Below are 72089 nucleotides of genomic sequence, written 5' to 3' on the forward strand. Positions count from 1 at the left end.
ATATTGAATGGATTGATGGGTGCTTATATACATTATTAGGCCCAAGACCCAATAGACTTAAACTTTTGGGTTAAGTTAGTGCTCACTCATGTATATCAAGACTACCCATGGATTCCTCCGGTGCTAACATTGCAACCCAAAAAAATTGAAGATGAAGAAAAAAGTTTGTTTCAAATTATACAAGTACATTCTTTATCTTCACTTTTAGAGAACTAAAGTCAAAATTTACCTATCCAAATGCATTTTTGAATACAAAATATGCGCAATACAACTTCCTTTTTTTTTTCATTTTTGAAAACAAGAATTTGAAGACAAGTTTTTAGATCTTTAGCCAAATAGGGCCAATTCTTTGCCTAAATTTAGATCTTTGGTTGAAATGTCCCCAAAAATTGATTTCGTTACATAGTATGTGGCTGAAAGACTCTTTAATATGGTAACCATGGTATTCTTGAATTTTCATGCATATGAATATATGCACGTGCGCACAATTACATACATGTACATTAGTTTTTTATGTGATTGTTAAAATCATGGGTGCTAACTCTTGCTGTAGGCCGATATTGCACAAGTATGCCAATGAGGATGTGTCACTTGGTTCATGGTTTATTGGTCTCGAAGTTGAGCATATTGATGATCATAGTATGTGTTGTGGGACTCCACCAGGTATCGTCCTAAAAAAATATGTTTAATTTGAGAATTTATTCCTGCTAAACACCATAAAATCGGAATCTGGCTTATGTTTAGAACTCTAAACCCACTAGTAGGATCCCCTTTCAGGTTGTATATTAATGCAACAGGATGGTGGGAATGGTGTTACTTTTTTTCATCTGGTGGGGACTTTGTTTTAGTAGTTAATTCAAAAAGTTTTTGTTTGGTCTGAAATTTTTCGCACAATGACTCAATAAGCTTTTTTTGAGACCAATTAGGCGTTAGGTCTTTAGTTCTACTTCCAAGATTCGTGTAGTACGAATAAGGTTCTCTTTGTTAAAACCGGAGGAGTCCAAAAGTATGCTTGATACACATGGGTGAGCACCAACTTGACTCAAAAGCTTAAGCCTATTGGGTCTTGAATTACACCATGTATATAAGCACCCATTAAATACTTACTTTTTTCTAATGTGGGACGAACTTCACAAGTGGAATTCTCAACACTCTTAGCATTCTTTAATACTCACAACACAATTAGTTAAGGTTTATTTCATAGATCATTTATTGACTGTGTTTCTCTTCCTAAACGCTAGTTTTTTTTTCCTCTCATCTTGTAGATTGCGAATGGAAGGCTCAAGCGGGCAATTTATGTGTTGCTTCATTTGATTGGAGCTGCAGTGGAATTTGCAAGTCTGTGGAGAAAATTAAATTTGTCCATGAAAAATGTAGTGAAGAGAGTGCTGCTGTATGGGACGCTGTTTTTTAACTTGTGGGGGATAGGAAATTTTATTTACATGGCTACAACAAGCTGTTCTGAGTCAAATGATGAGAAATCAATTATACACATGGCTTCTCTTATTGGGAATATCAATATTTGGGGTCGAAAAGCAATATTTAATGCATGAGTTCTATGCAACTGTGCTTTAGATTATTATTATTTTTACTTTTTTTTTTTGGTTTAGGCATCTGTCGGCAATGCCTCCATAAGGATAGCCAAATAAACCCAATTCCCTTTCCTTCCCATTGATTGATTAGATCTCCATTGGATTAATGATCCCTGGAGCCCATAAGGGAGGCCAGATGATGAACCACAGTGCCTAAGGCAGGGTTCTTAGATTACTAGTTATCGCTTAAATCTGGTAAGGGCTTCAAGGTATTTACACATGCTATTTTTTCTGTAGATGTGGTTCTTATTTGGGCATTGGATATAACTAGAAATATTATAAGCTAAGGGTATGTTTTATAGGCTAATATTTTGAAACTCTTGGGATAAACAAATGATTTAGTGATAATTGAGATATCATCTATGCTTACAAATACTCTTAAACCTTTTCATTGATTCCTTAATATTTTTAAGGATTTTCTTTGATTGCCTCTTTCTTAAACATTATTCTCATTTTCTTTCTTTTTCTCCATGCATCTTATCTTTGACATAACACCGTGTTGCATTTTCCTTCTATTCAAAGCTTCATGCAAATCCATAAATTCATGCTAGGCATTGAGCTAATGCAAAAGATATAACTAAATTCTCTATCATAATCTGTAATAAATTGGAGTAAAAAGAAATTTCGCTTCCTTCTTTTAACTATTGCTACTTCCTCAATTCAAGCTTGAAATAGACCTCCTATACTTCTCTTAATTAGCTTATTGAGGAATGGGGCTAAGTTTTGATTAAGATCTGTTATGTTTTTATTAATGCATAATGAATTGAGCCAATCCACTTTGATAAAAATAAAATAAAATCACGAGAACACACCAAAATAAAAATGCTAGATAAAAGAAATGTTAGTATAATAGGAAGATAAAATATTTAGATTATGTACTTTTTGTTCTTAGCAATCCCTAAAATAGAGATTAAATTATTGTATCCATGACATAAAATATCTGCATTTCAAATTCACAAACAAAAATCAAGCTTATGCTTGTCAAAGTTTGTTCTTTGAGTGATAAATTTTGTGGACAATTTTATGAATATTGATCGGATGAGAAACTTAGGTAGTAGTTATGGTAATTGTAATTTACTTCATACACAAACTAATAATCACTCTTGAACTATTTAGACAAATCACTTTTTGCTCATCACCCATTTTTCTCACATAGATTTGAGTAAAAAAGGGGATATACATTTTTTTCTATGACATAAAATTGAAATTTGAAAATTCTATCTCAATTTAGTTTGATTTTAAATATAAATACCAAATTTACAAAATTCAGTTTAATTTAAATAAATTTAAGAGCAAAGGACATTAACTTATCAGATGTTTAGCAAAAAGATTGTACAAAAGTATGATAAAACTTTCCTTGATTTTCTAGGGCGCCTGCACTCTCCCATCAATTTAATGACTATTTTGTCCCTTTCTCTCATAAACGCATGTAAAATTAGCATAGCTATGGTAGAAATTCATCCCTAATGATGGAGTTTGCACTAGAAGAGGATTATACAGTCTTTTGGATATTTGAAAGAAATTCATTCCAATGATTGAGTTCGTACATTTATGGGGTATTTTGAATATTTGATCAATATTTATGCTATTTCATGCATGTCAAGGGAAAATAATTAATTTTTTTAAAATTTTATTTATTTACTTAATGGTAAATTGACCGAGAAAGTATAATTGTCTTGACAATCAAATGTCAACGACCTGACAGAAGCCTGCGAGAATTTTTAATTTCTTAGAGAAAGTTTACACAGTCTTTTTTCACTAAATCTCAAACAAAGTTAGGCTTTTGCTTAAATTACTTATAATTTAAAATAAATTTTATTGGATTACCACATTGTGGTTGTACCTTACAATTGAAAACTACCTTAATTTTTTTCATTAAGGTTATAATATTTTGGCAAAAAAATATTTATGTGCATGCATACAAGTTAGTGAGTAATAAGTTAATAAGCCTATTTAGTTCTTGGCAATGCCAAAAAAAAAAAAAAAAAAAAAAGTTGTCAAATACTCACAAAAATATAATTTAATATTTATAAATCCTTAAAATTATCAAATATTGAATTTACTAAAATCTTATCTAATGTTTAGTAATTTGGAAAAAAATAAATTAAAAAATTATATAATAAGTGTATAAAATTATAAAAATTAATTATGAAACAAAATTACATAATTAATATAAAAAATTATAAAAATTAATTATATTTCATACCGGTTTGTTTTTGCTTATCAAACATATTAAATAAGCTTATTCCCAAAATATTTCAAATCATGAACAGAGTGAAACCCTGCTACTTTAGACGATTAGGCGGGTGCGGCCAACTGCCGTCCCTGCTGTGCTACCATATTACTTTTCTGAACAGTAAAAACTAGAGAGCACTCTTCTCGTCAGGAGATTGACTTTGTACTGCTCCTCTCTCTCTCGCTCGATGGCAATCCGATCGGCCGGAGTTTGATCAGACGGCGCAGATTCCCGATGGAGAACGCCGACGTGTTGGGGCCGTCGACGGCGCCACTGACCTGGCACGACTTTCTGGAGCGGATGCGTCAACCGTCGGCCTCAGACTTCGTTAAAGCCATCAAAAGGTATTGCATTTCCATCTTCCTCGACTCCCTTTTGTTTAATTCTTGCGTCTTATAGAAATTAAATGAAGAAATTCATCCTTCTAATTATACATTTACTGTTCTCGATTTAGCAGCTGAGTTGGGTTTTGTTTGATTGACACTTTGGAAGAATTTAATTGCTTTTCAAAATAAAAAGCGAATAGTTTTTCGTTATGAAAGCAATAAATGTGCACCCAAAATGTTAAACAGACAATGGCTTGGTTGTTTCCTGTACCCCATTTATTCTTTTACTCTATCCGTTGGCAATTTGTTGCCTTTAGTTATCTTGAGGCTTTATTGTGGAACATTCTGCCCATGCTTGTCGGTGTTTAATGGCAATTTAGTCGGATGACTAGCATTGTGAATTATTATTAATTTTTCTGTTGTAGTCCTACTGTATACCTTTTTTTTTTCCTGCCAATGACATCATGCCTCCAACAAAAAAAGAAACGAAAAAAAGCTTAGTTTATATGGGGCCTATACTGATGCAGTCACAGTCCTGGGTAATCAAGCACAGATGTGGAGGTTTAATTCTTGAAAGCTGCCCTTCCATGCAACAATATTGGAGGTTAGGACTGTATTAATTACCTCGTTGGTGTGACAGCTGCGGGAAATGACTTTGCGCATTGTGGTTTTGGTTGATTAGTTCTTTCCAATTCATTGTCTTGTTTTTGTGGTTGAAAGTCATGTCACATTTTATAGTGGAGTCTCTTTAGCCTAATTTGTGCTTAAGTACACAAGATGAGAAAGAGAAACACGATAATTGAACAGTAAACTGAAGTTCTTTTTTGGAATGAGATATGGATGCATGTGATTGTGTGTACCCATTAGCTTGTAGTCTTATCTTTTTAGTTGATAGGTTGTTATCTCATATGCAAATCACTATATTAAACTTGAAGTTCTGTTCTTTGATGTATGGTGATAATGCACAAAAGCATATTTTGTGATTGTTTTTTTCAATATTGAAGTAATCCATTGATATCATTGATGCAACTTGTATGTAAAATTTGGTGCTGTTGATTTTCATCATCAGATCCTTAAAGTAGTGTTTTTTTGTTTGGGTGGGGAATCTACGTTGTAGTTTTTGGAAAGTAAGGATATTTAGGTCCTATTTGGGGATTATGTGGCTTTTGGTATAGTGGCTTCAAAATATAACTGTGGAAAAAGTGCTGGTTGTTGGGAAGAGTATATGTGTTTATTAACTGTCTTGTTGAAGTGCTTTGAGGCGTTTTTATTGTCTGAAGTCTCCTTCTGCTTGGCGAGTACACTTATAAGCACTAGTAACTCTAAATTGATATTAATGTCCCTAGCAGGAAGTACTTATATGTCTATTTGGTGACAGTTTAATATGTTGAATATCTGATGTCCTCGAAGGAAACATTTATAATGGTGTACTTGATGCTGTATGTCCAACCTCTCCTTGGTTACTCAAACCCTTTGACTTCACTTGTGAGGTGGAACATTGATTTTATTTAGTAGAACATGGTTCTTTTCTATCTTATTGTTTGTGCTAGTGGTAAAATCTTTCAAAATAATGCTGAATATGAACTCAGATAGATATTGCTTAAAGCCATGAAGATGAAGAAGCTGAAAATATAGAGAAAGGAAAACTCAAAATACTGCCACCCTTACCCTTTGGAGGGAAGATATCAAAAGAAACACTTCCATGCATTTAGAAAACGAATTTTTTAGACATTGAATCTGGGACTTGATGCAAAATTTGTTTAACAAGCTATTGTTGAAAACCCCATATACTTGGACTAAATAACACACTAATGTTAAAAAATATACCTTATTTGTCCTCAATATGAATACCCCGAATCTTTTTACTTGTAGTAAACTAGTAATACCTAGAGAAACCGACAATGTTTGTCTCAATAACCCGCTATGGTAAACCCAAGAACATATAATGCAACCTTCCTAATGAGATTGCAAAATTATGGCCACACTGCTATTGTGCAACATCAATCCTCACTCCCTTTTTTTTTTTCCCTTTTAATGGAAATAATCATGTTGATTTAGGTATAACACCCCCCCCCCCCCCCCAAAAAAAAAAAAAAAAAAAGCTACATGGCATTTGGAGACCTACCACAGGTTTTTATCAAAAGGATAGCTAAGATGGAAATTCCTCTTTAACAACAGTCATATCTGTTCATTAGGCCAACCAATATCCTAGACTAGTGTTTTGGCTTTTTGATTGGCTCTCAGGTTGCAGCAGCTGAATGCCTGCTGAAGTGGTTTTGTGTCCCCAGTTCTTTTGGTGCACCAATGTGCAACCCTTCTATACAAGATCAAATTACGAGATTCTTGAGTGATTGGATGGAAACTGTATCAAGGATTTAATTGTTGGTGGATTTTTTTCCATTTAGAAAAATAAGTGGAAAAATGAAACTCTTTCTCTATGAATATTTAGTAAATGCAAACAAGTAGGACATTGAACAGAGGGACTTGTTTTGATTGAGTGATAATTTGAGCTGATTGCAAGTAATGTCTCTTACAAAAATTGCAGCTGGATTGATCATGTGTCCTTCTACATGCATGTGGGCAGGTGATGATGTCATCGGTTACAAGATTTTCTGTCATTTATTCTTGTTGAGAAGAAATAAATTCTTCTTATGTTATGTCTTCTTGTTGATATAATAGAAATTATAATTTATAGTTCATTTTAAGCCAACATTGTTTTAGGCACTGAGTATGATGTTTTCCATGTGGCAGTTTTATCGTGTCATTTTCGAACAATGCTCCTGACCCAGAAAAGGACAGTGCTGCTGTACAGCAATTCCTTGCCAATATGGAAGCAGCTTTCAGGGCTCATTCACTTTGGGCTGGTTGCTCTGAGGAGGAGCTGGAGAGTGCTGGTGAAGTGAGTTGACTTTTCTAATCTGTTGCATATATTATTTATTCATTTTTGATAGCTAAATAAATATATTAAGAGAGAAGAAGAGAAATTGCAAGCTAAAGGAGGACAAACAGCCCCCAAAAGAGCCAAAAAACGAGAACCAAAAGCAAAACAAAATAACAAATCTAAAGTAAAAACTAATTAAGAAAATCCTCTTTTAGGCCTTTCCTTCATAATTAATTGAACAAAGCAAGTTTGCTGGCTCTCACTGCGCCTTTTTACCTTTCTCCTTTTCACCCAAACGAACTTCTTGACCTCCAGGATCTAACAACCACAAACCCATCTTATCCTATAATTGTTGGGCTTCTACATCCTTCTCATTAATCTCCTCTGCAGTAGAGTCAGGGGTAGGCAAAATACCATTCCCAACCACACCATAACTTGCTGCATATTAATCATGCTATTTATTTTAAAAAAATGTAATCCCCAACTGACACATGGGAAATATCTCCAGCAATGTTAGAATAATCTGAAACATAATCAAATTGTTTTTGGAACTCATCTTATAGTAACCAGCCATGAGAAGCAAATGCACTTTCATAATCAGACATTTGACCCCAATTTTTAGTTTACATCTCCCTTACTGCCCTTTGTCACTGGGCTCTGCTTTGAGTCATTCAAATCTTCCTCAATACAACAGCTACCATCCATATTTATTTTTTAAAATTTGCTCCCCCTGAAAAGAATAGACCTTAATGAGCTCAAGCACTTGACAATCCTTCCTAGTGATAAAAAACTCATCCTCTCCATTAACTGTTCTGTTGCAACAATAGTCTGAACCTTTTACTTCACTCTTCCATTGCCCTTCTCGTCAACCAGTGTCAAAGGCCAAACACTTCACGCCTTGTGAAGGCCATGTGGAACTAGCTTAAAAAAAAAACACTCTTGCTTAACTAGTTAGCCAAAGTATATCACGGTTTACATAAGAACATGTTCCCAACAGTTGAATGCAAACTAAGTGGAAACAGTAAGCAATTCATGTAAGCAAATGACAATCACGCGAATGATAACTCTATAGGCAAGGTGTGTTTAGCAAGGTTGGCAAGTAGGCTAAACATGTTTACAAATGCTACTGAGTTTACCATGACTGATGAACACTCACCCTTCCCCAAAAGAGCTGATGTAGGACGGGAAAGGGTGGTCTATGTCCTACGGTTCAACCCTCACAATCACATACATTCGAGGCACTTTAAATTAATAATTAGATTAACAAACATAAACACAATAAATCAAAGGACATTTCACATGTTGGGAATTTTGAAAGGGTGTATGATGCTGTCCAAGATTTATTCCCAATTGGTTCTTTCACAAAGGTATTAAGTTAGATGCAGCAAGGATGTTATTTCAATATTTCAAGAATAAAATTCTAAGTTTAGCACAGCAATATTCCACAATTGATTTCAAGCTAGCAAGTTGAAATATTGAAGTCTATGGATGCAAAGGCTTATCAAATATGAAATTTCAGAAATTGAAGATAGGGCTTTAACAAGATTTAGTAAAGGTTCAAATAGATACTGATTTACCAAGAGTTTCAATGGATGCTAGACGTTGCCCAACACACAGTTGGATTACACCGTAGGTCCTTGGATCAAGCTTGTGAGATACCAATTGAACGCAGCAATGCAAAGGATTGATGGTATCCGTGTGGTAATATGAAAGTGCTGGCCGTGTGGATGTAACTTTGGTGGTTGTCGTGAGAGTGAGGGATGGAGGATATGGAGATGGAGTTGCTGGATAGGTTAGTGGTCTCTCACTACTTGATCTCCAGAGAGAATGACGTAGCCTCTCACTACACAATTACAAAGATTGGACAAAGCTAAGAAACTTCAACAAAGGGAAAGTCCTTTCAATATCAATACTTTTCTCTCTACATAGTTCTTACAATGAAGGGGTATATATAGCTAGCATGGGGGGACAAAGACATTAAACAACTAACAATTCCCACACAACCATGGGAGACACAAATAATAAAGACACCAACTTACTAGACACAATAAATACTCACACAACTTACAACACTCCAACTTACAAGACATATTAAATACTAAGCACAACTTTCTAACACACAACTTACAAAGGACAAACACATGCAAGCAAGTTGTCTTGCATGTTTACAAAATACAAAACAAAAGTCAAAGGGAGGCCCAATTCCGCGTGGGACCTAATGGAGCTGTGTGGGGCCCACATGGGTTTTGAACTCAGATTTGTGTCGGCATAACAACTTGGGTCTTCTTATGCTGAAAATTTTCAAGATACTCCATGTATACCTGCCAGAATTATAAACCAATGTGGACATCGGGTGGCTGTCCACGTGTCGCCATATCGACGAAGGACAAGGGTAAGGCTGCTGGTCCCCATCAAGAGCTTTATATTGTATTCTATCTGTGATAGTAGAAAACATCAAAATAACCAAGGAGTTATACTCCCATTTTATATGAAGGCATTGATACGCTCTATGAACAATGGTAACCCATTCCATGCACACAAGACAAGTGGTCATAGGCAAGCATAATGCCCTAAACAAGCTTGGCTTTTGACAACTAGCTACTCATCTTATCCATTAACTTCTACATCACCACTCTGTACTTATTGCTTTACTCCTTCATTTGAACCCTTAACCCTTGTGCATAAACCTCCTTTGTAGAAACTTGCCCTTTCCTAATCCCTATGGGTAGTCCCGTGTTAGCAGCCTTCAAAGGTTGAACTTGAAATATGGAATCTCCATAGTATCAAGACTTTCCTTTGCCTAATAATTTAGCCATTTGATAGACCCTTGAGAGACCTCTGATCATAGTTCTCTTTTGTGGTATAGCACATACTTTAAAATGTGGAATGTTAGGAGTATGTTATACTTATTTAGATATATTGCTGAAAAATGTGCGATGACACTTGTATATTTTGGAGATGATGTTGTGATGTTTCTAAATCTAGAAGAGATTTACTTTTTGTGAAATAGATTAATAATGATTGCAAATAGAATTACAATGTAATGATTCCTCACTTTAACAAATAAAAAAATACATTATATTAAAAATATTGAATTAAAAAATTTCAATGTCAAATTTAGCATTGTATACTGAAAATTATTTCAGAACATTTCATGCCAATTCGTGGTTTGGTAGGTTGTTATTGTTTCTTAGTAACTCTGGGTACTACAAAGTAACATGTGTTTTGGAGGGGTGGGGGCATAACCCATGGCTTATGGAGCACAAACGTGTAGCTTGTTGAGGTGAATGAGGATGAGGTAGAATCAGCCTTCTTCAAGCTATGTGGTGCTCCATTGTGGCTCAAATCTTAAAATTTTTGTCTAATTGATGAAGGATAACAATGTATTTATGATTTAGGATGAGAAGCAGGTATTTGGATGGATCATTTCAACCCAATTTGGAGGCTTATGTCAAAGAAGAGGGCCAATGGATGATTGGGTCCTAAACCCATATGAGCTTAGTTAATTATTTCTTTATTATGTGCATTTAGTTTGCTTGTAGTTGGATTATGGGTGTTTGGGGGCTTGTTAATATTTATATATGTAGGGTTGTGTTTGTAGTTTCATGTGCCTTTGGGGGTCTATGTGTAATATTTTGTGTTATTGGATTTCTTATAAATAGTGTTTGAAAGCCATGTACTGGTGCCTCAAGAATGTTGAGGTGAGCTGACCTGCATGAAGCGCACAAAAGCGCAGTGAAGTGAATGGGGGTGAGAGGTGCAATGAGGCATGCCTCGAGCATGCTGACTTTTTGCTGATTTTTTTTTTTTTTAATCTTTAAAGAAAAGGACCTCTTTTTAGTTGTTTAGTTTTTCACTTTGAACCCTAGGCTGAGCTCTCTACATAATTGACCCAGCGAGAGAGCTTTTGTCTTCATCTTTATTGAGTGTGAGCGTGAGCTGTCTGCATGTTTGAACCAGTGCGAGGCTTCTTTGTGCAGGTAAGCCTTCTTCTTCTTCTTGGTTTCTAGTCACTGCCAGTATTTTCAAGTGCACACTACTCAGTTCTTCTTCTTCTTAGTCTAATCTCTATCTCTACTAGGTTGAAGTGCTGAAAGGTCAGAGACTAGAAGCAGCCAAGAAGGTTTCTGGATTTGCAACTTTTTTCTTCCTCTCTCTCTCTCTCTCTCTCTCTCAGACCAGTACATAGCAGGTCAGCAGGTGTTTTCTTCTTCTTCTCCTCTCTTTCTTCTTCTTGTCATATACCCCTCTTTTTAGTGAGTGATTGAGGATCAGAGGGAGCTCTGAGCAGTTTGCCTGCTCTCAGCCAGAGTCTATTCAGAGTCAATCTTCTCGTTCTGAATTTCAGTCTTCAAGTCAGCACAATGTAAGGATTAAAGTCACTAAAGAGGGCTTTGATCTTCATATGACAGAGAGATAGAGATTGCAGCAGAGATTATATAGTTCACTTGTTGGTACTTAGAAATACACTACCATATACATTTTCTATAGACTTTATTTTCTGTTTATTTATTTTTTGGAAATGCAGTATACATTTTCCTGAAATTATTGATTTTTGTTTCTTAAATATAGTGTACACTTTCCTTGCAATTAGGGTAACTTGGTTTAAAACTTTAAATGGATTCAGAAGGCTCTGCAAAGAAAGATTCTGCATGGAGGTACACACGTTTGGATGATCAAATAAATAGAAATAATATGACTTGCAATTTTTGTGGTAATGTAACAAAGGCATGAGTATTCTAGGCAAAACAACATATTGTTGGAGGATTCTGAAATGTGAAAGAATGTCCTAAGTGCTCATCTCATGTCCATGAGGAGATTAGGGACTATATGTTGAAGAAAGAAGCAGAGGAGGAAAATGAGTTGTTGCCTGATTTGATGACTGAGATTGTTATGGTGAAGATGAAGAGGATGAAGTTTGGGAAATTGACTCTCATGGTAAGAGACCGTTTAGTGGTTAAAGTTGAAGTTCCCATCAGTCGAGTAGGAGGTGACCTCACCTCACCTTGAAGAAACCGGAAAAAAAGGGACCTATGGATTTGTATTTGACAATTGATCCTTATAAAGTGGTTCAAAGTAGGAAAGAAGGGATGATGAATCAAACATCCATTAATGAGGCATTCTCTTCCGCCCACTTAGTTTTTTGAGGGCAGATTATATTAATTTTTCTTCTAATCATTATGTCCACAATTTCCATGCTTTTACTAAGGCTGCGTATTATAGACCAATTGTGGTTCACCCCATCCCCAGACCCCGCATACACGGGAGCTTTGTGCACTGGGCTGCCCTTTTTTTTAAAAACCCGTAAGTGTCCTTATATTCCAAGTTGCTAATCTATTCCTAGTCTCTTGAACTAACTTCTTTACCTGTCTACGTCAAAATGATGCGGAAACCTTCACATATTTTGACGCCGTATTCAGGCACTAACATAGTGCGTCACTTCAGGGTGACGACTTAGCCCACCCTTGCCCACTTTTCGCTACACTCGGGTGGTACAAGTGCAATATGTTGCTTATAGGGGACGCCTTAGCGAATAGTTGGTAAGAATTCATATCATAATGATTTGATAGGTTTTACGTTCACTGTCAGCTGCCTAACGCAACCCTCCTCTTTTTCTTAGGCATGGGATTGGTTGTGCGTGAAAATATTAGTACATTAAGCACATCACAGGTGGAGTTATGACATGAATGAGGTTAGAAAGTTTTATTTAGCTGAATCAAAATTGAAGGGAACTTCTTGGATTTGGTGGATTAATCAACATGAGATATTTAGAAGGATATTCGGTGAGATTACAATTAGGATGACATGAAGCTAGCCATGTAGGAGCAATTTATGCCTCCCAATTGCCAACACTATGTTCATCACCAACTCTTTGATTTGAAACAAAAAGAAAAGAGAGTGACAGAGTACACCAGTTGGTTCTATCATTTGGCTACTCGTGCCTGATATAGAATGCAAAATGCGGTGAAAACTTCATACAGGAAAGGGTTGAAGCCAGCTATTGCCTTCAAGCTTGCTACATGTCATCTTATTGTAGTTGGGGAGGCAATACTGGTTATCACTTAGATTGAGGAAGGTATGGAGCATAATCCTCCTAGAGCTGCATCAACCCTTTAGTTTGAGAAGAGTACTAATGGAGTCGTACAAAAGAAGATAGTTGAGCAATTGGGTAAAGGAGTAAAGACTCTTGAGCGTTATGGAATAACTTCTAAGGTCCAACTATCAATTAAATGCTTCAAATGTCTAGGTTTTGGACATTGAGCTGCACGAACTCCTACCAAATCATGGATGTTGCATAAAAAGAAGATGATGATGGCATTCAAGTTGTTGAAGTTGAAACAAAAATCCTAAGTAACTAGATGATGATGGCAACGTGAATATATGTTTAGTGCTTTGAAATTATTATCTCTTGCCACAACGTTGAAAAAAAGAAGAAGATTGGAGGCAAACCAACATTGTTCAAAATTAGGAGATTTGTCAAAAGCAACTTTGTACTTTGGTTATAGATCCTAGTAGTTGTACAAATGTAGTTTCTGAAGAAGTTGTGAAGAAGTTAAATTTGGAAATTGAACCTCATCTTGATTCATGCATAGTTTGTTGGGTGAACAATACTAACTTGAAGGTCCATGATCGTTGCTTGCTTACCTTCAAGATTGGTTCGATAATGAAGACAATGCAATATGATATCCTTCCTCTCAAAATTTGTTATATCCTTTTGGGCCATTCATGGTTATTAGGTAGGAAGGTTATGCTGGTGGATATGAGAATTCATAGTCCCTCTCCATTGACAAGAAGTATAGTTGATGCCGTCTCGAGCTTTTCTAGTCACCAAGTTGAAGTGCAATGCTGGTTCCTTTCTTATGAAGTAAGATGATTCTATTCATGGCAATGGACTCCTTGTTACTTACCTAACTCGACAAAGTCGTGTTCTTTTTAAAAGGATGGAATTGATGTAGGATGAGAAGTAGGTATGTGGATCATTTTGACCCAGTTTGGAGGTCTACGTAAAAGAAGAGGATCAATGGATTATTGGGTCCCAAACCCAAACGTGCTTAGTTAATTAGTTGTTTATTATGTGTGTTTAGCTTGCTTATGTGTATTTCAGGGCTTCTTGTAATATTTGTGTATTTTAGGGGGTTATGTGTAAGTTCATGTAGTTTTAGGGGTATATATGTAATTTCCTGTGTTATTGGCTTTCTTTTAATTGGTGTGTGGAAGCCATGTAAAAGGTGGTTGCTGATGAATTTGAGTTGAAACTGAAGGTGTGATTTCCTCCTTGTGTCTCCTTTCTTCTCTTTTCCTTCTTCTTCTTCTTCCGTCTGTCTTTCGCAAATTATGTGTTGGCTGTAGTTCCATGATGCTGCCTTGCATCAATTTATAAATGGTTTATAGACTGACCCTCAAACTTATGCTTCTTATTATTCTCCAAAAGAAAAGGGGAAACAAGCTCTGTTTAGAGATCAAAAGGAAAGAGGTTTTGTGTCTGCATGATCAATAGTTTTAAGTTTGACCAAAATGAATCAATCTATCTATAGCATATGGCCCAGATGGCTGAAATGAAAATTTTTTTTTGGGCTTCCAACAAATTGTGGATAATTTGGTTCACAATCACAATTAATGATGTTTATTAAATAAATTTTTCCATATTATTTATTATTATTATTGTTATTATTTTTTTTTTCATTTTAAATATGTTTATGCTCTAGTTGTAGAAGGATGCCATTTAGAATTTTTGATTTTTTAGTATATTCAGGCACGTGACATGCATGTTTTTCTCTCACATACAGGGACTGGAGAAGTATGTTATGACGAAGTTATTTCCTCGTGTATTTGCTTCAATTCCAGATGATGTAAAGCTTGATGAGCAACTGTTTGAGAAGATGGCTTTAATTCAACAATTCATTCATCCAGAGAATTTGGATATTAAGCCGTTATTTCAGAATGAAACATCATGGCTGGTGAGCATTGAGCAGAGAAATGTGTATTTTATGTTATTTTTTGTTTGATATCTGGACTGACTTCATGTTGATGGTTAACTGACTTCATGTGTATTTTTTGTTTGATATTTCACTTTTTTAGGGCTTTTTTTTTTTTTTTTAAAGACTCTACAATGTTTTTTCTTAGGAATATTCAGGTTTCTTAAATTAAATCCCTATTCCACAATTATTGCAAGCCTATAAAAGGTCTTTATCTATTAATTTTGTTCAGAATTGAATTGAGAATTTGGTTGTCAGCTATTCATCATGCTGAGATTTGTAAGCTAAGTCCAGGTAAGAGTAGGAAGCCTTTGCCTATGACTAGTTGTTAGTTCTTATATCTCCTTGTTGATGGTTGTTGGTGTGTTGCTTGTTTTATTCTGCCATGGTTAAATTATTGGTGTATTGTTACTTTGGGAGTTGGAAGAACAGGAAGATGATAAAAAGCTTGCACAGCTCATTATGTGGTTAGAAAGGGCCTTTTGACATTGAGGAGGTTAGGGGGGCATCATTTGAAATGGACTGAGATAAGGCCCTAGCTTCACCATGGCTTTCTTTCAGGATAGTTGGCAGGTAATTCAGGACATGATGGATATCTTTTGCGAGTTTCATAGGAATGGGGTGGTGGGAAAGGATTAAGAGTGTGAGACTTTTGGCCGATCAGCATGGTTACTGGTCTCTACAAAATCCTGGACAAGGTTTTTATCTAAGAGGCTTTTGGAGGTGTGTTAGGATTCCCCAATCAATTGGGATTTCTAATGTGTTAGGATTCCTAAATCAATTGGGATTTTCTAGTTAATGATAAGATTCCCAAATCAATTGGGATTTCTAATTAATGTGCTATGATTCCCAAATCAATTGATATTCTTTTTAATTTTAGGATTATTTAATATTGGGATTTTTATTTAATGTTTTAGGATTTCCAAATCATTTGGGGCTGAGTCCATTAAGGACTTGAATCGGGATATTTTGCATTCCTAATAGGATTAAGTTTTTCTACCCTATATATATATGTAACCCTATGGGGGCTTTCCATTCAAGCAATAACATAATTCATAGCCTTTGGCTAATTATGGTGGCGGATCCCCTCGAAGTGATCAAACCCTATTTTCTTTTAATATTTTCTCTTCTTTAAATTTACCCAATTTCTCTACGAAAAAAGGTGTTTGAGAGGACAGTTACACTAGAACAATCTGCTTTCATTAAGGATAGACAGATTCTAGATGCCGTCCTAGTTGCTAGTGAAGTGGTGGAGGATGTGAGGAGGAGGGGGAGGGGTGTCAAAGGAGGGAGAGGTGTAGGTCCTTTTCTCAGATTTATCCTTCTTTCATCCCTTGCACTATATACTTAAGGCAAAGAAGGGCTCTCGGATCTGGTTTTGGAAAGACCCTTGGCTGGGTCATGCATCCTTATCCACTTCATTCCCTCGTCTATTTTGACTGAGTCCTGACAAAATAGAGCCATATCTTTTTTTGTTGGGGATTTGAATAGCTCATTGTTTTCCTGGAATCTCCATTTTAGGAGACCTCTTAATGATATGGACTTGGTGGAGCTGTTTTCTTTATCATCTCTATTGAATGGGAGTAATCTTTCTTTGAGGAGGGATGTTCGGTCTTGGTCTTTGGATCAGACGGGGTATTTTCTTGTTAATATATTTTTGAATTCTTGTTCACTCCAGTCTTCTTTCCCACTCTTATCATTTCATCTTGAAGGCTGAGGCTCAAGGCTTTCACCTGGTTGGATGTGCTCAATAAAATTAATACTAATAACTTGCTGCAAATTAGGAGACTTTTGAAGGCTCTTTCTCTTGATGTATGTGTGCTCTATTGCAAAAATTTTGAGACGGCTTCTCATCTTCTTTTGCACTGAATTTTCTTGGAGGATTCGGAATATGCTTTTTAGTATTTCTGGAGAGAGCTGGGTATGCCCTTCTTTGGTTGGTGAACTGTTAGCTGCTCTGTGGAAGTATGGAATACTTGCAGTTTTATGGGGGTTACGGTTGAATCCTAGTGGTTCAATGGGAACAAATTAAATTGGGTGCTGGTCTGGGATAAAATTCAGTATTTGGCATCACTATGGTGTGCTGGTTTGAGGTTTTTCAGAGGAATTAGTTTCCATGAGTTACATAGAGATTGGAGGAACCTATTAGCTTGTTGCTCTTTTGTTTTTGGTACTTATTAGTTGTTTCTTTTTGGATTGTTTCACGCCATTTTTGGGAGGTGCTTCATTCTCCCTCAATTAAATTTTCTTCCTATTAATGAAATCTTCTTTTGCTATTCAAAAAAAAAAAAAAGGGAGGGACGTGTTGTTTAAATTAGACTTTGAGAAATCCCACGACATGGTTAGCTAGAGCTTCTTGGATTAGGCGTTGGTTAAGAAGGGTAATGGAGAGTTTTGGAGAAAGTGGATGAAAGGGCACTTATCTTGGCGACGAAGTTAGTAATAATGAATGGCCAACCTAGGGAATGGTCAAGGCCTCACGATGGTTGAAGCAAGGAGATGCCCTTTCCTTGTGTCTCATTGCACTTGTGTGAAATCGTTGAGTAGTCTAATGAACCATGCTTAGCGGCTTAATGTTATCTGGGGCCTTAAGGTAGGTGAGGGGGAGGTCATTAGTGTCCCATCTTCAATTTTCCAATGACACCTTTCTCTTTCTCGAAGTTAGCAATGAGAAAATTTGTGAGATTCTTACTTTACTAAAAATCTTTGATAATATCTTATGTCTCAAGGTCAACATGTCTAAGAGTGGGGTGGCTGGTATCAACCTTGATAGGTTCGATCTAGAAGACTTAGACATTGTAGCTGGGTGCACCAATTTGGAGTGCCTTTGACATACTTGGGCCTCCCTTTTCTCGCAACCCTAATTCCTCCTTTTTTTGGGACCAATGGTGGAGAGAGTGGGTAGCAAATTGTGGGGTTGAAAGAGGGCTTACTTATTATTAGGCGGGTGCGTACCCTTGTAAATGCTGCTCTTTCTAACATTCCCATTTACTATCCCTCTTATTTAAGAATCTAGTGGAGGTGGTGGAGGCTTTGCAGAGGATTCTAAGCTATTTCCTGTGGTTAGGACCCGGGGATTGTGACAATCTTGGTATAGGGTTTGAAGATCTAAATCACGGGTTCATGCGGTGCTTGGGCTTCAAGGATGTTTTGTTTAAAAAATGCTCTCTAGGTGGAAAATGGCTTTTGAGGTTCCCCTTGGAGAATCCCTTTGGCACATGGTAATTGGAAGCTAGTATGGTTTGCATCAGAATAGGTGAGATACTACAGGAAGTGGCAATACTTCCATTGCTGGCCCTTGGAAATTCATATCTCAAGTAGCCCACTTGTTCCTTCCTCTTATTCGCTTTCAAGTTGGTAATGGTAATCTCATTTGGTTATGGGAAGTTATTTGGTTGGGAAAGGTTTCATTAGAGTCTTTGGTTCCTCACCACTTTAGACTGTCTAGCTTACATGATTCCCTTATTAATGCTTTCTACTCTTTGGAAGAGGGGGGAGGGGTTTCTCTCTTGAGATTTTCTTTTTTTCAGAAGTCTCAATGAGAGAGAGGTTGATGATCTAAATCATTTTATTTGTATTGCTGGATCCTTTTTCTTTTGGAGCAAGAGATGATTCAATAATTTGGATAGGGGATTCCTCTAGCTCTTTCTCCACAAAATCTTTCCTCTCTCAGCTTATGAAATCCTCGAGTCCTTGCTCTTTCCCCTTCAATAATTTCATTTGGAAAGCAAAGGTTCCTTTCAAATCAAAGCTTTCATGTGGACTGTGGCACTTTGTAAGTTAATACCAATGATTTGCTGCAGTTGAGGTGACCTTATAAGGCTATATTCTGGATATCTACTTCATGTGTTCTGAGTCAAATGACACCACTGACCACTTGTTTTCCCATTGTCAGGTGGCTGAGTGGCTTTGGATCCTCTTTTCTTCAGTTTTCAGTGAGTCCATGGTGCTTCCTTGGACTGTTGATACTTTCTTGGAAGGCATGCTATAATGGTTTTGGGAGGAGCAAGAAAGGGCTGGCCTTATGGAGATGTGCTCTCTTCGCCCTCTTTTGGACATTGTGAACCAAAATGCTAGGATTTTTAATCTCAGAAAATTCCCTGCTTAATCTTGTTTGGGGTAGAGTTGTTTTCCTTGTTTCCTTTTGGACTCGCTCTTTTGATTTTTTTTTTTTTTTGGGGAATGTTATTGTCAGATATTCAGAGGGATTGGAGGGGGTTTTATTGTAATTATGTTTTGTTTCTTGTAGGAGGATTTCTTATCCTCAGCTTCTTTTAAGAGAACTCTTCTGCTAGTGAACTTTTTCTATCGATATATATATATATATATACACACACACACACACACACACAGATATATATATATAGATGCATGTCATTGATAACAAGAAATATGCAGCAGAACATCTTCTATCATTGGGACAGAATAGCGGTATACACTTACATTTGTGTTTCGAAATAAATCCTAAGCTAAAAATAAACTTCTTTAGGGTGAAGAATTCTGACACACCTGTAGCTCTTGAATTCTGTTTGCCATCATGATAGCTGCTTTTCTATTTAAACAATTATTTTGTAAACAAAGAAGGGACAGGTTTTGTTTTAAAATTATGTCCACAAATTTTATCAATAATCTATATTACCAGATGAATAGAAATTAAAGCAACTGTTTTATAGCAATTTCTTTTTACTCGACCAGAAATTTTCAATTCAATTTAGCTGTTTGTAACATTGCACTGAAATCGTTAGGGAAAAAGCAGAGAGAAAATGGGTTAGACAGGTTTGTGGCTTTGATCCACACCCACCCCACCCATCCATTTGCTACCCTTACACAAAATTATGGAGTCTAATTTTGAATAGGCAGCATTATATGGCTGATGTTGTAAATCATGATATTAGAAATGTATCAGTTTGCATGATTGATGTTGTAAATCATGATCTTTGAAATGAGCTTTGATTCTCATATGCTTTTGCAGTTCCATTCGCTCATTTTTGTTGCATTTGTAGTAATGAAAGAAATTTTCTTAAGCTATGAAGAGGAAATTTCCATTTTGGCAATGGGTAGCAATCATGATTTCAACTGCATAAGTGAATATTTTACTCATTTCTTGGTTCCCAACATGGTATGTTTACTCCCTGCTCCTGTAATCCCATTTTGGCAGCTTGCACAGAAAGAGCTGCAAAAGATCAATATGCACAAAGCACCAAGAGACAAACTTGCCTGTATCCTCAATTGTTGCAAGGTCATCAATAATATATTGCTTAAAGCTTCTATTGCGTCTAACGAAAATCCTCCTGGAGCTGATGAATTTCTTCCTGTCCTAATTTATGTTACCATAAAGGTATTTTCACCTTATTGCATGTCTACTTGTTTTGCTTGCTGATATTTGTCACTTGGCACCTTAAATTTATCTTTTTATTCCACACACTTTCCTTGGATTTTGTTTGTGACATTGTTTTTAATTTGCTCTGCAGTGATATTTTTTTTTGGATGGTAAGAAAATTTTATTGTTGTTGTAATTCTTAGAAATGCACTGATTGTATAACTTGACTATGCGCTGGGAAAAAATGCAGCTAACAGACTGTTATCACATACTATCACCAACTTTAGGACTAACCTGTAAGGTCTTTAATGAGATGAACAAGCCACCCCTTGTCCATTGAACCTAAATGGCATGGAGTCATTTTAAAACCTGAACTTGTGTCCAATTTGGAAAGGGAACTGGGTTGGTTGAACTAGGGAGTCAAATTGGTGATGCCAGAATGATATATATATTACAATGATAATATTTCAATAATCCAAGATACTATTATAAAGGTACTAGCCTTAATCACTTGTTTAATGTTAAAAGAATAGGGGATAGGATTATAAAATAAAGATAGTTTTAGGCTTAGAGATAATAAATATCATTAGTGCATATGGTCCCCAACTAGGATTAGTAGAAAACTAGAAAACCTAAAAAAAAAAACAATTTTGGGAGGATATGGATATTGTCATACAAGGGATGTCAGGGTTTAAAGATACATTCATAGAAGTTTGAGTGGACACATTGGAAAGGACAATAATGGCTATGAGTGGATGCATGGAGGCCATGGATATGGAGATAAAATGAGCCCAGTGATTCAATTTTAGATTTTTCCATGTCCTATGATTTGGTTACATTGAATACATGCCTTGAGAAAAGAGAAGAACACTTTACCTTTAAAAGTGGATAAAATAAAAGTCAAATATATTTTTCCTTAACTAGGAGTGGGAATCGTTTATCTTGTAAGAGCTATAAAGTTATCCTATGTGAAAGCTTGACCACACAACGTAGAGTTCTATATTAGGTATATGCGCTAGGAAATGGAAGAGAAAGAACAACATAAATCTTACAAGAGGACTAGGTGTTGGAACCTAAAGGGAGAAAATATAGTAAAATTTAGAGATAAAATTATCAAAGAAGAGGATAATAGGGGATAAGGAAGATGTGAACATTTTGTGGAATAGGATGGCTAACTCTATTAAAAAGATAGTAAAAGTGATTTTGGTGAATCTAGAGGAAGATCCTTGGACGGTAGAGAAAGTTAGTGGATGGGTTAAGATGTCCAAAAAGCTATAAAGACAAAAAGAATTTGGTACAAAACATGGAAAAATTGTAGAAACATAGAAAACCTTGAAAAGTATAGAGGCAAGAAAAGATGTAAAAAAGACCATCAGTGAAGCTAAACATAGAGTTTATGATAATTTATATACTAGGCTAGATACAAAAGAAGGAGAAAGGGACATATATAAACTTGCAAGAGCTAGATAAAGAAAGTGCAAAGATTTAGGTAAGGTAAAATGTATAAAGGATAAGAATGATAATGTTCTGGTTAAAGAAGACATAGAAGAGAGGTGACAAAGATACTTTGGTAATTTGTTTAATGAAAACCAAATTAAAAAGTTGAACTTAGAAGTGACAAATGAGGAAAAGGCTAAAAATATGGGATTTATCTGCAAAATTAGAGTCAATGAAGTAAGGATGGTGTTAAAAAAGATGAAAAGTGGCAAATCTGTAGGACTAGATAACATTCCAATTGAAGTTTGAAAATGTTTAGTGGATATTGGAAGTGTATGGTTAACAAATCTATTCAACATTATTATAAAAACCTAGAGAATGCCGGAGTAGTGAAGGAAAAGCACAATAATAACTTTATACAAAAACAAAAGGTTATATTCAAAATTGTAATAACTATCGCAAAACCAAACTTATGAGTCATACGATGAAACTGTGGGAAGGGTAATTGAATAAAGAATAAGGTTAGTAACAAGGGTCTCAAAGAATCAATTTGGTTTTATGCTTGGGAGGTCAACAATAGAAGCTATTCATCTTCTAAGAAGGTTAATGGAAAATTTTAGGGAAAAAAGTGCAACTCATATATGGTTTTTGACCTAGGGAAGTCCTTTGGTGGGTTTTGGAAAAGAAGGGAGTATGCAATAGATATACTGATATCATTAAGGATATGTGTGATGAGTAACAACTAAGAATTGAGGGAGAATTTCCAATCATAGTAGGGGTACATAAGTTCTACTTTGAATCCATATCTTTTTGCTTTAGTGATCAATGAACTCACTAGGAATATGCAAAATGAGATCCCATGGTGTATGTTATTTGCAGATGATATTGAATAATTGATAAAAGTAGGAATGAAGTATAATATAAGTTAGAACTAAGGTGAAAAACTTTGCGGTCTAGAGGCTTTAGAATAAGTAGAAATAAAACAAAATATATGAAATGTTACTTCAGCCACATAAGGGGGAATATTGGAGATAAGATTAAAATTGATAATCAAGAAATTAATAGCACTAATAGATGGACACCTTGGATCTATCATGCAAACGGAAGAAGAGATTGAAGAGGATGTAATACCTAGAGTTAAACTAGGTTGGGTAAAATGGAGGAGTGATTTTAGCATGTTGTGTGATAGTAGAATACCATTAAAATTAAAAGGAAAGTTTTATAGGATGGCTATAAGACCAGCCATGTTATATGGATCTGAATGTTTGGCAATTGAAAAACAGTATAGCCAAAAAGTAAAAGTTCTCGATAATTGTCAATATGCGAATGCTAAGGTGGAGGAATGGTATAACTTTAAAGAATAAATTGAGGAACAAACATATTTGCAATAAGGAAGGCATAGCACTAGTGGAAGATAAGATAAGAGAGGGGCGACTTAGATGGTTTGGGCACTTGAAATGTAGGTCAAGCAGTGCTCCAATGAGGAGGAGTGAGCTAGTTATTCTTAATGGTAGTAGAAGGGGTATATGTTGACCTAAATAACTTGGAATGAGGTAGTGAGAAAGGATTTAATAGCTCTTAAGTTAGCCGAGGAAAATGCCCTTGATCATGTGAATTGGCAGAAAAGGATTCATATAGCTGACCTCACCCAGTAGGACTTAAGTCTTCTTCTTTTTCTTGTTATTTTATTATTATTATTGGGAAACAAATATTGGAAGATGGAGGCAGAAAAGTATTTGATTCTGTTGATAGTTTACTGAATTTGGTGTGTTATACACACACACACACACAATATATATGTGCATTGTTTACTTGGTAACTTGACACACATGTAAAGCTGGTATTGTGGTAAGCAGTTACTCTTCAGCAGTGCCTCATCAGCGTACTAATTTTTGTGTAAAGGACTGAGTTGACATGTTGCTGACCCCAGTTCAGACTGTTTCAGTCTGGTTCTGATGGGTTTAGCTGTGTCTATACCAGTTCATACCATTTCTGGGCTGGTGGCCTTCACTGGATCAGACTGGTGACTGGTTCCAGTCGAAGCTGGTCAGACCGGTTCCTTGATTTCCATATCCAATTTTATATACCTTTTCCTTCTGCACTGCCAACAGATTTGTCAAAAAGAAGGGAGAGAAAAACAAAAACCATCTTTTTTGGGAGAGTGGGGGGAGAGGGAAAGAGTCAGTGCACTGTAACACCCCCTCCCCAAAGTCTTGCAGATGTAGGCATCACCAACTATTCGCCAAACTGGTCCAAAACTCGCAGCCAAATGGTAGAAGTGAAGATTTGTGTAAAACTAGCTGGTCATTTATGCTGCATCTTGTTGGAATATGACACTTTAATATGGTATTGTCCAACCTCTAGCAATTAGATTAATTAATCCTCTTTTTTGGTTGAATTACTTTGTTGTTGCTTAATGTTTAGACATGTAGTGCTATGCAAGAAAAACAAAGCACTGCTCTGCCCCAGTCTCAGCTGGTCCCCTTGTTCAGTTTATATGCTGGTGAGGCCAGATTACCCAGCTTTTCCGAACCAAAAAATTTCTCCATTTGTTTGATTGAAACTCTTCCAGAAAAATAAAAATGAGCGCATCCTCCATTAATCTCCTTTAGCTTCTCACCGTTTGCAGACAAAGCTGTCTCCTCACCTCTAGCATATCTTTGGAGGCACTGGTTTATGTTTTATTTGGTAATATGTGGATACAAGTTGGCTTGATTCTTCATCTATTATTGAATGCTTGTCGAGGTATTAAATGGAATGATTTGGCGACAGTTGGAAAAGATCTCCATATGCAATAACATAGTCTAGGAGCAATAGAGCGATTTAAAGATGCATGGTGTCACGGACCCCCAAAATGGGACTCAATTAAGGGCCGTGTGGCACTCGTTGAGAGCTCTCCCTCGACAAGTCAGCCAAGTCTCACACGTTCAAGCCTGCAAGCACGAGCACCAGGTGAGTCTTACTACTCAAGAAAAACAAGGAACAATGGGATATCACACGAGCAATATATTCTTATACACCGAATAAGACTATAACAATCAGAGACATCACAATCCAAGGCAACAAAACACCACAATGAAAAGGACTACTTGTATTATTCAACTATAAGAGAATAACCATACAAACGATAACACAGATAATCATATATTCATTCTAAATCCCTGGAGAATACAATTATAGCAATATCTTTCTCCCCCTTTTCCTCATTACATTGTCACTCCCTATATCCTCTCCCTCTCATTTTATCGACGTCCTCGTCAATGTGTTGTAGAAGGCCTTCTCACTCTTTTGATGTCGAAGTTGATGTCGTTGTCTTCGAATTTCTGAAATCTTCAATCTTTTGTATGGCATGCTGAAGGTTTTCTGCCTTTTCCCAACCATTCTCTTCTTCCCCCAACCCCAGCCACTGAATTAGAAATTGTTGTTGTTGATGACCTTTTGCATTGATGACTTTGTCTGCAAGGATCTCTTGGACTTCTTTGTTGACAGGTTGCCTTCTGGAAATTGTTGATCTCCTTAACTTTTGTTGGTGTGGATCTGCTTCATCTGTGTGGAATGGTTTTAAATTGCTTACATGAAACACGGGATGGACTGGACGTTTGTGGCTTTTCATCCACTCGGGTTGCTCAAGCCGATAAGATGCATGTCCCACCTTCTCGATCACTTCGATTGGACCTTCCTAACGGCGTAACAACCTTTTATCCTTGCCGCGAAGAAAGCGAAATGTCTCCGGCGGCACTTGTACAAGAACTAGATCTCTAGTTTCAAATTTTTGTGGTCGTCTCCCTTTGTCAGCCCATTTCTTCATGCGCTTTGATGCTTTTTCTAACTGAGCTCGAGTGACTTCGATGTTTTGCAACCAATTTTTTGTGAATTGGTATGCTTTCGGGCAATTCCCTTTGTATGGACCATCCAGAGTGTGCGGGAGAGTCGGTTGTTGACCTATCACAATCTCAAAAGGACTTTTATTAGTCGCAGAAGATTTCATAGAGTTAAAACAGAATTGTGCCGTGTCCAGTAAAGTAACCCAATTCTTCTAATTGGAGTTAACAAAATGTCGCAAGTATTCTTCCAACATCCCATTAGAACGTTCGGTTTGACCATCTGTTTGTGGGTGATAGCTGGTGGACAGATTAAGGTTTGAACCCATCAAGCGAAAGAGTTCACCCCAAAATCCCCCCGTGAATTTAACATCCCTATCACTGATTAAGCTTTCTGGAACACCCCAATATTTCATCACATGCTTGAAGAATAGCTGAGCTGTCTTCTTTACTGAACATGGCTTCGAGACTGGTACGAAAGTTGCATACTTTGAGAACTGGTCAATCACCACCAAAATTGTGTCATACTCCTCTACTTTTGGCAACGAGGAAATGAAGTCCAAAGAAACACTCTCCTATGGCCTGGCAGGAACTAGTAATGGCTCCAATAAACCTGAGGTCTTCTTTCTTTCTACCTTGTCTTGTTGATAGATCAAGCAAGTTTTGGTATAACTCATCACATCATCTTGCATATTCGACCAATAGTACCCCTGTGTAATCAAATGCATGAGTTCTTCGCCATCCCGAATGACCAACCCACAATGTATCATGACACTCTTTTAGTAAGGTTTTCCTCAAGTTTCCAGCTTTGGGCACATAGACTCTCCTGCCTTTAGTCATTATCAGTCCATCTTCTACCTAGAATTGTTGTGTCTTCCCTTCTTCTATTAGTTTGCTCAGTGATTGCGCCTGCTGGTCTATACTTAAATGTTCCCTGATAAGATTCTTCAAAGCTAACGCCACCCTACTAGTTGATAGATGACTGATGAGTTTCAATGCTGCCAATTCCGTTTTTCTACTTAAAGCATCGACCACTTCATTTATCTTCCCTACTTTGTATTCAAAATCAAAATTAAATTCAGCTAGCTTCTTTTGCCAACAGGCTTGTTTCGACGTTAGTCCAGGTTGTGACAAAAAGTGAGTAACTACCACATTATCGGTTTTTACCCCAAATTTGGACCCCAAGAGATAGTGCCTCCACACTCGAAGACAGTGTACCACTGCGAGAAGCTCCTTTTCCTGTGTTGTATAGTTCTGTTCGGCATCTGATAATTTTCTACTTTCAAAAGCAACTGGATGCCCTTCTTGTAAGAGAACTCCCCCAAATGCAAAGTTTGAGGCATCTACTTGCACTTCAAACATCTTTGTCACATCAGGAAGGATTAGCACAGGATCTCCTACAATCTTTTCCTTTAATTCAACGAATGCTGATTGGCACTCTTCTGACCACCCCCATGGTACCCCCCTTCCTAAGTAAATTTGTTAACGATACAACTCTTATGGAGTACCCCTCTATAAACTTTCGATAGTAGTTGGCTAGGCCCAAGAAAGATCGCAGTTCTCTGATGGATGTAGGTGCTCGTCACTCCTTGATGGTTTGTATTTTAGCTGAATCCATCCGTATCTGGCCCTCCTCAATGATATGCCCCAAGAATTTAATACGCTTTTGAGCGAAAGCACACTTCTCCCCTTTTACATATAATTGATTTTCTTTGAGTTTTTGAAAAACCTTCCGAAGATGATCTTTATGTTCTTCTAGGGATGCGCTGAAAACCATTATGTCATCAAGGTAAACAAATACAAATTGATCAAGGTAGTCTCGAAAAACCTGATTCATTAGAGAACAAAAGGTAGCAGGTGCATTTGTTAGCTCAAAAGGCATGATAAGGAATTCAAATGCTCCATACCGGGTGACACAAGTGGTCTTCGGTTCATCTCCCTCTACAATGCGTACTTGATGATATCCCGATCTCAAGTCCGGTTTAGTGAAATATTTAGCTATACTTAATTGGTAAAAAATATCAGCAATCAGTGGAATGGGATACTTGTTGCGAATCGTCACCTTATTAAGAGCACGATAATCTACACACAAACGCAAACTACCATCTTGTTTCTTCTAAAATAACACTGGGGCCCCAAAAGGTGCTTTTGAAGGACGGATGAACCCTGCTGCAATTAGATCATTCAGTTGCCTTCTAAGTTCAGCTAACTCTGGCGGCGCCATTCGATAAGGGGCACATGCTGGCGGCTTTACTCCCAGCAAAAGCTCAATTTCGTGGTCAATCTGGCATCGGGGTGCTAAAACCCTAGGTAACTGTTCCGGGATGATCTCCTTGAACTTTTCTAAACTTCCTTAATTTCAACTGGATATTTCCCTATCTCTTTATCTTCTGAAACTACCGATAGAACCACGAAAGAAGCTTCTCCCCTTTTTATTCCCTTCTTGAATTGAAGAGCTGAAAGCAACTTCTTCTCATCGAAATTGTTGTAGGTTGCGGGGACTGTACAAGGTGTATTTCCCATTATCACAAGATAATCCGCAGCTGGGATCGGCATTGAGCGTATCACTTTAAGAAAATTCATCCCCAATACCACATCAAAGTCGTCAAGGGGTGCTACTGTGAAATCAACTGTTCTAGACCACGACCCCATTTGGCAGGGTACTTTAGGTGCCACTCCCACCATGGTTAATATTTGAGAATTCACTGCTTTTAACTTCTCCACATCATTATCTACTTGTAATTCTAACCGTTGGGCTTCTGAATCAGCAATGAAATTATGGGTGACCCCTGTATCAATCATGGCCTTGATTTTCTTTCCATTCAAAAGTAGATCAACGTACATTAATCCCTTCTCCTGAGACTTGTTGGTAACTACTTGGCGCTCTAATGCCCCCAAAAATCTCAATGCTCCCACCATATTCTGTTGTTCTTTTGGGGTTGTTGCTGGGGTTTTGGTTTCCCCTCGAAGGGCCTTTAAAGCATTCAAAGCCTTACGTTCAGGGCACTCTGCCACTCAATGCGGACCCATGGAAAGAAAACATGAGATCGGCACACGACGCTCTCCACCCCCCGTTCGTCCGCCCCTCCACTCCCTATTCATGGGCGCTCTTTTATCTTTCCAAGAACTATTTGTCTCCCTATCCCTTCCCCCATTTGTGGGCTTATACACTTTACTGGGCCTGGAATCATTATTGGTGGACGTAGGGAAATTTCACTTCCCAGAATTGTCTGAAAAATCATCCAACCGTTCAGTAGTAGCAAGGGCAAAAGACAGATCACCAGCACCTTGCCAACGTAGTTCATTCCTTGCCATGTCTTCAAACACCGAAGAAAATGAAACAGTCTATCCGATTCGGTCATGTCTATGATGTCCAACATCAAGGCTTGGTATTCCCGTACATAACTCCTTATTGAGCCGGTTTGTTGCAATTCCATTACTTTGCACTTTGCTATGTACTCCACATTTTCTGGATAGAATTGGGTCTTCAACGCCTGTTTCAACCCCTATCACGTGTTAATAACACATCTATTGTACTGAATATCATTCCATTTAGTTCTCCACCACAATTTTGCATCCTCAACTAGGTGTACCGTTGCCATATTTACCCGGTCCACTTCTAGATCCACTCGTGAGCACGTGAAGTAGTGCTCCATATCAAAGAAGAAATTGTCCAGTTCCTTTGCATCTCGCGTACCCCCAAAACTTTTAGGTTCCGGTACCTTCAATCGAAAACCCTCATTTAGATCTGCAACCGGCCTTCGAGCTATCTGTGCTACTGCATTCACTTTCACAGTTATCTCTTGTAAATCTCTCTGGACCTGGACCACCGCACTTTGGACATTGCCCCATCTCCTTCAAATCTTCCTTCAAAGTAGTAATGGATTCCTTAACATCTTCTGCAAGGAAATCAAAATTATCCGTTAGCTCCCGTAAGGAGGCCTCAAGCTCTATTGGCTTTCCCCGTTGGGACGAAAGAGATGACAATATGCCCTCAATATGTTCCAGCCTACTCTCAAAGGCTTCCAATTGCTCAATACTCTTCTGGAAGGCCTCAAGCTCTCTTGGCCTTTTCTCCAAGGATTTCACACGTGGAATGAATTTTTCAAGTTCCTCAAGTCTCTCTACAACTTTTGATACCCCGTAGAGATTTTTTCTGGGGTTTTCTTTAGCGGCCTCAAGCTCTGTTGGCACGCCTTTCTCCTTTATCAATGTTGCCACCAACCCTTGGAGTTCACCGCACGTTGTCTCCAGGGTTACAAATTTTGTCTCAAGAGCCTCAATGTACTCCACTTTTCCTGACTTGTTTCTCATATTACCACTCATGGTGCTCGCACACACTGTGCTCTGATACCAACTGTCACGGACCCCCAAAATGGGACTCAAGTAAGGGCCGTGTGACACTCGTTGAGAGCTCTCTCTCGACAAGTCAGCCAAGTCTCACACGTTCAAGCTTGCAAGCACGAGCACCAGGTGAGTCTCACTACTCAAGAAAAACAAGGAACAATGGGATATCACATAAGCAATATATTCTTATACACAGAATAAGACTATAACAATCAGAGACATCACAATCCAAGGCAACAAAACACCACAATGAAAAGGACTACTTGTATTATTCAACTATAAGAGAATAACCATACAAACGATAACACAGATAATCATATATTCATTCTAAATCCCTGGAGAATACAATTATAGCAGTATCTCTCTCCCCTCTTTCCCCATTACATTGTCACTCCCTAACACATGGCTTAAGACTTTGTATTTTTAGATGGGGAGGCATTATGTTCTCTTCCAAAGATGTGATTATCTATATCTATATATATATATATATATATATATATATTCTAGATTTAGCTCACTTTTATTTTGCTATTTTCCTTTGGATTCTTACATGCGTGTAAAGGAGTTGTGCCCTTCATGCTTTTCACTGCTATAGTTGGCCCAGAGTTAGCTAGAACACATAATGACCCAGTTCACAGGGACAGGAATGGGATCATGGTACATTCTCTAAAATGTGGAACATTTGGGGTTATATAGATATATTCATGCGAAACATGTAATGGCACTTGTGTATTTTGGAGAGGGTGTTGATGTGTTTCTAAATCTATAAGAGATTTTCTTTTGTGAATTAGATTGATAATGACTCAGAATAGGATTATTCTGCGATAATTCTCCACTTTAACTAATAAAAAAATGTGTTTCACATTGATTCAAAACTTTGAATTGCTAAATTTATCATTTCGGAAAAAAATGTACCATGCTGCAGAATGTTTATACCAATTTGTGGTCTTTAGGTTGGTAGCATTTTCTGGTAACTATGTGTAGCCTTATGATCAAAAGAGGCACTGCAAGGGGTTTGGGTGGATGGGTTTGTTTGGAAAGAACTTTTATAATCTTTGAGTTGTCAATCACAGCTCGTTTTTGACTTTCATTTGTTTACATTCCATCTGAGCAGATCAAAGGTCCTTGCTTTTTGATGATGTTATAGCTTGATATACATTGTTGGTCCACAACCTAATAGCTTAAGCTTTTAGGTAAAGTGGTAATCTAACATGGTAACAGAGCTAGTTACTAGGAGGTCTTGGGTTCTAGTCTCATTGCCTGTGTTTATTTATAAATTATTGTATTCCCTGTAATGGGTGTTATTTATCATTTGTTTATCTTTAATCTCTCTATGTGCTTGGGCTGCACGTGTAGGGGAGTGTTAAGGCTTGATATACATTGTTCCACAACCTAATAACATAAGCTTTTAGGTAAGGTGGTAACATATGAATATGTACTAAGCTTAGATGTGTCTGGACAGTGGTTACACATCAAGTCTGGACAATGGCGTGTATTGAATGGTTTGTGTGCCCAAAATTTGACCGGAAGTTACTATTGGATGCAGAGTAGAGATGATGGCAACAGTGGGGCCATTATGTAATTTTACTTATTCATAGAAGGGATAGTTGCAGGAGAAATGGTATCCTTTAGCAGTGGCAGCAACAAGAACAACAAGAAGCCTCAAGTCCCACTAGGTGGGATCGGCTATATGATTTTCCACCAATTCACACATCAACAACATTTTCCTTTTCTAGTTTTAAGAGTTATTAGATCCTTTGCCACTACCTCATTCTAAGTTATTTTAGGTCTGCATGTACCCCTTCTATTACCATTAATAATAACTAACACATCGTCACTGGAGTGCTACGTGGCCTACGTTTCCAATGCCTGAACCATTAAAGTCATCCACCTTAGCATTCACATTTTTACAATAATAATTGTTATATAAATTAGGATTAGAATATCTCAATCGATTAATAGGTTCCCAGAAGGCATGAGATTTGGGAGTGGGGGGAAGGGGAAGTTGAATTTCAATGCTAGTACACATATCTTGGTATATGTGATTCGATTTTATGTAATGTCCTAATGTGTTCTCTTACATAAATTTAGGTCATTTGTCCATGGTTTATGAGTCTAGTTAAATGTTCCATGCACTTGTGCTCTTTCAAGAAAGGTGCTTAGTCCTTGCCTTGAAAGCTTTTTCCCCATAAATATTCTCATTGTGATTCCATATGTAGCCCTAGATCAGCCTTTTTTAGCCTTCAAAAGTTTTATCATGATTAAATGCTAGTTATCATCTTCACTTTTCTAGGTATTGCATTAGTACAAGTATGATTTGATGTAAATCGACTGAGATAACTGACTGCCGACCTGGATGCTGACCTGTATTGAATAGAAATTCTCTCACTTTTGTATGTTGTATTGGTTTTGTGAGGTCATCTTGTTCTGCTCTTTTCCTTAAGCGTGCTTTTCCTGGGTGGGGGTTTCTTTCTATGTTGCTCCAATTAAAATCCAGTGCTGAAAGATGTTCAGGTTTTTTCTTACTCAAATTCATCGATTGTGAACTAGATTCTCTGAAATATCTCATGTTATCTATTTGGATAAAAGGGAGTCAGAAGTTGGATACAGATTGTTTTTTTCCTTTCTCCATTTTTTTTTGGAGGGGAGGGGGGTGGATATATTTTTTTCATTTTTTTTTTTGCTTTTGGTATTTTACAACATTTCTTAGTGCCTGTGTCAAAATTTTTTATGTTTGGATTTATGTCTGTCATTTTGCAGTGAAAATGAAAAATTGATGAAAGCTTATGGTGCATTCAGTAACGAGATAACTTTCCATTTTTTGAAGTAATTCTGTGGAAATGGATTCAGTAATGACAATCTTTGTCTTGGTTTTAAAACCCAGGCCGGACTAGCCCATCTGACGGGATTGGAATGGAGCTGGACAATGGCCGGTCTGGGCGATAGAGTTAAATTGGACTTGAAGGGAACTGAAGTCAACCCAGCAAAAAACGGGTGACTTCGCCTGTCTCGGCTGGACCCAGTTAAGTTGCTGGGTTGACTCGGTGCATTATAGGGGAAAAATATGAGAAAATGCGAATCTGCAGGAGGGAGACTTGACCCTGCTATCTACTCCAATTTAAACTGCCTGCTGACCACCGCACCATATTGTATCTCATGCTAAACTGATTGGAACAAATCTATATATTTGTATGCCGATTTTAACATATGAATATTTCTATGTATATAATATATATAGTTATATAGGCATCTATAGTTTTTAATTGAGTAAGTATTTTCTTACTAATAATAATTTTTAAAAATATTTTAATAATACAAAAAGTAGTACAAATATTGTTTTGGTTTTGTTGATTTTTTTTTTTTGGCTCAGTACACGCACAGCTGGCACACACTCAACAATCTCTTCTTTTGGAAAGAGTCTTATGATAGTAGGATACTAGTGAAGATAATGGGAGAGTTAAATAATAATTTTAAAAAAAATTAGAATTAAATTATTTTATGAAAATAGTTATTGTTCAAGTTTTGTACATTTTGTAAATAAATGATAAATTTTAAAATTAACGACATTCCATGAATAATGAACAGGAAAAATGCTGATTCAAACCAAACTAAGCTTCTCTTAATTAATGGTATGTATGTGTGTGCATGTGTGTATATATATACTATTTACATGATCGGTTCGACCAATAATTTGACCCACCAGTTCAAACGGTCTGACTGACCAGGTGACTTTACTGGGGTCGGTCACCGGTCCAGGTTCTAAAATCATGATACTTATGTTTGTTAAGAAAATTTTCTTATTTCCAATGAATAAAAATTCTTGATGTTATCAAAATTTTCTGTGTGAAAGGAAAACATAGAAATGGAGATGAAAACTGAGGAAAAAAATTCCATGACTAGACAGCCTATTATTTTTTCTTTTTGGATGAAAAAAGAAGATATATTAGAGAGAAAACAGGGTACAATGTACTGGGACAGGAAGTCCACCAATTAGAAAACAAAACACACTAATGAAAAAAGGAAAAAAAAAAAAAAAGGAAAACAGAAATCAAAAGATCACAAAATAGAACTAATCTATATTAACCAAGGAAACCCTTTTTCAAACCCTTTCCAACGCCGAACTCTTCAAATTTTCTAATTTCCTTTAACCTATATTAACTCATCTTTTTGACTTTTGCCACCATTGATACGCACTTCATGTCCTCCAATACCAATCATCTTTAAATTCATTTTATCCAAAAGATCTTAAACTGCTAACTCTATAGGATCTCCTCTGCAGGTGTAGGAGGAATTCCATCCTTTATTTTAATTTTTCTTGAAAATAATTTATTATTCTCTGTTGAAAAATACAACCAAATGGAGGCAAACGGTTTCTAGCTCTGGAAAATGCTGCTTTCTGTCCTTGCTCCTATTGGAAGTCCATTATAACGGTACCCAGCCTGATTTTCCTGATTTTCGTTAGTGCAACTGATTATAATGCATTTGAAGTGATTTCATTCCACAGCATCTTTTTTTGCTAATGTCGTCTGTCATCTAATATGTTCTACAAAATTTCTTTGCATGAATTTTGTTTTGCAGGCAAATCCTCCGCAGCTGCACTCAAATTTGTTATATATACAACGGTACAGGTGTCAATCCCGATTAGTTGCAGAAACTGCCTATTTTTTCACAAACATGCTCTCTGCAGAGTCCTTCATCTCAAATATTGACGCTAATTCCCTTTCAATGGATGAAGCGGAGTTTGAAAAGAACATGGAATCTGCTCGAGCTCTTCTATCTGGCCTTTCAGGTGATTTGGATGCTTTGTCCCATCCAAGTAATCAAAGCGGAGGACATGTTCCCAAGGCAGAACCTATGGAACCAAAGCGACATGCTTTGAATTCTATGAAGAACCCATCAATGGAAGACCTTTTGCTGCAGTCATCTGAACAAAAATCCAGGAATGAGGAGCTGTATGCGAAAGATCAGTTGCCAATAACAAAAGCTCCTTCAGTCTCTGATTTAGAAAACCAAGGGGCAACCATGCTTTTGAAGGAGGATCAAGTGAGCCAAGTGTTTCGGGATTTTCCATACTTATATGCCCATGTTGGTGACCTTACAATCAACGATGTGGAAGACTTGCTAAATAATTACAAACAACTTGTATTCAAGTATGTTTGTCTATCCAAGGGTTTGGGTGTTACAACTCCACCACAAATACAAAACACTTCTGAAACCATGAAGAAATCTGAAGGTACCATTGAAGTAGATATGAATAATGATTCACATGAAGATGCAGGTCCAACAGATGATGGCTTAGCTGGAGCTTCACTTTTTGAGGCAGAAAATTCCCAGTCCAAGTTACCAGAAGATGATGGCGTGGCGCAATCTGCTGGGCATGAGATTTCCCAATGATATCTTACTCATGTTTTGTTGTAGAAATACGTTATAATTTTAAATGCACTAGATGGGACAAGTTACTCATCTTTCTGATTGTAAACAATTTACCCACATTTTGTTTTGTCTCAGCAAAATCAGCGTCTGCTTAAAAAATATTTACCATGTTTTTAACCAGAGTCAGTTCGCCCACTTGGGTGCACCAATAGTTTGACAAGGTGTACTTCATCATCCTTCCCTTCATTCTAGCAAATTTTTGCATTGTCGCCCTTTAGGTTTGGGGTCTTTTGACATTCTTGTGAATATAAAAGCCCATAGCATCTTATTTCCTTATTTGTTTTGAATACGAGGAACACATTCTAAAGAACGGAAGATTCTCACATGACATGGGAATCATGAGTAATGTAATGTACACAGGAATTCCCAATGCCATCCACACTTTTCTCTCTTTAGGACTAAATATTCCACACGATTAATATTGATGCCCCGTAAGTGCATTCATGTGCTTCGTGTCTAATTTTTAGACAAGGCTACAACTTTTGTTTACTAAAATTTATTTATTTATTTATTCTCTTTTCTCTCTTCAATTGGTAGATACTTGTACTTTCTTTGTGTTGCTAAACGCCCTAAATATTCTTACACCCAATCAATTTCAAGTTTGGATAAAGGAAGAAGGTTATTTTAGGTAGTTGATGGTCAATGTAAAAATTATCAGATCTTTTAATATGAATCCTTGCCAAATGTTTATTGGGACATCCCCCATGAGCGATGTGTTGCATCTATACCACCTGAGTGTATCGAAAAATGGACATGGCCAGGTTAGATTAGGCCTGTTTGGGTAGGAGAGGGTCAAGTAGGTAGCACAAGAGGATAGAGTAGCAATTTGAAATATAGGGACACTTATATTTGGAGAGACCTTGGATTTGGAGTTGTATTGAGTTTAGATAAGATATAATATAAAATTGTATTGAAACTTGTCCAAATCCATCTAAATTCAAAGATAGGGTCCAAAATCCATGCTCCAACACAACATTATGGAAAAGAGCATGGAGTTAATTGATACAATGATTAGAAGAAAAATTGACCTAATCTGCCTTTAAGAGGTTAAGTGGGTACGACCCTAGGGGATGAAGAAAAATAAAAATAAAATTAGGAAATTAAACTTCGGTACACTAGAAAAGAGAAAACATTAAAATGGGGTGGGAATAATTATAGAAAAAGACCTAAAGGAAAATGTGGTAGGTGTTAAAAGAATAGGGGATAGAATCATAAAAAATCAAGATAGTTTCATGGCAAGAGATTGTAAATTTCATTAGTGCTTATATTTTCCGAATAGGCTTAACAAAAAACATTAAAAGAAAATTTTGGGAAGATATGGATAGTATTATACAAAGGATATTAGAGTTTGAAAAAACATTCATACAAACTAATTTGAACAGACATGTTGAAAAGAATAATGAAGGTTATGAGATGATATATAGAGGTCATGAATATAGAGATAAAAAATGAGTTCAGTGATTTGATTTTAGATTTTTCCATCTCATACAGTCTTGTTATACTGAATACCTGGTTTAAGAAAAGAGAAGAACACTTAATAACCTTCAAAATTGGGCAAATAAAAGCCCAATAATTTTTTTTTCTTAATTAGGAGGGGAGATCATATATCTTATAAGAATTGTAAAGTTATCCTAGGAGAAAGTTGACTATACAACAAAGAGTTCTATTACTAGAAATTTGTACAAAGAATTAGAAGAGAAAGGGTAATATAAATCAATTTAAGAGGATTAGCTGGGGGAGTCTCAAGGGAAAAATAAAATGATCAAAGAAGGTAGTTGGAAAGTAGGGGATAAAGTAGATGCAAACACACAAGGGAATAAAATGGTTAGCTCTATTAAAAAGATAACAAAAGAGGTTTATGTGAATCCAAAGGAGATTCTTTGGTAGCAAAGAAAATTGGTGGTGGGATCAAGATGTCTAAAAAAATTGTAGAAATATAGAAAACTTTAAAAAATATAAAGAAACAAGAAAAGAGGTTAAAATAGGCCACTAGTGAAGCCAAAAATAGAGCTTATGATAATTTATATGCAAGAGTAGATACAAAGAAGGGGAAAGAGACATATATAAACTAACTAGAGTTTGGGAATGATACTAAAAAGATTCACGTAATGCAAAATATATAAAAGATGAGAATGAAATTATCTTGGTAAAAGAAGAAGATATAGGTGGCAAAAATACTTTAATAAGTTGTTTAATGAAACTACAATTTAAAGCTTAAACCTAGAAGTGACAAATGAGGAAAAGACAGAATCTAAAATTTATTCACAAAATTAGAGTTTCTAAGTCAAGATGGTTTTAAAGAAGATAAAAAAAATAAATAATTTATAGGATCAGATAACGTCCCAATTGAAGCATGTAAATGTTTAGGATATTGAAAGAAATACATGTTTAACTAATCTATTCAACATTATTATAAAAACCAAGAAAATGTTGGAGGAATGGAGGAAAAACCACTACAAAAAAAATTGGTTTTTAGTGACGAAAGCATTAGTGACGCTTTCAATTTCGTCACTAAAAGTGTAATATTAGTGACGGTAAAATTTTCTCGCTCAAACTATTGCGGGAAACTAATAGTGACATTTTTTAGGTATTAGTGAAGATTTTTTTAAACCGTCACTAATAATATTCTTGTAGTGACAAAATTAAAAGCATTACTAATACTTTCGTCACTAAAAACCACTTTTTCCACTCAAACTATCTCGAGAAACTAATAGCAACGTTTTTTGTGCTATTATTGATGAGTCTAAAGCATCACTAATAGTCATTTATTAGTGTTGATTTAGAAAAATTGTCACTAATAATGCATTTGTTGACGAGGAAAAAGGTCAAGACTATTATTGATAGTTTTTCTAATTACTTGGGCAATGTGCTTCAAATGCAGTGGCCAAAAATTATTTGCAAACACTGATTTACAAAGACTTCTAATGGAGCAACAAAAATGACCATCAAGTGCAATGAGCGAATGCAAACATAAAAATGACCTTGCCTTGGCAAAATACTTGGAAACTGGCCTAACTGATGAGTCGGACCAAACACCTTGCCCTGTTGATCGAACCAGCACCCATCTCTCAAACTCCAAAGCAGAATGATTTATATATATATGTCTGGCCACGAAATGGGATTGTTCTTAACATAATGGGTGAAAAAAATGGAAGAGCTATCATTTATAATGAACATTGGTTGAAAAGATTCTCAAAATTAAAACCTCTTGAAGTTCATACCTTTTGGAATGACCGTGTACAGACCAGGGAAGCTGTGGTGAAGTTCTGTGATGATTCCCTAAAATGCAATGATGAGTCCCTAAAATGCATGATTTTAGACCCTCATTTATCTTTGTTTATCCTCATTTTACCATATATTTACCTAGAGTTATTATTGTTCAGAGTTATGCAAGGTTTGTTTGTCTTTTCAGGAAAAACAGGTTAAACCCATGGAGTTAGGTATTACGAGAAGCTAAGGAGGATTTGGAGGACTAAAAGCTCAAATCAGATGCTCAGCCAAGCTCTTGAAGTTTTAGATCATCAAGAGATAAGAAGACGATGCTCAACCATGTGGCGCGACCAGTAACACACAGGGGCGACTTAGTCTTCTACCGCAGACACCAAGGTTCAGACTGAGATCAAAATGCTATAAGGTTTAACCAAGTCCTCGACCAAGCGACTCTCCAGAGCGACCATGTCGAGATACTGAGCTAGATCTAAGACCTCAATTACTGAGAGCCTCGACAAAGTGTTCGACCAAGAGACCATAAGGGGCGATTATGTTGAGTTTTTGAGATTCCCTAAAGATCGAGATCCTGTAAGTCTCAACCATCAACTCAACTAGCAAGACTTTGAGGCCCGATGCAATCGAAGACATTGAAGATTCTAATTCCTGATTTCCTACGAGTCTCGACTAAGGCATGCACAAGAAGGGTATAAGGGCGACTTGGTTGACAGCGACGATCTTCAGCGTGAGATCTGCTGCAAATTTTCCTAACTTGTAAAACAAACCTTGTAAACCTTAGAGCCTATAAGTATTTGCTACGAACATGAGCTTTGGGTTCCTCTTTGGCCTCTCTTAGGTTAGTGATAGACCTAGGATGTCATTGAGAGCCAAGTTAGATTACGAGTAGTGTAGATTTCTGGTCTGTGCATGAAGTGTTCAACGACTTGTGACAACCGGCGACCTTTATGTGTTTTCCAGTGTATATTACATGATCTTATTTTGTACTTCCTGGCGTTAGTGACAGACATGATGAATGCAAAAGGATGATCTTTTTACAAGCTTTTGTTTTTACTTGCTTTCAATTTACTGCTTTCTTTACTTGCTTTCGATTTATTGTAGTGTGTGTGATGAAAGGTTGCATATAAGGATAAGCACTATTACGTTTTCGTCAGGGGGAAATAGTTGGCTACGGATTCCTTGGAGGTGTTTGTGATCGTTGAGATAGGGTACACTCCGATTTCCAACCGTGCTCCAAACGGTTGGTGCATCCTTGCTACCCAATGCCCTCGTATGTTCCTCTCCCGCTTTGGCCTGAGATTCTTGGGTGGGTACTTCTATCGAAACTTGAAGGAGTGTAGTCAGAGGCATGACGTCCAGCGCCTGATTCAGCCATCAACATTGCTTTGTAGGAGTAGGGTAACATAGGTTTTACTTGCTTTCCAATAGTGTTAGTGTTAGTTTACATGCTTTCGTTTAATTGCTTTCCAGTAGTTGGAAAGAAAATACCTAAAAAATATCATATTTTACTTCTTTTCATAACAAGACTTTAGTAAACTAATTTAGAAGAGGTCTTATAACTGTACTTTAAGTCTCCGTGGATCGACACCCGACTTACCCACTTTCTACTGAAATTGGGATTAGTTAGGTTATATAAATTTTATCTTTGGTAGTTAAGGACCCAAGCCTTTGTGAGCCTACCAAATTTGGCGCCGTTGTTAGGGACTTGGCTACGATTATGATCCAACTTCTAATTTAGGGTATTGTTGCCTCGTTCTTTTGATTTGCTCTCCTTTTATTTTCACTTTCTTTATTGTTTTTATTTTTTTTAATTATTTTTGTTTACTAGTTTTGAAGTTTGAATCTTTGTGCTTAAAAGTGTGTATGTTTGGTCTGCGTTCTTTGGAACCTGAGATAATTCCCATAGATCCTGAGATTGAAAAATCCCGTAGATCTCTTAGGAAACCTATCTCTATTATAGAGAAGGCTAAGTCATCTGAACTGAAAGCCATGGCCGAAAATAACCCATCAGTTCCCACTAAACAAATCTTGGAACCCCAAGCTCCCTACCTACCTGTGGTAGGAGAGCAACCCCTTTAGCCTCTTAGGGACTACTTTGTACCTAATGCATACACCTCACCATCTTGCATCCAGTTCTCGGATATCCAGGGTGCGCAATTCAAGATTAAGCCTTCAATCATCTCGATGCTGCCTAGCTTTCATGGGAACCCCACTGAAAATCCTTATTAGCATTTGGATGAGGTTTTGGAGATTTGCTCCACCATCCGTATACCTAATTTTAGTGTTGACACCCTTCATCTTAGGTTTTTTCCATTCTCTCTAAAGGATAAGACCAAATATTGACTGATGTCCTTAAATTCAAAATCGGTGACCAACTGGGCCACTATGCAACATGAATTTTTGGAAAAGTACTTCCCAATTGGGAAGACTAATTAGCTGCAAAGGGCAATCACAAGTTTTACACAAACGGATGGGGAACTTTTCCTTGAAACCTAGGAACATTTCAGGAACCTACTTCGTCAATACCCACATCATCAGGTCCCCAAGTGGCAATTAGTTCAAACCTTTTACGAAGGGTTAGTTGAGGTACTTTCCTCACAAAGCACAAAAATGAGACTTGGTTTCTTTTTGAAAATTTGGCTAAAAATTCTTAGCAGCACATGGCTGCCACTCGTAGACTACTTAATCCATCAACCTCTAAATCTAAGAGAGTTTACGAGTTGGCCATAAGCCAAGACCTAGCCCCTACCCTGTATTCCATATCCAAAAAATTAGGCCAATGCTTGTCCTTTGGACTGCAGATAATGGCATGTGCAAAGATTTGTGCAATTTGCTCTGACCCCTCCCATACATGTTACAATTGCCCCCACACGCATTCCTAGCTTGAGCTTGCGCAAGAGGAAGTAAAGGTCACCCACAATTGGTATGATAAGCCATCCAAATACTTATAGCCCCGAGTGGAAACAACATCCCAAATTCTCCTCGAGGCCACAAGCTCTGGGTTTTCAATCCCAAAGACCTCCATAAGCCCCTAATGCTTTGCCTCAATGCCTATACCAAAACTTCCAAAATCATTCTGATTCAACCCCTAGATCTTCAACCGTTCAGTAGCCACCTCCACCTAAATATGAAAAATTTTAAGAGACGGTGCTGAGAACCCATAAGAACATTGAGGGCGATCGCCAAGTGGATCGGCAACTCCTTCACTCTCACTCCTAATCCAACAAAAATCTAGAAGCTACATTAGGGCAACTAGCTGCTACCTTGAGTCGGAGAGACGAGGACAAGTTGCCAAGTTAGCCCATAGTAAATCCTAATGGACAATATAGGGTGGAATGTGAACCGGACGTTGGTCCCTCATCACATCTTGAGCAAGCCCAGGTGGTAACCATCCTACAAAGTGATAGGATGATAGATAAACAAGGAAAAGAGCAATCAAGCAAGGGAGAGAATGAGGATGAAAAGAGGGTAGTGCCCAACATTGATTCGTGCGCCTTATCCTCCTCTAGTTGGGTACACAAACACTTGATTCCCACACCTGCAATTGGAAGGACCAACCCTCACTTCGCCCCCCATAGAGATTTTCACAACCCCTTAGTGACACATTCTGCAACCCCTCTTGCACCTTCTATATTTAGGCAAAAGGTCCATCTGGGATATGTGTAAACAAGTAAGAATTGACAAGTCTTTCCTAGATGACATTAAGCAATCTCCTGCATTCATAAAGTTCCTCAAGGACTTGTCAACGCAAGAGCAAGAGTCAAGGGAACATATGGATGGTCTAGTCAAGCAGGCTGAGCACATGAGCTCCATGATACTAAAACATCTCGTTCCTAAACTGAAAGACCCCGGGTCACCTACTATTTCATGTGTAATTGGTGGTTACACTATTGATAGAGCTCTTCTAAATTTAAGAGCAAGCATGAGCATCCTTTCATTCTCTACCTATCAACAACTTAACCCTAGGAAGCTGAAACCCACCCCAATAATAGTAAGTCTTGTTGATCGATCTCTTAAGCAGCCCTTGGGTGTGGTAGAAGATGTGGTGGTAAAGGTGGGAGAATTCCATTACCCTATCGATTTCATCATTTTAGATATGGAGTATTCCACAAATCCGATCCCTGTCCTTTTAGGACAGCCATTCTTAGCCACAGCTAATGCTTGCATTCAATGTAGGACAGGGATTATGGACATTTCATAGGGCCATAGGCAACTCAGGCTGAACACATTTACTTCCCCCCAATATGCACTTAAAACTGTATAAGCTATAGACGGATACCTGATTGATACAATTTTCAGGGAAGAGGTTCCCCCGCCTCTATGGAAGGATCCTTTGGATAAAGCACTTAAGCTTGAATACCCCTCCATGACTGAACTAAGAGACTTCGATGATCACACTTCTGCAAGTCATGATTTGGTCTTCCATCCTAAGAATAAGTTGGGGGTATGTAACATTAGGTGTGACAAGAATGAGGGGAAGTCTAACATCACCTTTGAACTAGGATGAGTTCAAAATGAGCTTAAACGCATCAGGCTAAAGACGGGAAACTTAGCACTTCCGGGAGACAATTTGTAGACACCCTATTTTTGCCTGGGCCAAATACAACAAATTTATTATTATTATTATTATTATTATTATTATTATTATTATTATTATTATTATTATTATTATTATTATTATTATCATCATCATCTTCATCATCATCATCATCATCATCATCATATATAAAAGGATAAAAAGAAGAAAAATAAAAAAGAAAAAACCCACGGGCCATGCAAGAAGGGGTAGGGGCGGCACATGCTTTAGCCTACTAGGGTTTTGAAATTTTTTTATAAAAGTAAGGGGGGTTGCACACTAGACAGCCGCTAGGCACACAAAAAAAAGGGGCATGTAGACATATCTCTCCATCTCATTCTCTCCTCTTTCAATTCTCTCTCTCTCTGCCATCTCTCTCGTTCTCTACCTCTCCAAACCCAAGAAACGACACTAGGGCTTCCCTTCACGGCCACCACCCTCATCTCCAATCTCACAGCCGCACTATCTCACCTTTCATATAGCACTCTCTAGCCACCCTCACAGCTCCACCTTCATCTCCGACGAGCCTCTCCACTACACCCTCTGCCTGACGATAGTCGAACCTCACTCCCTTGAACACACAACAATAGACCCAAGCAGCCTCCTATAATATTGCACGAACCACACCAAGATGCGGCAACCCATCTCACCGTCATCGTCGCCGCCTCCCACGCCGCTCATCTCTGTCGCTCCCCCACCGTTCACTGCTGTCGTGCCCATCTCCCTCTCTATCTTTGTCATCCTCGCCATAGCTCTAGTGACCCAGCTTCGGTAGCACATGAATTTTTTTTATTGCGGAGGTAAGAATTCTATCGTTTAATATTTAAATGTGATAATTTCTATTGTTGTATATTATTAAGTGCGTAATATTCAAGTTACGTGTTTAATATTTAGGGTTTCGTTGTATTTATTAAATAGGTGATATTCAAGTTGTATGTTTAATATTTAGGGTTTCGTTGTATTTATTTAAATAGGCAATGTTCATGTGGTATGTTTAATGTTTAGGGTTTTCTTTTTTATCATGATTATTGTTATACATTATTTAAGTTTTCTTTTATTATTTGTTATTTTTTATTGTAATTATTTCGTGTTTATAGTTACGTATGTTTAGTGATTTGAACCGGTTTCCTATAAATTCATATTTAGTTATTTGGGTTTTAGAATGGATAAAAAAAAAAAAACAATTCAGGAAATTCATAAGAAACTCCAAAAATATTTTTGACTTGATTTTCATGTTTTTTTTTTTTTTTTTTTTCTTTAGTTGTCTTTTTGTTATTTCAAATTTTGGGGAAAAATATCAAGAATGTTATAAAAGTTTAAAAATTGCAGAAAAACATAAAAATATTTTTGAAGTTGGAAATCTATCTTTGCAAATTTTTCATCCCCAAATAAATTCAAAAAAATCTCCCAGAATATTATTTTTCATACCTAGAAAAATCCGACAAATTTCAAAAACAATCCTAGGAGTGTATTTTCTTAACCTAATTTCTCGATTTTCTATCCCTATGATTGTAACAAAAGGGTCTGAGCTTTTTGAGTTCCCCGTACCCCAGTTTTGAGGGTGTATATATATATATTATGTATATTTTTGTGTGATTAATTTCTTTGCCTATGTATTTCACAAATTCACAAAGGGAATAATTTTAAAGATTTATAAATTTAATTGGTTGGATAATTTTTAATTAATTTGGTACCGTTCGTAAGAACGGGCGCGTAGGGGGTGCTCGTATCTTCCCCTCGCGTAACCGAACTCCCGATCCTAGCTTTGGTAACGCAGACCGATTCTACTCTTAATTGAGTCGTAATCAAGTGTTCTAACTATACTAAAAGGTTAGTGGCGACTCAATTACACAATTTTTTCCGAAAATAAAATTTACATTTTTATTTCGCCACCTTGGGGCACCTGCACTCCGGGACATTGCGACAACTTGGCGACTCCGTTGGGAATTTTAGAGAGTCAAGTCAGTAATTAATTAGGAATTATCCCGAATTCAAATTTAATAAATCTTTTAATTACTCCTTATTTTGTGAATATTTTAATTGTGAATATTTTGCTTCCATAATTTTTGAGTAATTGCGTTAATTGTGAATATTTTTCCCTCATTTGTGAATAACCTTGATTAGTTTTGAATATCTTATTTCCATTATTTTTTAATAAACATATTAATTGTTAATATTTTGTTTGCATAATTCATGAATAACCTTGATTAATTGTGAATATTTTATTTCCATAATTTGCAAACAACCGTAATTAATTGTGAATTTTTTTTTTCCATAATTTGTAAATAACCTTAATTAATTGTGAATATTTTGTCTCCAAAATTTGTAAATAACCTTAATTAATTGTGAATATGTTGTTTCCATAATTTGTAAATAACCTTAATTAATTGTGAATATGTTGTTTCCATAATTTGTGAATAACCTTAATTAATTGTGAATATTTTTTCATAATTTGTGAATAACCTTGTTTAATTGTGAATATTTTATTTCCATGAGTTTTGAATAAACATGTTAATTGTGAATATTTTTCTATAATTTGTGAATAACCTTAATTTTGTGAATATTGTGCATACATAATTGTGATTATTTGTTTGCATATGTTTACTTATACTTTGTGAGTGTTGTGGTTAATATTGTACATGTATGAATATATTTTAAGTATGAATGTTTGTTTCCATAAGCATGTAAATATCTTTGACTGAATTATGCAAGCATGTGAATATCATAGATTTGTTTATATAGTTTTGAAAATCTAATTGTATATATGTTTAGAGATGTAATTATGAATATAGGATCAAGTGTGAATATTTGAATATTGTGTGACATGTGGGGTAGAGGGATTAGGCCAAGCTTCTGAATTCACACATACTTTCACGTGCCTTATAGCCAGGCTTCACCTATTAGGATTAGAAATGAGTGTAATACCGTTCGTCCCCAGGTGGCAGGGCTTGTGGGGACCCACGAACCACTCCGCTCAGTTTGAACTTTGTCCAAGCCCATTGGGTGAGGATAGGGGACATGTTGGGAACTTGTTGTTTATAGGGTTAGAGCCTACCCACACATACTTGTCTATAGTTTTTCCCAACTAGGATAGGGCCATGAAGAAACCTTGCAAAATAGGTGCATCTACCTTGGGTTGGGACATGAGCCACGTTCTTCTCCATGTGATTTAATCTAGTCCTTTGTGCATATATTTTTGAAATATTTTGTGTTATGTCATGCATTTTGCATCCATTTTAGGCATGTATACCACTTAGCTAATATTATAGAAGAGCCCGACAGTGAGACCACGACCCATTCCTTCAAAAAATAAAACACTTGACCTAAGAATTTTAAAAGATGGGTCGGTCCAATCCTTTTCGAATAACTTGAGCCCAACTATTAAAGATTGGGCTATTCAAGACTTGGTTGATCTTTAGTACTTCCTAGGCATGGAGTCTACCATCTCCTCGACTTTTTATCTCAAACTTTCTAGCTCACCGATTCGCTTTCTAAATTAAATTGAAGATGTCTGTATCTAATTTAATTTAGTACTCCTATACCTGCTAAATATCGAGCCCAACCTTTTTCTAAGCAAACAACCCAGCCCAGGTTTGATTTTTAAAAAGCCAAACATGCATTTCAAAAGTGGGCTTTGGCCCTATTACCTAAAATCCTAGGCCAACATTTTTAAGCAATCCAAGACCAATTCTCTTTAAACTTGGGCCTCAACCCATCAGAATATAGTTTGAAGCCCATATTTTTAAAGTACTCGATGTCCAAGTGCACATTAAAATCCACAAGCCCACATTGAACAAACCCAATGGATTGACTTGCTCGAGTTAACCCAAACCCAAATCATAACTTGATCCTTTGTAGGATCTAAGGTACATGGACCATCACTAAGGAAGTGAATGATTAAGGGAGGAATTGAATTGAAAGGGTGGTCCATCAATGGTCAGCTTAATTTTGAAATCTTTCATTAGTTGACAACGTTTTTCCCAAAATTTTGGCAAAGGGTTATTTAGGTTGCATTGCATTCATACATTTCATGCATAGCCATGCATGATAGGATGCATGCATATTCATATCCCCATTTGTATGTATGTTCGCACTAGTCACATCCATGCATAAACACCCATTGCATAACATAATCATACATTCATTGTTCTAAAGGAGGGGTTTTCTGTACATGAAGCAAGGAGTAAAACCAGGCTACAATGATTGAAACCTCTACACACCCATACAACACTAGGCGAAAGGGAATGAGTGACCAACTGGAAAACTGCGTTATGGGTATAGAGCAGAATCAGGAAGAAATGGGTAGCAACGTCTAAAACATCCAGATGCAAATGAATAAGATAATGGAATTACTGATGGCTACTAATAAGGGGAAGGTCGTTCAAGTATCAGAACCAGAAACAGAGTCTGATCCCACACACGCTCTGGGATTCACTCTAATTCATGGGTAAACGTTAGTTCCCCTTTCTTGTCCAGTAGACGATTCAGGGCCAGCTGCACCACCATTCATTCTCGCTATGCTAACTCAGGGGTTCCCTCTCATAGGGACACCGCCGTTAATATTTTTAGATATGGAGATCAATAAAGCAAAAACCGAGTGACGGTGGGATGAAATAGAGGAGCATCTTTGGGCAATGGAGGGTACATGCCAATTTGGGTCCATAGATGCTAATGATCTTTGCTTGGTGCCGAAGGTGACATTACCTCCCAAATTCAAGATTTCTGATTTTGAGCAGTTCAATGGAACTAAATGCCCTAGGACGCACCTTCACCTATACTGCCAGAAAATGGCTGCATATTCTGACAACGACAAACTCTTGATACACTGCTTTCAGGATAGCCTAACTGGGGCAGCTGTCAGGTGGCATATTCAATTGGACAGGGACCAAATTCGTACTTGGAGAGACATGGCCCAGGCATTTATTACTCAATACCGTCACGTCATAAAGATGACACCTGATTGTATGTCATTGTAGATAATGGAAAAGAAGCCTACTGAGACCTTTAGGGAATACACTTATAGATGGAGGGATGCCTCGATCCAAGTATACCCTCCAGCGGACGACAAGGAGGCAATATCTTCGTTTGTTAACACACTCAAAGATCCCTACTTTGGGCATCTTCTAGGGACTACTCCTCAAAATTTCATGGATGTGGTGTCCATTGGTGAAAGGATCGAAATGGCTATCAAGTCAAGGAAGGCCAAAGGCATGAGTACAGACTAGAGTCCAAGCAAGAAATGGACCAATAAAAAGAAAGATGAAGAAGCCCACATGATTCAAGGGCATTATTACCAAGGCAGTTGAAACCAGGGGCCTAGGAAAAATTTTGTTTGTGGACCCACCATTAATTAGATAGTGCATACATGTGTAGGGCCTTAATTTGTTCCCTCTGGGCCTACGCTCACACAAAAAAATGTTCAGACGCAGAGAAAGGTTCCTAATAGGGTGGAACCAATTCCTATGTCCTATTTAGAATTGTTCCCCTAATTGCTTGAAAAAAAGCTCATTTCAGTTATCCTTGGAGTAGCTGTACGACATCCCCTACCGCAATGGTACGACTTGGATGTTCGATGTGCATATCACTCCAATTCTCTGGGCCACACCGTTAAGCGCTGTTGGAAATTTAAGTACAACGTACAATTGTTAAGGGATGCTGTTGGTTGGCCTTTAATGACAAACAATTAGGAATTCAGAATGATCCTTTACCCAATCATGAGGAAGGAAATGATTAGCATGTCAGAAGGAGCCAAAGCAGGGCGGAAAGAGTATATAAACCATGGATCCAGGAAGCTCCCCAAATGGCCTGAATATATAAGTTCACCTTTTTATAGCAGGAGCAGAAACACAAAATTAACAAATTTGACTATCCAATTCCCTTCATATAGTACTTTTGTCTTCTTTATTTCTTTATTCTCATTTTCTCTTTGTAATCATGTGACATTTCTGTCTCATTCTCATCAATGAAATGAAGTTATGCATTTTCATATATCACTTGCATTATGAGTTCAGTTGCCAAAAATTTGTTTGCTTATGTTTCATGCAAAGATAAGGAAAGCAATACTACCAATATTCACGAGCCAAAAATTGATGTCAATTTTGAAAACCTAATCCAGAAGCAGAAGTAGAGAAAGATGAAGCAATTTTTCTTCTCCTTATGAATTCATATGTTGCAAAGAAGTGAAGAATCTCGAAGGAATTAAGCAAAATATCTGTGTTGTGCCAAGCATTTCATGTCAATTCGATATTCATGTTTTGATCAAATGATAGATGGCCATCTTTGGCTGATCAATTTTCCCATAAAAGAACCAAATACTGAATTACCATTCGTTAAATTCTTTGAGCCTACATCTTTAGCCAGTTTCTTCAAAAGTCATTTTCCAAAAACTTTTAACTAGGTTCGTGATTTCTAAGGTCTGACAAATCATATGAGACAGCAATTGGCTACCCAAAAATGATGGCAGGCCATTTTTTGGCTACCGAGAAAGAGAAAGTCAAAGAAGAAATCCCTTACAAGCCCTTTTGAGCATGAAAAATTCAATTCTTGATTAACTAGTCAAAGGATCACACCCCACACTGGGGCAGTTTAAAAAAAAAAAAAAAAAGATCAGTCCTAAATGAGGTCCAAATAAAATGCTAAAAAGTCCTCCATGAAAGTACAAGCAAAAAAGTGCAGTAAAAGAAGAAGAGCAAAATAAGGGACATATTTCATATGTGATCTTTGACTAATTTATCCTTGATGAGATCGATAAATTTTGAGCCTTGTTTAAACTGTTCTTTCTTTAACTCATGCCCTTAGCTTACATTACGATTCAAATGAATGTCCTGACTAGATTGGTACACATTGTCGTCTCAAATAATTTGTCAGACTCACTGTTGAGTCTGAACTACGTAATGTCCTGATCTTGAAAAGGTACGTAGGCAACTTATTCAAATTGACAAGTGCAGTCAATATATTACAAACGCCTCACCACAAACTGGGGTAGAAAACATTATTATGGGATGGGATTTTTGAGTTTTAGTTTCCCTTTTCTTCTGAAAACATGTATCCCTAAGCTTACATTTCATCCCAAGTCTTAAAGACCATCTTGAGATCAAAACATGGGTTGAACTTGACTTAACTAAAGGCTACAGTCAAACAAGAGAATTCCAGTGGTTTCACAGTAGAATAGGACATAAAAGGAGAAGTGTCCCTTGATAAAATTGGGGCAGTTTGTGAAAAAGAGGAGAAATTCAACCATTCGGTCTGGTGAATTAACATCAACGTCATATGGCTTTCGAATATTGGTATAAATTGTTTCTTTTGAAATGGCATGTGAACATGGTAAAACATCTATTTTGTGCACACGACCTTTGATTTAGCAAATTGATGTTTTAAATGCATGATCATTCATTCTTTAAAAAAAAAATCCTCCTTACTCTTCAAAAATTCAAAAGAGGGCGGGCACTTGAAAGATTTTAGAATCACTAGTACACTTCCTATGAAGAAGGTCCCCATTGAGAAAGTGCAATACGGGCAATCTAATTGGGTTAGATTTCATATCAAGTTTCAGGAGAACCAATTTCGAGATTTGCTTATTTGAGTGGAATTTGAAATTACAGCTAGGAGCAGTTATAGGTGCATTTAACTAGGGCAAATTCCATATAGGGTGCCTTCATGTCAGATTGAAAATATGGCCAAGATCAGAGTGGTTTGTTGATTACAGGCATGATGGAGAAAGTATTCTCGCACATCATCACGTACTCCATGCATTGCATTTAAAAAAAAAAAGGAAAATAAAAAATGCATACATATCCCCTTGATCTAGCATCATAAGTAACAACATACATGTATCTCATGCAACAAGCATCATTGCCATGCAATATACATACGTATAATACATATCATACATATCCTTGCATTCAGTATGCATGCATCTCTGCATTCTAGCATCATAAGTAGCAACATGCACACACCACATAGCATCATTCATTCACACTTGTCTTGTTGTATAGGTTTTTGTACATCTCTTTTCATCCTTGTCTAAGCAATCCATGTTTCACTAATGTTTGAATACTAGGGCAGTTGACCTAGGTTTAAATTGAAACTGGGGCAATTGACCCAGGAAAAAATCAATCCATCTACACTGAGACTGGTGCAACTAGCCCAAGAAAAAATCAATCCGTAGACTCTTAGAATCCTACATCTGAGAAGTCCTCGTGATCCTACACTCAAGCAACCAGCAAACTCTCAAAATTTTATATTTGAGAAGTCATTGAGATCCTACACTCGAGCAATCTGCATACTCTTAGAATCCTACATCTGAGAGGTCCTCGAGATCCTACACTCGAGCAACCAGTAAACTCTCAGAATCCTATATTTGAGAAGTCCTCAAGATCCTATACTTGAGCAATCAAGAGACTTTTACAATCCTACATCTGATAAGTCATCGAGACCCTACACTCAAGCAATCATCAGACTCTCAGAATCCTACCTCTGAGAATTCCTTGAGATCCTACACTCGAGTAATCCGCAAACTCTCATAATCCTATATATGATAAGTCCTTAAGATCCTACACTCGAGCAACTAGCAAAACCCTACACCCAAGTGATCATCCCCAGTGAAGTAACTATTCTTTAGAGACTCAGGATCTTACACCTGAGTAGCCGAGTAGCCAAAGAATCTCGGGACCCTACACTTGATTGATTATCCCCAGCAAAGTAACTATTAGAGTAGCCAAGGATCTTGAGACCTTACACCCGATTAATCATCCCCTGTGAAGTAACTATTTTTCAGAGACTCAGGATCCTATACCCGAGTAGTCAAGCAGTTATAAGACTTCGTACACTCGAGTAGTCATTAGACTCTCAGGATTCTACACTTGAGAAGTCATCTTCCCGACTCTCGAGATCCTATACTCTAGTAGTCATCTTCCAAAGACTCTCGAGATCCCACACTCGAGCAGTCATCTTCATCTGGCTCCCGAGATTCTATACTCGAGTAGTTACCTTCCAAAGACTCTTGGGATCCTACACTCAAGTAGTCCTCTTCCAGAGACTCTCGGGATCCTACAGTCGAGTAGTCATCTTCCAAAGACTCTCGAGATACCACACTCGAGCATTCATCTTCCTTTGGCTCTCGAGATCCTATACTCGAGTAGTTATCTTTTAGAGAATTGTGCCAAACCGTTCTAGGTTGCCCTAGTCACTTCCATTTTATCCTTGATTGGGAGAAGCAAACAATACCTAATTAAAAAGCCCTAGGTAATTGTGTGGCCTGATTAAAATGGGTATCTTTTATCTTTATAGGCTTGTTGCTAAAAGATAATGTAGAAGAGCTTCTACTGTTACCTTGAAGCAACAAAACCTATAAAGAGTGGCAGTTGTAGACACCCTATTTTTACCTGAGCCAAATACAACAAAAGTATTATTATCAGTTTATTATTATTATCATTATCATTATCATTATCAATATTATTATTATTATTATTATTATTATTATTATTATTATTATTTTTAGCAATATTAGCATTATTATTACTATCATCATCATCATCATCATCATTATTATTATTATTATTATTATTATTATTATTATTATTATTATTATTATTATTATTATTATTATTATTATTATTATTACTGTTGACTTTGGTGTGATCCCAAGAGGGGGGTAATTGGGTTTTAAAACATTTCGGCTAATTTAAACATTTACACCGATTCACTACGGTTCATATCTCATTCATAATGCAAACGTGTATGTAAAATGATTAAGCTATCAGCGCAGACATACACATGTGCAACATATTTCATTTAAATTAAATATGTGCACGAATAATTATAGTAGTAAACAAGCAAGCATAAACATATGTAAATTAAAGTGCATTAATTAAATGAGAGAGAGAGAGAGAGAGAGAGAGAGAGAGAGAGAGAGAGAGAGCGACACATGATATTTGTTATCGAGGTTCATCCAAATCAGCCTACGTTCCCACCTTAGGCATTCCCAGGATTATACTAACCCTACTCACTTAAACTGTCGGAGCAGAAGCCTTTTACATCCTCTCCTTACGGGGCAAGGAAAACCCCAGTTCAATTTTCGGGCTAAACTGAACCGGTCTCACTTACGAGGCTGAGACTCCCTAGTTCAATTTCTGGGCTGAACCGAATCGGTCTCATTTACGGGACTGAGACTCCCCAGTTCAATTCCGGGTTGAATCCAACCGATACATGAAAAACATTTTTGTACATATGAAAAAACTTCTAAATACAAACATTGATGTAACCATTAAAACTCAATACAAACACTCTAGTATGATATGAAATATATGCTCAGTAGAGTAAAGGGTGCTTATCTAAATAATTTGCACAAATAAAATACGTGGATATAAAAATGATTACTATGTTCTCCAACAAATATTTTTTCAAATAAAAGTATTTGGAGAATCTGGAGTTTAAGTTCAAGAAAATATTTGTGCAATAAATTATTTTCTCCCAGAAAAATATTTCTTAAAAGAAATAACTAGGAGAAACCAAAATCATACTCTCAAGAAAATGATTTTCAAAGATGAATAATATGTGAGAGTGAAAGCATGTATATATAAAAATAAATGCCCAAAATGAATATACTCTCTTCCACAATGATTTTGAAATAAGTGAATGGAATGAGTGTTGGAGAGTTTTGATTAAAACATTTTGCCCCAAAAGAATGATTTAAACAATAAAAAATATTTTGGGGGAACTTTGATTAACAACTGATTAGACAAAAAATTTGGGTTAATCAAAATTACTAATCTGAGTTATGGAGGGGGTATTTATAGATTTTTAAGAAAATATGACCGTTGGGGACACACTTGGTATTTTGGAAAATATTAATTAAATTGTAATGACGTTTTAGCGCTTCAAAATATTTCCAACCCGAGAGGATCGGTCAACCATTTTTAAGGTTCACTCGACCATCTCACTAAGTTTGGTCAGCCGGGGGATTTTTGAACTACAGGTTTAGTCGACCGTCTAAAGGTAATTCAGAACCCTCCGAGGTTCAGTCGACTAGATTGAGTTCGGTTGACCGAACTTTATGAACTTCGGTCGACCAAGTCTTTTTGAACTTGGTGGTTCGGTCGACTAGGACGTTGGGACTTCCCACATGTTCATTCGGTCGACTAAGGCGTTGCTTTACATTTCTGGTCAGTCGACCGAAGGGTCAAACTGTTGAGCCCAGGGAGGTTCAGTCGACCGAATGGTTCTGTATATTGAAGTTCGGGCGACCGAACATGCCAATTTAAGCATTTTGGTCCTATACTCTTTATAAAATTGTCCCTAGTCACATGATAAATAATTCTAAGTCAATAGAGAACTTTTTCATGCAGAATTATGGGTCCTACGATTATTCTAAGGGTGCCCTATGGTCATTTGGTTCCCTATGGTCAATCTAAGGCCTATTTGAGCATACAAGATATATCACGCAGATGCATGCATTATTATAGACTAAATATATAAAAATAAATGCATATACAAGTAAAAACAAATGTATTCTTTATCTTCTTTGCTCTTTAACTCTATGGAATACGCTAGATTTGTGCTTTAAAACCCGCCTTGGCTTCCATGTTCTCTTGATCTTATGTGTGACTTAAATAATACCTATTCACGCACTAAAACACACACATAAGAAACTTGTAGTTTATCAAAACTAGGGATCGGACTCAAAAAGCCAACAATTACTATAGTTATTATTATTATTATTATTATTATTATTATTATTATTATTATTATTATTATTATTATTATTATCGTTATTAGTATCATTATATATAAAAGGATAAAAAGAAGAAAAAAAAAGCCCATAGGCCATGCAAGAAGGGGTAGGGGTGGCACATGCTTTAGGCTACTATGGTTTTGAAAATTTTTTATAATAGCAGGGGGGGGGGGGGGGGGCTCACACACTAGACAGCCGTTGGGCACAAAAAAAAAGGGGGGGCACATAGGAATATCTCTCTGTCTCATTCTCTCATCTCTCCATTCTCTCTCTACCATCTCTCTCGTTCTCTCCCTCTCCAAACCCAAGAAACAATGCTAGGGCCTCCATTCACGGCCACCACCCTCATCTCTAACCTCCATCACAGTCGCACGATCTCACCTTTCACATAGCACTCTCTGGCCACCCTCACAGCTCCACTTTCATCTCCAACGAGCCTCTCCGTTGCACCCTCTGCCTGACGATAGTCAAACCTCACTCCTTCAAGTACACAACAGCAGACCCAAGCAGCCTCCTATAATACTACACGAACCATACCAAGACGTGGCAACCCATCTCATCGTCGTCACCTCCCACGCCGCTCATCTTCGTCGCCACCCCACCGTTTGCTGCTATTGTGCCCATCTCCCTCATCGTCTTTGTAAACACCCTCAAATTTCTTAACATAAAATGTAATATAATGAATGGAAAAGTCAACTCGAACCTGTGGGTAACGGGGACACTTGTCAATCAAAGCGGAAACCTAAGCAGCAGCAATCATAAAATTTAAAACCATCCATACATCAAGCATAATATTAGAGTTTACTACAACATCATAATATTGTATTTATATACAACCTCCAAAATATCAAAATAACTCTAGGATCAAACACAAAATACTCCTGATCCTAGTACAAAATCCTACTCTCCTAACGGGGTAATATTGCAGACTCAACGACGGCCACAACCCACCGGTCACTCAGGTTCTCTTGAAAAATTAATTAATATTGGGGGTGAGACACATCTTAGTAAGGAAAAATAAACTAAATACAGCTGTGTGGCAATATGAACATTCAATGTAATTATACAAATAAAGTATATTTCACATTTTCATAAACGTTCATCATATCATACTGAATAATCACATGCTTTCATATTTTCTAGTAAGTTGTATCATACATAAAACATCTATTATACTGATAATATTGAAAAACATACCTAGGATGAATAGCTATCTAATGTCATGTATTACCCCCCATGACAGGTTGTGCAACCCGAAGGCCGGACCCGACAATGGTTGGCCGACCACTGCCGAATCAAATATGTCTGTAAGTACGATGAGCCCGCCACACCCTGGTCCGGACTGCCAGGTGGACGTCCACACTCTACTAAAAGCCACATCGACTATCCATCTCCCATCCCCTCGTGGGATGGTTAGCACTAATCTGAACGTAGATATCTGATCTACATATAGCTACGGTACCGAACTCCTGAACTGAACTTAACTAACATCCGAGTTCTGATAACATATAGTACATGGTAATATAGCATCTTTCATAATTTCATAAGTACGGCCTCGTGCCGAAAACATACATAAATAAGGCTTCGCACCATTATCATAAATACGGCCTCGTGCCGATAACATAAATACGACCTCGTACCAATAGCGTAAATACGACCTCGTGTCGACAACATAAATACTTGGCCTCGCGCCAGAATCGTTTCAGGTATATACATTCTAAAAATAAATCATTTATCATATATTCATCAAAATCATCACTACATAACTCATCTTTTCATAATACCTGAAAACTTGCTTTGCTCGTAAAATCTTTCATATTATAATACATTTCACGTAAAATAATATTCATGCCACACATGTGCTATTAAAAGTCATATTTCATATTCTAAAATCATGATTTTCTGGCATCTCATACAAACATATACATTTTAATCATCATAACAGTATTTTCCCAATCGTACATTTCATTCGTAATAAAAAAATATAACATATGCTTTTCTAAAAATAGATTTACTCATAATTAATAATAATTTGCATGGAAAATAACTGCTTTAATTTATTCCCTTACCTGACTACTGAGAAAGCCCCTAAAATATCCTAGCCTAACCCCCGTAGGATTTCCTGATCAATACCCTGAAACTGAAAACTTCCAGTACTAAATTTCAGTATTTTTACATGTACATCATTTCCTATAACTGTCGTAAGACCAAATTTGGCTTAAAAAGTCTTACCTCAACTCAGGGATGATTTCCAACTTGCTTTCACCAACGATCCGCTCCGGCAGATTTGGAGAGAACTTCCGCAAGAGCGTCATGGTAACTTCGGAATGTTGAACCGGCGTAAATCTGGCCCAAAATCGATGAGAGAGAGAGAGTCGAAGGGGAGAGAGAGAGAAGGAAGCTTGCTTAATAATGAAGTAAAAATCCGAATTTTGATATATATATATATATATATATATATAGAACTGGATTCGTCGACGAGCCACGTCATTCGTCGATGAATCCTTTATAAATTTCGTCGACGAAATTCAGTCCTCGTCGACAAAATTCAATCGGCTCAAAAACGCCACTCGGTATTTCTTCGTCGACGAAATTCAGTCTTCGTCGACGAATTCTCTTAAGCCTTTGTCAATGAATCCCCTGTATTCGTCGACGAAGCTCTGTTGCCTCCCTTTGGTTTTTCCTTCCAAAACGCAATGTCGTCAATGAAGTCAACTTCCTCCTTCCGTTACCATTTCCATTTTCCTTCCTTTTATTATTTAAATTCCATTATTATTCCGGTTGTTACAGTCTCTGTCTTCGTTGCCATAGCTCAGGTGACCCAGCGCCAGTAGCACACAAATTTTTTTTATTGCGGAGGTGAGAATTCTATCTTTTAATATTTAAATGCGATAATTTCTATTTTTGTATATTATTAAGTGTGCAATATTCAAGTTGCATGTTTAATATTTAGGGTTTCGTTGTGTTTATTAAATAGGCGATATTCAAGTTATATGTTTAATATTTAGGGTTTCATTGTATTTATTTAAATAGGCAATGTTCATGTGGTATGTTTAATGTTTAGGGTTTTCTTTTTTATCATGATTATTGTTATAGAGTATTTAAATTTTATTTATTTATTATTATTTGTTATTTTTTATTGTAATTATTTCGTGTTTATTGTTACGTATGTTTAGTGATTTGAACCAGTTTCCTATAAATTCATATTTAGTTATTTGGGTTTTAAAATGGATAAAAAAAAATTAAAAATATAAAAACACAAAAAAATAAAAAAAAAATACAATTCAGGAAATTCATAAGAAATTTCCAAAAATATTTTTGACTTGATTTTCATGTCTTTTTTTCCTTTAGTTGTCTTTTTGTTATTTCAAATTTTGGGGAAAAATATCAAGAATGTTATAAAAGTTCAAAAATTGCAGAAAAACATAAAAAATATTTTTGAAGTTGGAAATCTATCTTTGCAAATTTTTCATCCCCGAATAAATTAAAAAAATTCCCCCAGAATATTAATTTTCATATCTAGAAAAACCTTACAAATTTCAAAAGCAATTATGGGAGTGTATTTTCTTAACCTAATTTCTTGATTTTCTATCCCTATGATTGTAACAAAAGGCTATGAGCTTTTTGAGCTCCCTGTACCCTAGTTTTGAGGGAATATATATTTGTGTGATTAATTTTTTTTCCTGTGTATTTCACAAATTCACAAAAGGGAGTAGTTTTAAAGATTTATTAAATTTAATTGGTGGGATAATTTTTTATTAATTCAGTACTGTTCACAAGAACAAGCGCGTAGGGGGTGCTCGTACCTTCCCCTCGTGTAACCGAACTCTCGATCCCGACTTTGGTAACCCAGACCGATTCTATCCTTAATTGGGTAGTAATCACGTGTTCTAACCACACTAAAAGGTTAGTGGCGACTCTACTACACCATTTTTCCCAAAATTAAAATATACATTGTTATTTTGCCACCCCAAGGCACTTGCGCTCTGGGACATCGCGACACAACCCGATAATTTTTCTTTTCTTTTTGAGTTCATAAGTTATTAGGGTACATTAAGTAGGGGTTTAGTGTCTCTAGAGTAGGCCTTTGGATAAGTTGGGGGTGCAACTAAGAGGGCAACCATTATACATGTTGGCGACTAGGTGTAGTCCCTGAACTCTGCTGAATTTCGAATATATCGAGAAGGTCGACCATCTCTATGACCAGCACTAAGCTAGGGCGTACCCTGGTTGGCCACACCAAGAGTCGTTTAAATGCAAGCCTTCGCCCTTGACTCTTCATCTCCCGTTTCTTCCTTCCCCCTTCAACATTGTCACCTGCTTCTATCACACTCGCCACAATGTCTTCTCCACCGGTCCCAGGGCACGGTTCATCCCCAAACTCTTCTCCAGACTCGTCCCATGCCCCATCACCAACTCCTCCTATATCTTAGATATGGGAGGAACTATGCCTTTTGGGCCAAGAATTTGAGTTCCTCCGATCCTCCATTCCTCAGTCCCAAACAGAGCTACAAGAGCAATTTGAGCAGGGGATTCAGACCATCATTGCACTTATTCATTATGTCGGCTCCAATACAGCCACACTGAACCTCACTAGAACAGTCACGACAACACCATTAGCCCCTACCACCCGCGTTCCCCGATTCGATTGAGGTTGTTGTCCGTGGGCCGAAAGGAGCTCTGCCTGCTCATTCTAATGGGGCTAACCAGCCTCATTTTGATATTGGGGCAGGCCACTCATCGGCAGCCTTAGGGATGTAGGAGGCAAGGATTTGAATGACCATTTTCGAAGGGCAACTGATGACGAGTAGGATAGAGTCCGAACTAGTTGGTTCAAGTATTGTGTGTACCCCTACACTATGTACTATGCTTCTGTGGCATGCTTTTGTTTCCTTTTCCTTTCTATTATCCCACCATGATTTTTTTTTGGTGGCATTCTCAATGCTTGTAATGACTTTACCTACTTTGTTTTGCAAATTAATGAAAACTTTCATAGTGCTTTTGGCTACTACACATCTTTTGTGCTACAGTGTATCTTTTTATGCATGTTGTTTCTAGATTCTATAATACGCAGGTACACTATTTGTTATTATTGGTACCATGCATTATCCTTTCTAATGTCTGGGTTCTCTCTAATTTTTTTTTTACACTTCAGTGAGGACACTGAAGTTCTAAGTTGAGGGTAGGGGGTGGCACATTGCATGACCTATTTCATGCACAAAAATGACAATTTTTCAACCATGCTAATACATATATTGTACCCTCTACATATACCTATATAACCTAGTGTTACATGAATAGGCTTCTCAGTTACATGATTTTATTATGCCCACTAACAATGTAGTGAATTAGTTGTGTAAAATTTGCATAGCATGATCGACATCTTGGTATTACTCTAGATAGGTTGACTAGTGGTTTGTTTGGGTTGATATTGCTGTGTAAACTCTTGTATTTACATGGTACTTCATGGGGCTAAAAACACACTTACACGTGGTTTGTAGCACTTAGGGTTCTTTGAGAGCACCTAGAGAATACCCGTGGCGACTATGACACCTTGTGAGGTACCGTTGAGCCGTTTGTTCATTTCTCGAGTTGTTGACGTCAAACTCTAGGTTTATAAAACTCAACCTTCCTTCTTTTGCTGGATTTCCTTTACCAACTAGTCTTCTTTTTTGCATTTTCTAGCCTAGAGGTGACATCAAGTGGGGAGATATAAATTTAGATCTTGTAACTTACTCAAGACATGAAGGTTAAGCTACCCCTAGAGATAGACTTTTTCCATGGACTCCTGTTTCTAGCTACATTCCCATTGGAGATATGAAGACAATATAAGAGTGTAATGATTGTCTTAGATGACCATGCAAAGAAAGAAAATGAAAAAAAGAAGAGAAACTTGAGCAGAGAAAAATGAAAAAAAAAATATACATTTGCTCCGAAAAAATATAAAGAGGTCAAGCGAAGGACACGACACTACAATTCTGCATGTATGAAGGATCTTCTGCTAACCAATGCACCTGATGAATTCATGCTTAGTCTAGGAATAAGTTCACCTAGGGTGGACTTGATTAAATATGGCGAGTAAATGAGAAGATGTTAGGGTGAAGGACCCGACACCTCAATAATGCTGGATTTCTTTCCTATAAGACTGGTCTACTCCACATTTCTAGCGTTAGTTCTAAAAATATATGGGACGTTTGATCATGACACTCTTCCTCACATATAAGAGTGAACTCATTTTCTTGAGTGAATTTTGAGGGAATAAACCAGTGAGGTTGAGTCAAGACGACCGTTCTTTAGGTGTCCCAGAGCACTCTAAGTGGGACAAATGATACACCTTACACATACCTTGTGAGGTGGCCTATGCATACATGGATTTACATGCTAATATTAACTCTGGATTATAATCATGGGATTAAACTTTGTGAGTTATGTCTGAGATTTGCATGATTAAATTTTTGCGAAGTGTGTGCTTAATGGAGTCATGTACGAAAAGGCCTGGATGTAATCTGGGTATATTCTTGTATGTAAATTGGCATAATTTTTTTTTCATACGACTTTATTTCATGATTCACTGAACTGATGTTTGTGGGTATCACCCAGGAAACCTTCACGAGACTAGAACTCGTCCACTAGGATCAACCTAGGGGTTTAAAGTCTTGTTGCATACAGTAAATGCGACCATGTTTCCCGTGAAAGAGGATTTAGGTAGGATTTAGTAGTTTTCTTAGATTTTGCTTTGCTCAAGGACTAGCAAAGTGTAAGTTGGGTGTTTTGATGAGTCCCTAAAATGTATGATTTTAGACCCTCATTTTTCTTTGTTTATCCTCATTTTACTATGTATTTACCCAGAGTTATTATTGTTCAGAGCTATGCAAGGTTTATTTGTCTTTTCAAGAAAAACCGGTTAAACCCATGGAGTTAGGTATTACGAGAAGCCAAGGAGGATTTGGAGGACTCAAAGCACAAATCAGGTACTCAACCAAGCTCCTGATGCTTCAGATCATCAAGGGACAAGAATACGATGCTCGACGATGTGGCACAACCAGTAACACATAGGGGCGACTTAGTCTTCTACCACAGACTCCAAGGTTCAGACTAAGATCAAAATGCTGCAAGGTTCGACCAAGTCCTTGACCAAGTGACTCTCCAAGGTGATCATGTCAAGATACTAAGCTAGATCTGAGACCTGAAGTACCGAGAGTCTCGACGAAGTGTTCGACCAAGAGACCGTAAGGGGCGACTATGTCAAGTTCCTGACATTCCCTGAAGATTGAGATCCTGCAAGTCTCGACCATCAACTCGACTAGCAAGACCTTGAAGTGCGACATAGTCAAAGACATTGAAGATTCAAATTTCTGATTTCCCGCGAGTCTCGACTAAGGCACGCACAAGAAGAGCATAGGGGCGACTTGGTTGACAACGATGATCTTCTGCGTGAGATCTGCTGCAAACTTTCCTAACTTGTGAAACAAACCTTGTAAACCCCAAATCGTATAAGTATTCGCTACCAATACGAGATCTGAGCTCTCCTTTGGCCTCTTTTAGGTTAGTGACAGACCTAGGATGTCATTTAGAGCCATGTTAGATTAGGAGTAGTGTAGATTTCTGGTCTGTGCATGAAGTGTCCGATGGCCTGTGACAATCGGTAGCGTTTATGTGTTTTCCAGTGTATATTACATGATCTTATTTTTTACTTCCTGGTGTTAGTGATAGACATGATGAATGCAAAGGGATGATCTTTTTACAAGTTTTTGTTTTTACTTGCTTTCAATTTACTGTTTTATTTGCTTACTTTCGATTTATTGTTGTGTGTGTGATGAAAGGTTGCAAATAAGGATAAGCACTACTACGTTTCTGTTAGGGGGAAATAGTTGGCTACGGATTCCTCAGAGGTGTTTGTGATCGTTGAGACAGGTTATGCTTCAGTTCCTGACTGTGCTTTGGATGGTTGGTGCACCCTTGCTACCCTGTGCCCTCGTACGTCCCTCTCCCACTTTGGCTTGAGATTCTTGGGTTGGTACTAGTCAGAGGCATGGCGTCCAGAGCCTAATTTAGCCATCAACACTGCTTTGTAGGAGTAGGGTAGCATTGGTTTTACTTGCTTTCCAGTAGTGTTAGTTTACATGCTTTCGTTTAATTGCTTTCCAGAAGTAGGATAGAAAATACCCCAAAAAATATCATGTTTTACTTCTTTTCATAACAAGACTTTAGTAAACTAATTTAGAAGAGCTTTCAAAATTGTGCTTTAAGTCTTCGTGGATCGACACCCGACTTACCCACTTTCTGCTGAACTTGGAATTAGTTAGGTTATATAAATTTTATCTTTGGTAGTTAAGGACCCAAGCCTTGGCAGAGATACCATTCTGCAATGATTGGACTAGTTTTTTAAATGCAATAGAGTTTGAGAAATCTTTTGAAGCTGTTCATCATAGTAAAAAGGAATGGGATGCACGAAAGAAACAACTTGGTTCAAATATTTATGCATGGGTGGGTTTCTTGTGGAGATGATTATAATTCAAAAGGGCCAATAGGCTAGGAGACTATCTTCGTAGCAGTGGATAGGTAAAAACAGTTGCTGATATGGTCAAGGAAGCAAAACAGGATATAAATAATATAGTGGCTAACCTAGCTAGTGTGCTTGACACCACAAATGAGAATTTGGATGAGTTGATAATAGAAAATAAAATGAGAAGAACATGTCCTTAAGTAGAATCCTTGAAAAGAAAGCTCATCACTAATAGTCTTATATTAGTGATAGTTTTTAGAACCGTCACTAATAATGCATTTGTTGAAGGGAAAAAAGGTCAAAAATATTTGTGATGGTTCTCATAAATTGTCACTAATAATGCATTTGTTGATGGGGAAAAAGGTCAAGACTATTAGTGACAGTTTTTATAATTACTTGGGTAGTGTGCTTCAAATGTAGTGGCCAACAACCATTTGCAAAGACTGATTCACAAAGACTTCTAATGGAGCAACGAAAATGGCCATCAAGTGCAATAAGCGAGCGCAAACACAAAAATGACCTTACCTTGGAAAAATACCTAGAAACTGACCTAGCTAATGAGTCAGACCAAATACCTCGCCTTGTTGAACTAATACCCATCTCTTAAACTCTAGAGCAGAATGATCCATATGTCTAGCCATGGAGTGGGATTGTTCTTAATATAGTGGACGAAAAAGATGGAAGAGTTGTCATTGATAGTGAATATTGGTTAAAAAGATTCTCTAAATTTAATCCTCTTGAAGTTCATACCTTTTGGAATTACTGTGTACAAACCAGGAAAGCTATGATGAAGTTCTACAATGATTGGACAAGTTTTTTAAATGCAATAGAGTTTGAGAGATCTTTTGAAGTTGTTCATCATAGTAAAAAGGAATGGTGTGATCCCGAGAGGGGGGGGGGGGCGATGAATTGGATTTTTAAAAACTTTTGTTGAATAATTTAACCGATTCCAAGTAATATCCCAATCTAAATAAAAATGCGTGTATGTAAAACAATCACAACAATATAAACAACACACACGTGCAAAAATTTAAATAGTGTAGGAAGAGAGAGAGAGAGAGAGAGAGAGAGAGAGCGCCTACGTCCTCGCCTTGGGAAAACTACCTAAGGATTCAACTAAACACTCCTTCAAATCGGGTGGAGCCCCCGTTACAAACTCCTTCAAATAGGGTGGAGCCTCCCTCTCTAAGCGATACCCCACGCTTGGTACACTCCTTCAAATAGGGCAGAACCACCCTCTCCAAGCGATACCCCATGTTTGGTACACTCCTTCAAATAGGGTGGAGTCCTCCTCTCCAAACGATATCCCCTCATTTGGTCTGCTCCTTCTAGGTGGAGCTGGCTCTCCAAGTGATGAACCCTCACTTGGCCACGGTTCACAACCCGAACCGTGAAGGGCTGCTTCAAGAAACAATTTTTCGTACAATAGAAATGCTTCTATAAAAGCTGGTTTGTACAATTGAAAAATCTAAATGCACTCTCAAATGATTTATAAATGAATCTCAGTAGAGTATAGGAAATCCTCTAAAAAATATTTTACAATTAAGAGTGAGAGTTTAGAAAATGATTTTCAAAGGCTTCCAAGCAAAATATATAAGAGTGAATATATGCTTTAACCTTTCTCAAGAAGCTTCTCAAGAAAATATATATGAAAGAATATATGCTCAAAGCTTTTCTTGAATAACCCAAAAGATTTTCTCCTAAAAGATATTTTCAAAATGAAAGTAAGAGAAGCTAGGGTTTTCTTTCTCAATATGATTGACCTTTAAAACATAAAATTACAAGAAAGCTCTCAAGCAATATACATATATATATATATATATATATATATATATATATATATATATGAATGTGAAATATATGCTCAATCATTGCCTGAATACAACAACAATAAAATAAAGGGCCTTCAAGAAATATATATATATATATATATATATATATATATATATATATATATATATATATGAAAGATGATATAAGTTCAAGCCTTTTCAATAAACCCCTAAAAAAATTTTCTCCAAAAATGATTTTCAAGAAGAGTAGGAGAAATAAGAATTTGATGCTCAAAATGGGTATAAAAATGTGAGAGAATCAAAGAATGATCAACAACATTTTTAATGTGATTCTCTAACTTTCTCCAAGTTAGTAGGGTTTGTTAGCCTTGAGTGCTACATAATCATGGTTTTTATATGTTTTGATGATATTAACTTATATGTGGCTCCTAGTATTTCCCATTTTTGCAAATTATGTTTAGTACGGGTTCAAAGGACAAATACATGAAGTATTGGTCATAAGGCAAAGATTGGCCTGAATAGACGTCGAAAAGGAAAGATCAAAAGGACACTTACTCAGAAGGACCCAAGCACACCAGAGGAAGCTTAATGTTGTAGTTTATGTAATGGGTGTGTGTTTGAGGTTCTCTATTTTGTAACTCTTACTGGTTTTGTTTCTTGCATGATTTCTTAGTATGAGTTGAACAAATGCATGCATACTAGGACACATGAGTAAATAAAATTTCACCTAAAGTCACAAACTCAATTTTAAAAGTTTTCAAAGCTAAAATCAAAGAGTTTGTCAAAAGAATCCTAAACTCAAAATATGGTTTCAAAGGGACAAGTTTTTAACATCATAGCTTTAAGAACATTTTTATACTTAGTCCTAGTTATGTCAAAATGAGCTTTATGTCCAAAGCCCTCAGGAAAGTCAAGTATATTTTTTATAAAGGACATATTAAGCATATAAGATATCAAAATGAGCTTTCAAATATATTTTCATAAAACAAGATATCTTATATTCATGGGGAAACTCACTTGGACAAGTTTGAATCTTCATTAGACTTAATATATTTCATATACTATTGTCCAAGAATGTAGAGACCCAGTGAATTATAACAATTAAATAATAAAAGGAAGGAGAGGAAAAAGGAAATTTTAAAGGGGGTCTCAGTAGGTCCATGTTTCGCATTCGTCGATGAAGCGGCTTATTGGGATCATAGACGAGGACACGTGTCTCGTCGACGAGGAATTACCGAGAGGGCTATCTCAGGGCCTGAAATTCGTCGATGATGAAAAGTGTTTGTTGGCCTAAGGCTTACAATTCTTATTTTGGTGATAACAAATAAATGATATGCTTAATATGTTTTAAATAAAAGTTTTTCAGGAAAAAAACAAAACTCAAGTGCATAAGGAAGTTTATGGATTACAAAGAATCCTTGAAGAACACAAAGGAAATCTTATGGATTATAAAAGAGTTTGAAGGACAAAGTTATACTGCGAAAAGCTTAAAGGAAAGATTGAAATCACAAAGATGATGGAAGAACAAGATTGAAGACTAAAAGAATTATATTTTTTAGGATATTCTAAATGTAAGTACTTCAAAGTTAATCTCAAGTATAAAGTGGTTTGAAGCTCAAAAATATGTTTTTATATATATACTCTAAAGAATGCTTCTTAAATCAATAAAAAGAAAGGGTTTAAGAAAAGAAAACTTTTTGAAATAATGAAGGGCCAAGCGACTGCAATGATGAGGCAGACGACTGCTACTGTAAAAATCCCAAAAAGAGATATAAAAGATTAATAGAATGATTCCAAAAAAAAAAAAAAGAATAAAAATAAAAATTAAAAAAAATTAATTAATTAATTAATTAAAAGAATTTAAAAAGAAAAAGAAAAAAAATTAATTAATTAAAATTTATTTTTATTTTATCTATAAAATATATTATTATTAATATTAATAAATTTATTATTATTATTATTTTATATATATATATATATATATATATATATATATATGTATGTATGTTAACCACCTGAAGCTTCAAAGAAGCTTCAGGTGGATTCTGAAATTTGATTTCACGCACCCCCCCCCCACCTTTCTTCTTCTTCTTTATCTTCTTTTCTTTTCTTTTCTTTTCTTTTCTTTCACTTTCCTGTGCAGCACTGAACTCACTTTCTCTCTCCTCACGTTCTCTCTCCCTCTCTCCTCGATTTCGTGACGGATTTTCGCCCGATCGAAAATTCGAAGATACCACTGGATTCCATTCGCCGCTACCGTCATTTCTACCGGAGCGGATCGGTGGTAGGAGCGGCGTAAGCGTATTCCCTAGGGTAAGCCATTTTCCCCTTTTTTCTTTAATTTCTTGCAAAATATAAGCCCAATTGACGAACGAACACCACCACGAAAATCTAGGGATGATTCTTTACAAATCTAGTGGGACGAAATTCTCGTGGGGGTGTCGGGCCAAAACCCCAAATTTGGGGTGCGGGGGTTATTAAGGGGCTTATTTTTAATTAATTAGCATTAATTTAGAAATGCTAAAATATTGAGTATTTTGGGTTGAAGTAGGATTTATGGAATTTAGGGCTCGAGTGTAATTTTGAGACCCGCAGGCAAAATTTGGAAAATTAATTAGGAATGTTAAATAATAGTTTAAATATTAATTTGAGATATATGGAGCCTAGGGAAGAATAAATGAGTATTATTTTGGAAAAATAGATTAATTAATCTAGGGAAAATGTAAATTTCAGGAGTTGAATTTTGGGTGCTAAGAGCGTAGGATTTGAGTCCTAAGGAATTTCTCAATAGCCAGGTAAGGGAATAAACTAAAGCAGTAATTTTACATGCAAATTATTATTGATTATGAGTAAATTTAGTTTTAGAAAAGCATATGTTATATTGTGTATTACGAATGAAATGTACGATTGGGAAAATACTGCTATGATGATTAAAATGTATATGTATGTATGAGATATAAGGAAATCACGATTTTAGAATATGAAGTATGACTTTTAACAACATATGTGTGGCATGAATAGTATTTTATGTGAAATGTATTATGATGTAAAAGATTTTACGAACAAAACATGTTTTCAGGTATTATGAAAAGATGAATTATGTTGTGATGGTTTTGACGATTATATGATAAATGATGTATTTTCAGAATATATATACCTGAAACAATTTTGGCACGAGGCCATATATTTATGTTATCGGCACGAGGCCATATTTATGTTATTGGCGCGAGGCCATGTATTTATGTTATCGGCACGAGACCGTATTTATGTTATCGGCACGAGGCCATATTTATGTTATTGGCGCGAGGCCATGTATTTATGTTTTCGGCACGAGGCCGTATCTATGTTTTCGGCACGAGGCCGTAATGATGTTACGTATGATCATGTATTATATGTTTTCACAACCAGGATGTTAGTTTAGTTCAGACCAGGAGCTCGGTACCGTAGCTATGGGTTAATTTTGGCATGAGGCCTTATTAGTGCTACCGTCCCACGAGGGGATGGGAGATGGATAGTCGATGTGGCTTTTAGTAGAGTGTGGACGTCCACCTGGAAGTCCGGACCAGAGTGTGGCGGGCTCATCGTACTTACAGACATATTTGATTCGGTAGTGGTCGGCCAGCCACTGTCGGGTCCCGCCTTGGGGCTGCACAACCCGTCATGGGGGATAATACATGACACCAGCTAGCTAGTCATCCTGGGTTTGTTTTCAGTACCACAGTTATAACAGATGATTTTATGTATGTTATGATTTATTAACAGATGTGAAAATATATGTTTACCCAGTACGATATGATGATGTTTATAGAATTATGAAATGTATATGTATAAATGTATTAAATATTCATGTTGTCACACAACTGTATTTAGTTTATTTTCCCTTACTGAGAAGTGTCTCACCCCCAAACTTAATTAATTTTTTAGGAGCCCTTGAGAGACCGGCGGGTCAGGGCCACTGTTGAGCTAGTGAGATTACCCTGTGAGAAGGGTAAGATTTTGTAATAGTGTTAGAGATATTTTGATGTATGTGAGGGTGTATAGAATGCTCTAATATTATGTTTTATGATTGGATGTTTAAGATTTTATATTTACTGCTGCTAGGTTTTTCGCTGTGTTTGACAGGTGTCCCCGCTACCCACGGGTTCGGGTTGACCATTTTATTTATTATGTGATATTTTATGTTAAGAAATTGAGGGACGTCACATTTTTGTAACGCCCCAACCTGGGTCTTCCAGGGAGTACTGCGTCTCTCCTCTTCCAGCTAGACCAGACAACATGGGCCGGGCCTTATCAAACTAATGACTGGCCCTACAAACCAACACGTGTCCTTTTCAGTGTGTTTTGTCCTCACTTACACACTTCCTGAGAAAACTTCCCAAGTGGTCACCCATCCCAAGATTGCTCCAAGCGAAGCACGCTTAACTATGGAGTTTTTATAGGAAGGCTCCCGAAAAGAAAGGTGCACCTTATTGATATGGGGAGTAACATCTAATCTTTTAAGTCTTTCGTCCATGGGGTATCACAAGTACATTAAGAAAATGGTTTTTCAAAAAGTTAGTAGCTAGACAGGCGACTGCCTAAACTGCCAGGCGCCTGCGTGAACAAGCCAGGCGACTACCAGCATTCTGTGTTGAGAGTCTGTTCTGCGATAGGCGACTGCCAAGTCGTGGCAAGTGACTGGCACTCGAACGTTGGTATTAATTCTCTCAATGGGAAGATTTTTTAAACCACGTTTTTGAACATATTTATTCTAGAATATTTGGAAATAATTTTTAGGAATCTTTGGGAGTAATGGATGGCTTCTAAAAATATCTATAAATAGTCAAAAGCTTCAAAGGTTTAAAAAATGATTATTGAGGCAATATTGAAAGGTTTTTGAAATTAAGCAACTCTCAAAAGTTTGCAGATCCAGCAATCTTCAAAGTTCTCAGATCCAGCAATCTTCAAAGGTTTTTAGATCAAGTAACTTTTCAAAAGTTTTTAGATCAAGTGATCTTCAAGTATTCAAATTTCTCAAAGGATCTAAAACTCTCTTGTGCTTAAAATTCTGATCTACTATTGATTTATATTTTGAAGCAAAGCTTTTAAAAATCAGAATCTTTCATTTTCTTTGAAAAATTATTTGGTAATTCATACTATATATTGAGCTTCAAATTTCTTATATTTGAATTACCTTAGAGTATAAGTGAGCTGATCATTGTACTAATTTACTCTATTGTAAGAGTTTTCTTCTGTACACAAAATTTCTTTATCATCATTCTTAGACGATTCAGAGTTGTTGAGTCATTGGACCATACAAGGGATTGTTGTTTGGAGAGGCAGGCTCTATCCTAACAGAAGGAGTGGTTGTAAGTAGGTGTTGTTCCACCAGGTAACGAAACTAATATAGTGGAATCCTTTGGTGTTTTTCCAAAGGCGAGGACGTAGGCTATGTTGAAGCCGAACCTCGTAAAAATCTTGTGTTTTTCTCTCTGCTTCACTTACTATTGTCGTATGATTTAAAAGTGTAGGTTGCAGGTTCTTAAGTAAGAAAGAAACAAAAGTACTTGATATTTTGAAAGTACGTTTTGATAAATCGTTTTGCGGAAACCCAAAAAGGGAGTACGTTGATTAATCTGCGGAAATCTTGATCAAGTAAAGTGCATACTAAGAGTCTATAAGGAAATCAACAAAAGCTCTAATATTCTTGGTTGAGTGATTGAATTATCTTGATTTCATTATTTGACTTGTGAATTTAAATTTCAGTATTTTTAAGTGTGGCTATTGTTTATGTATCTTGTTTCTGGGTAATTTAAAACAAGAGTTTAAAAATCATTAAAATATAAAAAGAATCCAATTCACCCCCCCCCCTTCTTGGGAAGATATTCCACATTTCAATTGGTATCAGAGCCTAGTTATAGAAATTCCTAACAAGAAACTATAAAAAGATCTAATGGCAAACATTGGAGTAGCACCCTTCGGTGAAGGACAATCCTCAACCCGTCCACCAATCTTTTGTGGACACAATTATACTTTTTGGAAAAAGAGAATGGAAATTTACCTCCAACACATGGATTGGAAAGCTTGGGAAGTTGTTATGGATGGAAATCTTATCCCCACTAAGTTAGTTGATGGAAAACATATTCCAAAAGAAAAGAAAGACATGACCGACTTAGATTATAAAATGCTTCAAATAAATGCAAGTGCTATAAATGCGTTATATTGTGCATTAGATGCTAATGAGTTTAATAGAGTCATGGCCTGCAAAACAGCTAAGGAGATTTGGGATAAACTAGAAGTAACTTATGAAGGAACCGTTGATTTTAGAGACAATAGGATAGACATGCTAACAAGTGAATACGAAACATTCAAAATGAATTTTGATGAAACAATATCAAGAATGTACACCAAATTTACCCACATAATAAATTCCTTAAGTGCCTTAGGAAAAACCTATACTACATATGAAATGATCAGAAAGATTCTAAGAAGTCTACCCTCTATTTGGGAACCAAAGGCCATAGCTATCACGGAAGGTAGAAACCTTAAGACTACTTCTTAGGACGAACTTATAGGTTCACTTCTTACATATGAAATGACATTGAAAGAAAGGAATCCTGAACCAAAGGATAAAAGATCCATAGCTCTAAAAGCATCTAGTCATAGCACTAGTGAAGAGGAAAGCGAAACAAGTGACTTAGATCAAGATGTATTGACATTCATTACTAAGAGACTAGGAAAATTCTATAGAAGAAATAAAAGGTTTCCTAGAAAATTCTATAAAAAGAAGACTGAAAAAGGAGATACAAGTAGGAAAGAAAATAAAGGTAAGAATGAACCAATCTGTTATCATTGCAAAAAGCCAGGGCATATTAAACCGGAGTGTCCATTATTCAAGAAAGACAAGAAG

General features: G+C 36.8%; 2 protein-coding genes and 1 non-coding gene across 4 annotated transcripts in view; 2 read left to right on the forward strand and 1 right to left on the reverse strand.

Annotated features, from left to right (window-relative positions):
• LOC131162318 (beta-1,3-galactosyltransferase 7) overlaps positions 1-1564 on the forward strand; it is an 8968-nt gene extending 7404 nt beyond the window's left edge. The window contains exons 10-11 of one of the 2 annotated variants that reach the window (XM_058118654.1): positions 554-663; positions 1266-1564. In XM_058118654.1, the coding sequence (XP_057974637.1) occupies positions 554-663; positions 1266-1414 (259 nt within the window). In that variant the 3' untranslated portion in view covers positions 1415-1564. The remainder of the gene's footprint in view (positions 1-553; positions 664-1265) is intronic. The other variant, XM_058118655.1, reaches the window with a different exon arrangement.
• Positions 1565-3859: 2295 nt separating this feature from the next.
• On the forward strand, positions 3860-35489 carry LOC131161748 (vacuolar protein sorting-associated protein 9A-like). Its single transcript, XM_058117706.1, has 5 exons — positions 3860-4172; positions 6906-7053; positions 14823-14993; positions 20170-20349; positions 34515-35489. Exons 1-5 carry the CDS (start codon positions 4063-4065, stop codon positions 35328-35330), a joined length of 1425 nt encoding a protein of 474 aa, XP_057973689.1. The 5' UTR covers positions 3860-4062; the 3' UTR covers positions 35331-35489.
• A 5539-nt stretch (positions 35490-41028) lies between these two features.
• LOC131163202 (small nucleolar RNA R71) lies at positions 41029-41134 on the reverse strand. The gene has a single exon (XR_009138979.1). It is a non-coding gene; the product is annotated as a small nucleolar RNA R71 (small nucleolar RNA).
• Between the last annotated feature and the right edge of the window lie 30955 nt (positions 41135-72089).

Source organism: Malania oleifera, chromosome 8 (assembly GCF_029873635.1).
Source record: "Malania oleifera isolate guangnan ecotype guangnan chromosome 8, ASM2987363v1, whole genome shotgun sequence".
In the NCBI taxonomy this organism is placed as follows: Eukaryota; Viridiplantae; Streptophyta; class Magnoliopsida; order Santalales; family Ximeniaceae; genus Malania; species Malania oleifera.

What these genes read in the sequence shown, in the direction of transcription:
- LOC131161748 (XM_058117706.1), top strand. Translation starts at nt 4,063, where the DNA reads ATGGAGAACGCCGACGTGTTGGGGCCGTCGACGGCGCCACTGACCTGG. An exon ending in AGCTGGAGAGTGCTGGTGAA is followed by an intron (nt 7,054 to 14,822) that starts GTGAGTTGACTT and finishes TCTCACATACAG; the next exon opens with GGACTGGAGAAGTATGTTAT. An exon ending in AGAATGAAACATCATGGCTG is followed by an intron (nt 14,994 to 20,169) that starts GTGAGCATTGAG and finishes CCATTTTGGCAG; the next exon opens with CTTGCACAGAAAGAGCTGCA.